The sequence below is a fragment of the Staurois parvus genome, unplaced genomic scaffold, assembly GCF_062004578.1.
Source record: "Staurois parvus isolate SC_StPar_1 unplaced genomic scaffold, SC_StPar_1.0 ptg000034l, whole genome shotgun sequence".
NCBI lineage: Eukaryota > Metazoa > Chordata > Amphibia > Anura > Ranidae > Staurois > Staurois parvus.
The window spans coordinates 688,372-760,460 of record NW_028317830.1 but is presented as its reverse complement, the minus strand read 5'-3'; the positions used below and the strand labels follow the sequence as shown (position 1 = coordinate 760,460).

The following is a 72,089-nucleotide window of genomic DNA, read 5'->3' as shown; positions in this document are numbered from 1 at the left end:
GAAATCAATAGAAAAAAATAAACTGAATGTAGGACCTATCTACAGATAGACAGATATACTATTTACTGCATGTGGTTGTATCACAGGTTGGTGGTCTCTTTCTTAGCTTGGGGTTCCCCTGGATTGAGATGAGAGCTTGAACAGAAGGGTAGCTGGTAGTGATTATGAAATTAATTATTCTTACAATCAATCCTAAGTATGAGGAAAGCAGGAACAAGCTAAAGGCAGCCAGATACAGAGTCAAGCAAAAGCAAACCTGAAGGATCATGGTCCTGACTGCTCGGAGGTGACCCTCTAGTTGCGGAGATGAGCTGAACTGAGATGAATTCTGATGGATCTGTTGGACATGACTCAGGAGAGACCTCACACTGAGCCCAATGCAGGTGAAGCAGAGAAGAAACGGGAGAAGAGAACCAAAAAACATACCGAAGGGAACGTATCCATCATAGATTTTAAAGGTTTGTCTAATTACAGATGGATCATCGGTCATGTTATTGTAATGAAAATGTAATGTCCAAGGAAGTGGAAGAGATGAGAAGATGGATACCACCAAGGAGAATACGAGAAGCTGTGTAATAGAAGAGGACAATCTTCTCTTTAACTGAAAAAAAATGTGGTGGGAACACTTGACCAGTTTCAGGCAGTAATAGGTGGAAAGCCAAGCCGTGTTCCAGAAATACTCAAACAGCAGAAACATATGAAAAGTATAGGCATATATATTAGTTCTTCTGTCATGTGGTGAGGGAGACTGAAAAAAGACATTCAGACGATCAACGGAGAAATTGATTTGGAAAGCAATCCCAGTGAGAGCCAACAAGAGGACAATCTTGTCAGGCACATTGAAGCCTTTTTTCTTCCTCCATTCCCAGACATACACAATGACTATGTAGGAATTCAGAGTCAGACCGGACACCAAGTTGAAGAGAACGGTGACAACTCGAATAATATCTGAGACCAACCACATTCGTGCCATGTTTGTTCTTTGGTTGTCAGGCTGTGCAGATCAGAGTCAATGGATGAAATAAATGATTCCACTGATCTAGTACAGAGAGAGATGAAGAGGAGGAACATGCAAATCCCCATCAGATTTGATTTCATGGCTCCCTGTATCTGTGTAGTGAGATGCATGAAATACAAGACTCTAGCACTGCATTACAGGGACAGGGTCTGAAAACCTGACATTGTTTTTCATTGGACACACAACGAGCAATCTATTTTCTTTGTGTTTCATTGAATTTGAACTGAAATTAACTGTTGATTAAATCTTCTACAGGACAATTGGTAGCCACCACCTGGAATCTCTTGCTGTTCTCTATTACTGTGTGGCGGAGTAGATGAGGCCGCCGGGAGTCAAATACACAGAAATCTTATAGATGACGAGACGTTTTGTTACGTTCCACATACAGTATATCACATTTCATACAACTACTCCAATCAGAAGTACCATAAAAAGAGAAAAATATACAATATTCATAAAGCCATGGCATATATATCATATATTACTGTTCTCATTGGGGAGGACAACCCCCACCCCCCAAAAAAGGGAAGAACAAACCACACACAAGATAACATTTCCCATACCCCTCCATAGCATAGGAAACTCCTAACATTATTTAGGGGGCATACATATGAACGCCTACCAGCCCATGGGAAGACCCCAATGACAGAATTCCAAAAAAATCCTCTTCCCTTTTCAATATATACATGTGTATATACTGTAGGCACCAGGGCCATGGATAAGGGGGTACCACCAATTCTTCTGTATGGGGCCCAGGCCAAGAGGGGGGCCCAGGCAGCTGGGTGAAAGCTGGCTTCTTCTCTTCTCACTCCTGCTGGCTTTCAGCTGCTGCAGAGGGAGCCAGACAGGGGATAGGTTCCAGTAATTGCCTCCCGCACCACACCCATCACCCTCCCTGTGCACCATACTTCTCCCCCTGCTGTCCAGGCCCCCTTTGTGCCCCCACAGTTCTGCTGGATCCCTACCTTTCCTTCCCACCAGCAGCTGCAAGCACACAATAGAATCCTTCAGGATGGAGAGTGGGGGAAGGGCCCGATAAATATGTCACATTCACCATCAACCCCTTCCTTTCCTGAATGGTTCTTTTTCCTACAAATCGAAATCCTGATGAAATTTTCCTTATTCGGACATTCAGATGTATTGTGTTGTATTTCTAAATCCCAATAGTAATGAATTTCAATGAATCTGAAATAAATTGTAATGGAACAAATAATCCAAATTCAAATAGAATAGAATGGAATAAAACAGAAATAAAGGAATAAAAAATAAAAGAATATAATAGAAAAGAACAGAATAGAATAGATATAGCTGTCTTCTAAAATTCGAATTTTGAATCGATTTGAAAATAACAAATAAAACGAAACAAAATGATTAACTTAATGAATGAATCTGAAACAAAACAAATGTTTTAAGTTGCACTTGTTGCATTAGAATTGTTTTGTTTGTTTTCTAAGCAACCAGATAACATGATATTGATTAATGGTTGGATATCCACAGCTTGCACTCTTCTCATTATGGAAATGAAGGTCCTTGCATTGTACATAATGTACTTTACATGCCGTTCCTCTCCTCATACAAATGACCAGAACTCAGAAATTGTGGTGGAAATCCCGTGTAATAATATTTATGGTGGAAATGAATGATGGTCTGCCAGCTCACAGAGGCCTCCTCAATTTATAGATGGAGTTTACACCCCCAGCAGGGATTAGTGATGAACCAAAGTTCCCTGGCTTCAGCTCGGCAGGGGTCCCGTGAACTTCAAAGACGTTTAGATGCTGAACCCGAACCCCATTAAAATCAACCAAAGCCGAATCTGTCAAAAATTCCCATTTTTCTGGGCTAATAGGTAAGAGGGTGTCAAAAATAGCATGGGGGGAATGGACACAGTATTTGGGGAACCTTTTGGGGGGTCTGTGTGCTTTTTTGGAAGCTGGCAATGATGGCTTTCAAAGTCGTTTGCCAACAATTTAAACCATTTTTGTAAATGTTTCTTTTGCTGTAGCACATCCTGCAGCCAGAATTTAAAAAAAAGGAAAAATTGCATAGCGTCCCCCCCAAAAATACATACAGTACCAGGCATTTAAAGTTTGATATGGATTTTAAGGGGCTACCTCATGCAAAAAAATGTTAAAAAATTATGAGATCCCCCAAAAATCCATACCGGATCCTTAATTTGAGCATGCAGCCTGGCTGACCAAGAAAGGGTGGGGATGACCATGTGCTCCCGCTTCCTGAACCATACCAATCTACATGCCCTCAACATCAGAGGGTTCCTAGCCAGAGTTGGCAACGTTGATGAGGACTAGGGCCTCTTCCCCATAATCCTGGTGGTTGTGGGGGTCTGGGAACAGAGGACCTCTCAGATTCTGAAAGCCCCTTTAATAAGGATTCCCCCATGTGAGTGAATATAGGGTACACCTGATTGCTTCCACACACCCCTGGTAACAGCTCTCCCCCGTGAGTGAGCCCCCACTATGTATCCAGGGCTCTGCTTACCTATCTTTGGGCCCGGGACCATCATAGCGGGTGCCACTGAGTAGAGAAGAGGGATCACAAATCCACTCACCTCCCCTTCTTGTTGCTGACCTGTAAGACGTTTCTTCTGGACCCCAATGTTAGTGTCCCCAGTCAGAATGGACAGGAAAGAATCTAATGCAGGGTATGGATTTTTGGGGGACTACACTTTTTTATGCCGATCCCTCTTAAAATCCATAGCAGACCTTCACCAGAAAAAAAAAACTGCATGGAGTCCCTCCAAAAATGTGAATGAGACCCCCTTCCCCCTCCAAATTCCATACCAGACCCTTTAGGTCAAAGCATTTCTTGTGACAGTTTAGCACAAACACAACTATGGTTCCATCAAGGCCACATTCTACTTTTCTGCTCTTGTAGACATTTGACTATTATAGTTTATGTAATTGTCAGGGAATTCCTGTGAGACATCTGGTGCCATTCTCTGCATAGTGGTGACCAGGTGTGCACATGTGTGCAGGAATGATCACAGGAACACGTGTACACACGGGTGTGTGCACAGTGCATGTTGGTGCCAGATGGACTATTTGAGGATGCTTCTGCCCTTGCTCAAGTGCTGTTTCCCGTGTCCTGCATTTATCCTTTGTGTTTCCTTTGTTGCTGACCCGGCTTGATCCTGACCTGATCTTGGATTCTGCTTCTGACTTGGCTTCAGTTCCTGACCTGGCTTTGTTCCTGACCCGACTCTGCTCATGATTTGGTACCTCGCTTCCCGCCTGTTGATCACCCTGGTTATTTCTGTCTCTGACCTTGGCTTCCCATCCTGTTTGAGTGCTTGCCCGGCTCTCTGCTATACCAGCTCTGTTCACTGCTGAGTGCTCCTGTCCAGGGACAACTCATGGGGCCCCCGGGCAATAAGGGATCATGGGGCCCCTGTGTACTTGCCCAAACTCAAAAAAGCCTATGAAAAAGGTACCAGGGTCATCTCATGGGGCCCCCTACTGACCCTGGGCCCTCGGGCAGTGCCCGAGTTTCCAAGTGGTCAGTCCGCCCCGATCCTGTCTCTAGTCTGCTGAAAGCTCTGACAAGCCACACATTCTGGACCTGCAGTGCAAGTGGAGAGCCCCTTTAACTTTGGCTGGATTTCCAAGCACAGCTACTGTTCCTGGCCCGATGGTCCGCCAGTCTCCTAGGGACCACATCTCCTGCTGTAAGTTCTCAACATCTGCTGGCACTTGTGTTCCTCCTGTCCCTCGGCACCCTCTGTTCCACTCTCAGTGGGCTGGAGATACAAGAGAGGTCAACCTTGCCAACCTAGTCTCCTTTCAGGCACGGGACAGTAATCCCTAACAATGAACTTCACCCATCTGATCCTTTTGGTCTGGTAGATATCCTATGGAAAGCCGTTTGTTTTATCTGTTCAATAGATGTAATAAAAATATCAATTGATCCTGCCAGAAATCCAGTGAGCTTATCACAGTGAGCTGGCAATTCTGCACTGAAATCTCAAACATTTTAATCCTCCCGGCCTACTGCACTCTGTTAACTACAGACCACCCAAATTATGGGGATGAGGAGAGGGGTCAATGTTCTGCAGTCAGCCTGGGACAGGAAGTATGTCACTGGCAGGATCACCAGGTATAGGCAAGGGAAGCAGCCTGGAAAAAAATAAAAACCAGTACAGCCACCACATTTCTGTATTTGGGTTCAGATATTTTTTAATGTCACCATAATATCTGATCATGGCTTGTCCTCCACCTTCTCAACGTGGACAACACATACATACTGGAATACATTCTATACAATGCGTGGGACACTTAGAGGTCATCTTCCCTGTCATCTTGACAGACAACCCCACACCGACTATAGATTGGGTTTAACATTTCTTGCCCGGCTCTTCTTAGTTTGGAGTTCCCATTTATTAGTACGACGGCCTGCATGGTTGTGTAGATATAAACATAATACCAAGAAAAGTGTTCTGCTACATAATAAGCGTTGAATGAACTTAATACAATTTTTACTGCAGAAGCACAGAACAGCATGTGGAGGGTTAGGAGGAGCACCATGGTCCTAGATGCCGTAACGTGGGCCCTTGTCAGAGAAGGAGACGAGTCTGGGGTGTTCTTCTTCATCCTCTTGGTGTGTCTCCACAGTGAGGTCAGGGTGAGCCCGGTGGGGATCAAGGTAAATAAAATCGGTATAATGATCGTTACCAACACCGTGTACATGTAGGGCACTCGTATTACAATAATCCTGTGGTCATGGGTGGCATTTTGCCCGGAGCTCTGAGCAGCAGGGTAGATGTTCCAGAAGGAAGGCAGTGTGAAACAGATGGCCATAATAACAGTTATTGCCAGGAGTTTGGGTATCAAAACCGGAATTCTAATTTTCAGATAAAAGAGAATTCCATTTGTAAAAGTGACAATTCGGCAACAATAATAAGTACAGAGCCAAATGGATGACCAGAGATTGCAGGCAGCAGAACAAATGAGAACGTTGAGGCACCTCAAGTGAACCTCAGCTGCAAAACTTGTGTAAGACAGAAATCCAGTAAAGATTACGTCCAAAGTTAAAACGGCCTGTTCGAGGGTATTAGCCAGGCCGAGGAAACTCAGAATGAGATCAACAGAAGAAGGCGGAGATCCAACCTTTCGCCAGTCTGAGACGTTGACCGCAATAATCCAGACGTTCAGACCAATTCCGGTAAAGCCTGCGGTTATGCCGACAACCAACCTGATGACTTCTAGAACAGAGTACATGTTTTCAGAGAGGTTCTCCGATGGATTCCCAGCCGTCATCCATGCAATGTCCACAAAAGCCTGGAGTGAGCGGTGCCACTACTACTGTTGGTTTATAAACTGGAACCAAATGCAAATCTTGGCGCTTTTCTGTGCTGTTGCTCATTTGCTTCTCCAGGGCCAACCTAAATATTTACACATTTAAATACACTAATAATTCTTTTTTCTCAATCATTTATTTTGCATGATTCAGAGTCACTGCCTATTGTTCATTATCTGGATTCCTTGATAAGTCCCTTCTGCATAGAAACGCTTCTGAGGGCAGAGCAAGGCACCCCTATGGCAGCGGAGGACGTGAGGGAACAACAGGCATGGAACTGCCCAGATAGAGGCTTTCATATGGAGGGATACAATGATCTGTTTTTCAGAAAACATTTTAAAGTTATACCATTTGTTGTTGTTTGACATTTTTCTTTCCCCGAAAAGCAAGAAATCATTTAATCCAGTGATCTCCAAAATATACAACCCCGTGGGCCAGATCCATCCCTTTCCTTGGCCTTATCATGCCCTTGGGACACTATTCCTCTCACTGCTTTGAGGCACTATTCCTCCAACTGACACCATGGAAGTGGCACTATTCCTCCAACTGACACCATGGAAGTGGCACTATTCCTCCAACTGACACCATGGAAGTGGCACTATTCTTCCAACTGACACCATGGAAGTGGCACTATTCCTCCAACTGACACCATGGAAGTGGCACTGTTCCTCCAACTGACACCATGGAAGTGGCACTATTCTTCCAACTGAAACCATGGAAGTGGCACTGTTCCTCCAACTGACACCATGGAAGTGGCAACATTCCTCCAACTGACACCATGGAAGTGGCACTATTCTTCAAACTGACACCATGGAAGTGGCACTGTTCCTTCCACTGATTCCAATGATGGGAAACTATTCCTCCTGCAGACAACAACAATGGGGCACTATTACTCCTACTGACACCAATGATGGGACACTATTCCTTCTACTGACACCATGGAAGTGACACTATTCCTCCAACTGACACCATGGAAGTGGCACTATTCCTCCAACTGACACCATGGAAGTGGCAACATTCCTCCAACTGACACCATGGAAGTGGCACTATTCCTCCCACTGATTCCAATGATGGGGCACTATTACTCCCACTGACACCAATGATGGGGCACTATTCCTCCCACTGACTCCAATGATGGGGCACTATTCCTCCCACTGACACCAATGATGGGACACTATTCCTCCCACTGACACCAATGATGGGGCACTATTCCTCCCACTGACACCAATGATGGGGCACTATTCCTCCCACTGACTCCAATGATGGGGCACTATTCCTCCCACTGACACCAATGATGGGACACTATTCCTCCCACTGATACCAATGATGGGGCACTATTCCTCCCACTGATACCAATGATGGGGCACTATTCCTCCCACTGACACCAATGATGGGGCACTATTCCTCCCACTGACACCAATGATGGGGCACTATTCCTCCCACTGACACCAATGATGGGGCACTATTCTTCCCACTGACACCAACGATGGGGTACTATTCCTCCCACTGACACCAACGATGGGGCACTATTCCTCCACTGACACCAACGATGGGCCACTTTTCCTCCACTGACACCAACGATGGGCCACTATTCCTCCCACTGACACCAATGATGGGGCCCTATTCCTCCCACTGATACCAATGATGGGGCACTATTCCTTCCACTGACACCAATGATGGGGCTCTATTCCTCCCACTGACACCAATGATGGGGCACTATTCCTCCCACTGACACCAATGATGGGGCACTATTCCTCCCACTGACACCAATGATGGGGCACTATTCCTCCCACTGACACCAATGATGGGGCACTATTCCTCCCACTGACTCCAATGATGGGGCACTATTCCTCCCACTGACACCAATGATGGGCACTATTCCTCCCACTGACACCAATGATGGGGCACTATTCCTCCCACTGACACCAATGATGGGGCACTATTCCTCCCACTGACACCAATGATGGGGCACTATTCCTCCCACTGACACCAATGATGGGCACTATTCCTCCCACTGACACCAATGATGGGGCACTATTCCTCCCACTGACACCAATGATGGGGCACTATTCCTCTCACTGATACCAATGATGGGACACTATTCCTCCCACTGATACCAATGATGGGGCACTATTCCTCCCACTGACACCAATGATGGGGCACTATTCCTCCCACTGACACCAATGATGGGGCACTATTCCTCCCACTGACACCAATGATGGGGCACTATTCCTCCCACTGACACCAATGATGGGGCACTATTCCTCCCACTGACACCAATGATGGGGCACTATTCCTCCCACTGACACCAATGATGGGGCACTATTCCTCTCACTGATACCAATGATGGGACACTATTCCTCCCACTGATACCAATGATGGGGCACTATTCCTCCCCCCACTGACACCAATGATGGGGCACTATTCCTCCCACTGACACCAATGATGGGGCACTATTCCTCCCACTGACACCAATGATGGGCACACAAGAAGAGACTTTTGGGATATGGATCTGATTTTCATAGAAACAGCTGGACACAATGGGGGGGAGGGGGGGGGTACTTACACTGGAGAGTCCAAAATCTGGTGCAACTCTGCACAAAAACCAATCAGCTTCCAGGTTTTTTTTGGTCAAAGCTTAATTGAACAAGATGCAGTTAGAGTCTGATTGGCTACCATGCACAGCTGCACCAGATTCTGAGTGCTCCCGTTTTTGGTAAATCCCCCTTTTTGTATCTCTATCTCCCGTCTGATCGGTTTATAAACAATGTTACTTTGTATCTCTCCATCTCCCGTCTGATCGATGTTTATAAACAATGTTACTTTGTATCTCTCCATCCCCCGTCTGATCGATGTTTATAAACAATGTTACTTTGTATCTCTATCTCCCGTCTGATCAATGTTTATAAACAATGTTACTTTGTATCTCTATCTCCCGTCTGATCGATGTTTATAAACAATGTTACTTTGTATCTCTATCTCCCGTCTGATCGATGTTTATAAACAATGTTACTTTGTATCTCTCCATCCCCCGTCTGATCGATGTTTATAAACAATGTTACTTTGTATCTCTCCATCTTCCGTCTGATCGATGTTTATAAACAATGTTACTTTATATCTCTCCATCTCCCGCCTGATCGATGTCTATAAACAATGTTACTTTGTATCTCTCCATCTCCCGTCTGATCGATGTTTATAAACAATGTTACTTTGTATCTCTATCTCCCGTCTGATCGATGTTTATAAACAATGTTACTTTGTATCTCTCTATCTCCCGTCTGATCGATGTTTATAAACAATGTTACTTTGTATCCCTCTATCCCCCGTCTGATCGATGTCTATAAACAATGTTACTTTGTATCTCTCCATCTCCCGTCTGATCGATGTTTATAAACAATGTTACTTTGTATCTCTCCATCTTCCGTCTGATCGATGTTTATAAACAATGTTACTTTATATCTCTCCATCTCCCGCCTGATCGATGTCTATAAACAATGTTACTTTGTATCTCTCCATCTCCCGTCTGATCGATGTTTATAAACAATGTTACTTTGTATCTCTCCATCTCCCGTCTGATCGATGTTTATAAACAATGTTACTTTGTATCTCTCTATCCCCCGTCTGATTGATGTTTATAAACAATGTTACTTTGTATCTCTCTATCTCCCGTCTGATCGATGTTTATAAACAATGTTACTTTCTATCTCTCCATCTCCCGTCTGATCGATGTTTATAAACAATGTTACTTTGTATCTCTCCATCTTCCGTCTGATCGATGTTTATAAACAATGTTACTTTGTGTTTCTCTATCTCCCGTCTGATCGATGTTTATAAACAATGTTACTTTGTGTTTCTCTATCTCCCATTCACAGCTGCAGCAGTTTTAGTAAATCTGCCCCATTTTGTCTTGAAAATACAGGAATAAATGAGACAAGTTGCCATTTTTACAAAAGGGGAATAACGGCGCTCAGAATTTTTGATTCAAGTTGAACATCTCAAATATTAAAACGTCCATTTTTGCTGAAAGAAAGACACAATTACATGAAATAATAGAAATGTTTAATCTTTTCTTCTCACCCATAAAGATAAATAACACACAATGAATATTTTGGGGCGTTCCACCATTAGATAACAAGAAGAGAAAACACAGCCCCTCCCCCACGGCATAGATAATGGGAATAATAAGAAATACTCCATGCAAAAACACAACCAAAATCATGAATCAACACAACAATTCACAAATCGCACTTATCTGGGTATTCCATTAAACAAAACATATTAAAACTTACTATTAAAATGAGTAAATATTATGAAAATATTATATATTGTAGAATGAAATATCTTAAATATAAACTAGTAAAAAAAATCAGAAGGGCTAATCGTTGGCGTATGTGCCGGAAAATGAGGATGGAATGTTTGCCCCGATCAATAAACCCAGAAGACTGCTCGAGAAAATGGGCGCCTTGTGCACCAAAGGGAGCCGTCTGACCAGGGGCATAAACAAGGCATTTGCCTAGGGCGGCATTTTTCAAGGGGGGCAGCACTGCCCCTCAGAAGAAGGGATGGAAGAAGGAACACACGCGGCATGGGGACCTGGTGGTTTCTGAGAGAGGCTGCGGGTTCCATGACGGTGTATGCACAGCCCGACTCTCGTTCCTGGGGATGTCCGGAGCTGTAAAGGTGTCTATCTCGTCATGGGGGGATGGTGGCTGGTGTATGGGGGGCAGTGGTAGTGGAAGGCTCTCTGGGGTGGGGGAAGGGGTGTTCTTGGTCATTGTCAGGGGCTGATTTTTGTATTGCCTAGGGCAGCACAAAACCTAAATACACCCCTGCGTCTGACCGCTGCGCCAATTTCTAAACGTTTTCCACCTTCCATGGTAACCACTTGCCGCCCAGCCACTGTAGATATACGGCGGCAGGGCGGCCGTCACAGGCAAAACCACGTTTTAAAACGTGTGTTTTGTAAACAAATAGGGGGCGCGTGAGGCGCGCCGCCGCCCTATCTGTCCCGCCGATCACCGCCGCAGATGTCAGTCGCCGGGTCACAGCCGCTCCTTAGCGGCTATGTCCCGGCGATCGGCGGCAAACAGTGACAGAGAGCACAGCTGCAGTAGCTGTGCTGTCTGTCACTTCCCTGTCAGCTCGAGGATGAGCTGATCGAGAAAGAAGAGTTTCTCTTTCTCGATCAGCCTTGTCCCGCCCAGTACACCCCCCGCCCCCTAGTAAAACACTCCCCCTCACTCCTATAACCCTTCCCTGAATAATGAAGTTAACCCCTTCCTCCCCAGTGCCATTAGTACAATATCAGTGTTTTTTTTTTTTTGCACTGATCACTGTATTAGTGTTTTTGGGGATGTCAGTGACCCCAAGTCAGTACCCCCCAATGTCAGAATGTCTGCCGCAGTCCCGCAGTCCCGCTATAAGTCCCTGATCGCCGCCATAATTCGCTGATCGCCGCCATTATTAGTATAAAAAAAAAAACCTAAAAATTCCAGTATCTTTCCCGCCATTTGTAAACGCCATAACTTTCACGTAAACCAATTAATTTACACGTATTGGGTTTTTTGTTACCAAAGACATGTCGCAGAATGCATTTTGGCAGAAATTTATGACTAAATTTGATTTTTGCATTTTTTTTTTACTGGACATGTTTTATAGCAAAAAGTCCAAAATATTGTTTTTTTCCCCTCAAAATTGTCAGCCTTTTTTTTTAGCGCAAAAAATAAAAACCGTACAGGCGATCAAATACCACCGAAAGAAAGCTCAATTTGTGGGGGAAAAAAAGATGTAAATTTCATTTATGTACCGTATTGCATGACCGCGCAATTGTCCGTTAAACTAGCGCAGCGCTGTATAGCAGAAAAATGGCGTAAATCCCATTATCTCTCCCATAGTTTGTAGACGCTATAACTTCACACAAAGCAATCAATATACACGCATTGGGATTTTTTTTACCAAAAACATGGAGCGGGAGACATTTTGGCCTAAATTTATAACCAACTTTGAGTTTACTATATATTTTTTATAGCTGAAAGTAAAAAATATTGTTTTTCTTCAAAATTTTTGGCCTTTTTTTGTTTATAGCGTGAAAAATAAAAAGCGCACAGATGATCAAATACCACCGAAAGAAAGCTCTATTTGTGTGAAAAAAAGGACGTAAATTTCGTTTGGGTGCAGCATTGCATGACCGCGCAATTATCAGTTGAATTAGTGCAGCGCCAAGTAGCAAAAAGAGGCGTGGTCATTAAGGGGAGTAAATCCTCAGGAGGGGGAGGGGTTAACAAAATGTCACACTCAACATTTCTATAGAAGGAAACCATCTAAAAAGTCCAGCAGATGCAGATTGGTGTTCAGAAACGGGAAGTCGGGAATGTTGCCGGATAATAATGTTTGTAAAGCTGGACGGTTTTATACTCTTAGATGTGATTTTTATTTTTTTTAAAACGCAAAAGACATTTACAGTGAGGTAAAAAAAAGTATTTAGTCCCCACCAATGGTGCAAGTTCTCCCACTTACAGAGATGAGAGAGGCCTGTAATTGGCATCATAGGGAGACCTCAACTATGAGAGACAAAATGAGAAAACAAATCCAGACAATCTCATTGGCTGATCTGGAAAGAATTTATTTGCAAATTATGGTGGAAAATAAGTATTTGGTCTCCTACAAACAAGCAAGATTTGTGGCTCTCACAGACCTGGACCTTCTTCTTTAAGAGGCTCCTCTGTCCTGCACTCATTACCTGTATCAATGGCACCTGTTTGAACTTGTTATCAGTATAAAAGACACCTGTCCACAACCTCAAACAGTCACACTCCAAACTCCACTATGGTGAAGACCAAAGAGCTGTTGAAGGACACCAGAAACAAAATTGTAGACCTGCGCCAGGCTGGGAAGACTGAATCTGCAATAGGCAAACAGCTTGGTGTGAACAAATCAACTGTGGGAGCAATAATTAGAAAATGGAAGACATACAAGACCACTGATGATCTCCTTCGATCTGGGGCTCCACGCAAGATCTCACCCCGTGGGGTCAAAATGATCACAAGAACGGTGAGCAAAAATCCCAGGACCACACGGGGGGGCCTAGTGAATGACCTGCAGAGAGCTGGGACCAATGTAACAAAGGCTACCATCAGTAACACACTACACCGCCAGGGACTCAGATCCTGCAGTGCCAGACGTGTCCCCCTGCTTAAGCCAGTACATGTCCGGGCCCATCTGAAGTTTGCTAGAGAGCATTTGGATGATCCAGAAGAGGATTGGGAGAATGTCATATGGTCAGATGAAACCAAAATAGAACTGTTTGGTAGAAACACAACTCGTCGTGTTTGGAGGAGAGAGAATGCTGAGTTGCATCCAAAGAACACCATACCAACTGTGAAGCATGGGGGGTGGCAACATCATGCTTTGGGGCTGTTTCTCCACAAAGGGACCAGGACGACTGATCCATGTACAGGACAGAATGAATGGGGCCATGTATCGTGAGATTTTGAGTGCAAACCTCCTTCCATCAGCAAGGGCATTGAAGATGAAACTTGGCTGGGTCTTCCAACATGACAATGATCCCAAACATACCGCCCGGGCAACGAAGGAGTGGCTTAGTAAGAAGCATTTCAAGAGCCTGGAGTGGCCTAGCCAGTCTCCAGATCTCAACCCCATAGAAAACCTTTGGAGGGAGTTGAAAGTCCGTGTTGCCCAGCGACAGCCCCAAAACATCACTGCTCTAGAGGAGATCTGCATGGAGGATGGGCCAACATACCAGCAACAGTGTGTGCCAACCTTGTGAGGACTTCCAGGAAACGTCTGACCTCTGTCATTGCCAACAAAGGATATATAACAAAGTATTGACATGAACTTTTCATATTCACCAAATACTTATTTTCCACCATAATTTGCAAACAAATTCTTTCCAGGTCAGCCAATGAGATTGTCTGGATTTGTTTTCTCATTTTGTCTCTCATAGTTGAGGTCTCCCTATGATGCCAATTACAGGCCTCTCTCATCTCTGTAAGTGGGAGAACTTGAACAATTGGTGGTGACTAAATACTTTTTTGCCCCCCTGTAAAAGGCCGCTGTCAACCACATGCAATCCTACTAAAGATTGAGAAAATGTCCCGACTGGTGATGGGAGAACCTGCTGGGTAGGGGACCTGTAATCCTCAAGGTAACACGGGCAGGAGAGGAACCGAAGGGGTCACCTCCATATAGTAACCCATTCAACTTCCTATTTAGCTGTTTGGCTGACGTAACCTTTTGATGCATCAAATATTAGTCAGTCAGCTTGTTGCATATCATGGAATATACAGCATAAATAACAATCAAGATCACCATTTTGAGTTTTCTTGTAATGGAAATGATTATTTCTGACTTCTTCATATATTGATAAAACTGTCCATGACATCCCCCCGTTTAAAAAAGAAAAAGATTAAAATATTATGATATCTAACAGAATCTTGGAGAGTGAAAATAATGCTCCCCGCTACAGGTAAATGGTAAGATGTTCTGAAATGCAAAAATGAAGAAAAAAAAATAAGAGAGCCATAAAATGTATCTAGGTCGGTGGTCTCTTTCTTAATTTAGGGTTCCCCTGGATTGAGATGACAGCTAGAGCAGAAGGGTAGCTTGCAATAAATATGAAAATAAATATTCTTGCAATCCATCCTAAGTATGGGGAGAGGTGGAGCAAGCTAAAGACAGCCAGATACAGGGCCAAGCAAAAGCAAACCTGAAGGATCATGGTCCTGACTGCTCGGAGGTGACCTTCTAGTTGTGGAGATGAGCTGAACTGAGATGAATTCTGACGGATCTGTTGGACGTGACTCAGGAGAGACCTCACACTGAGCCCAATGCAGATGAAGCTCAGAAGAAACGGGAAAAGAGAACCAAAAACCATACAGAGAGGAACATATCGGACATCAATTTCAATGGTATGATGTATTCCATATGGATCATTGGTTATATTATTGTAATGAAAATGTAAGGTCCAATGAAGTGGAAGAGTCGTGAAGAATAATCCCACCAAGGAGACTATGAGGGTCTGTGTGATAGAAGAGGACAACCTTCTCTTTAATTGAAGGAAAATGCGGTGGGAACACTTGACCAATTTTAGGCAGTAATAGAGGGACACCCAAGCATTGCTCCAGATGCTCTCGTACGTCAGAAAGATGTAAAAAACAAAGCTATATATATTTTGTCTTTTGTAATGTGATGAGAGAACCCCCGATAAGAATATCAAGTTATCAACAGTGCAAGAGCATTGGTAGATGATCCCGGTGAGAGCCCGAAAGAAAAACATTTTGTCAGTCACATTGAAGCCTTTTTTCTTCCTCCATTCCCGGACGTACACAGTGACTATGTAGGAATTCAGAGTCAGACCGGACACCAAGGTAAGGACAATGGTGACAAGTCTGATGATATCCAAGACCAACCACATTGTTGCCGTGTTTGTAGTCGGAGAGAGCTTTGGCTGTTGGGCTGTCCAGGTCAGTGTCAATAGATGAAATTAATGATTCCACTGATATAGTACAGAGAGAGATGAAAAGGAGAGACATGCAAATGCCCATCAGATTTGATTTCATGACTATGTATTTGTGTAGTGAGGAATGTGAGACCATAGAAACGAATTACAGGGACCGTCTCAGAAGCTGAGTATTATTTTCCATTGAACACACAGTGGGGGGCTAATTTTTATTTTTTTATTTTATTTTATTTACTTTGAACTGTAAATAACTGTTGAGTTCATCTTTTACAGGGTAGTTGGTTGCAACCCCCTGCCTTCACCTGGAAGCTGGTACTCTATTACTGTGTGGGGGTGTAGAAGAGCCCAGTCACCATCAATCAAAGAAAAGTTGAAATTGAAGCGCCACACCACTGTTAAGAGGTCCAGATAGAACTTTATCCTATTAAAGGTCAGGGGTGTAATTTGAGAAGTATCCAATGCATTTCTGGGGTCCAAGTGCCCCCTTCATTAGGGCTTGACCAACAATAACAGGAACAGACCAGGAGTGAATCGGACCTAAAATGGGATTTATTCCAGTGTGACAAACAAGCAAAGGCCTAATCAGCAGCTTGTTTGGCGTTGGCTACTTCTCAAATTATACCGCCAACTTTTAATGGAATGAAGTTGTACCTGGAACTCTTAACAGTGGGGTGGCACTTCAATTTCAACTCTTCTTACAATACACTACAAACCAGGGAAACTATGGAGATCCTCTGGGCTGTAGAATCCACCTGCTCAGGAACCGGATCATTTACACCAACATTAATACCTTAGGATAACAATACCAGTGGAGGGTACCTGTGGGTCCAGCACTGTCTTTCCACTTTTCTCAACCATCAATGGTGAGTCTGAGTTCTTTGGGAGTGGTGTCCCCTTTTTACAGGTTACATGACAGGAGCTAAAATGCTTGACCACCTTCCAGATTTAGGAATACTAGTCAATGTGTAAGTTCCCTTTAGCTGTGAGTACATCTCACCATTTTATGCCCAGAGGACCATTCATGAAGTCAGTGGATCAATACTAACACTCACATCCTCGGAGACCAAATTAGTAACTTCAGGGTTCACATTAGCCCCAAATTCCTACTGGAGCACTTAATAGGCTCTGAGCTGGGTCTGGTTTCTGAGAATATGCTTGATTTATTGTAGGCATCAACCAGCCTTACCCATCTGTCCCAGGATCAGCTCAGAAAGACTCATACCTACATTTTTTTAAATTGAAATGACAGAAGACTAACATGCTTGACAACCTTCCAAATTTGGGAAAACTAGCCCATATGCGAGCTCTCTACAGCTGTGCGGACAGTCCACTTCAGAGGACCATTCATGAAGAACTCACATCTACATCTGATTGATTTTATGAACACTTCCTAGGAGACCAAACTGCTAACTTTAGGTTCTCAAGTAGCCTCCCTTTCCTTCTTCAGCTCTTATAGAGTTCTTTGAGTGAGGTGTCTAAGAGTAGAACCCAATCTGTGTAGACCATCGCTCACACCTGACCATCAATAATACCTAATCATCACTCACACCTGACCATCAATAATACCTAATCATCACTCACACCTGACCATCAATAATACCTGACCATCACTCACACCCGACCATCATTCATACCTGATCATCACTCATACCTAACTACCATTCACACCTGAGAATCATTCTCAACTGAGCTTCACTCACATTTGATCATCATTCACACCTAAGCATCACTCACACTGGACCATCCCTCACACCTTACAATCACTCACAGTTGACCATCATTTACACCTGACTATCATTCACACCTGACCATCATTCACACTTGACCATCACTCAGACCTGACCATCATTCACACCTGACCATCACTCACACTTGATTTTCACTCACACCTGACCATCATTCACACCTAAGCATCACTCACACGTGACCATCACTCACACGTGACCATCACTCACACCTGACCATCACTCACACATGACCATCACTCACACCTGACCATCATTCACACCTAAGCATCACTCACACGTGACCATCACTCACACCTGACCATCACTCACACCTGACCATCACTCACACTTGATTTTCACTCACACCTGACCATCATTCACACCTAAGCATCACTCACACGTGACCATCACTCACACGTGACCATCACTCACACCTGACCATCACTCACACATGACCATCACTCACACCTGACCATCATTCACACCTAAGCATCACTCACACGTGACCATCACTCACACCTGACCATCACTCACACCTGACCATCACTCACACGTAACCATCACTCACACGTAACCATCACTCACACCTGACCATCACTCACACCTGACCATCATTCACACCTAAGCATCACTCACACGTGACCATCACTCACACATGACCATCACTCACACCTGACTATCATTCACACCTGACCATCATTCACACCTGACCATCACTCACACTTGATTATCATTCACACCTGACCATCATTCACACCTGACCATCATTCATACCTGACCATCATTCATACCTGACTATCACTCACACGTGACCATCACTCACACCTGACCATCACTCACACCTGACCATCACTCACACCTGAATATCACTCACAGAGTCTCCTAACCTTACTCAGCATTGCCTGTATTGGGAGGACTGGAAGAGGGAGCAGCTTCAAGAAAAACCTGCTGGAGGTATTGCAACCTATGTCTCATCCTCTGCCATCAGGCCCTCAGTTGTGTCAGCAGAGTACGGACAGGATCCAGATGGACAATCCATTGATGATCAGCCCTTTGGTGACCCTTCTATGTGTTTTGAATGTTGCTTTTACCTTTTTTGAGAACACTACTGCATTGTTCATAAACCTTTTCTCAAAATACACTCAAACCCCCATCTCATAAATAACACCCACTTAAGTAGTGATATAAATCCAACAATACAAGTGTCTCATAAAAGTCCAAAATAATTGTCCCAAATAATTGTGTCCACAAATATCAATATCTTCCCAAAAATATGCAGTGTATCCAACTCAGTTCACCAGTCCAGATACCACAAACCTCGAAAATATGAAACTTGAAATAGTTTATTACCTTCAAGTATTATAATTAATTATGAAGTGAAAAGTCAATAAAATAATATAATAAAAGTGAGTGACACGTGAATCATGCAAACAAAAATTCACTCAGTGTGCACTCCTAACAACGTGAAAAACAGACAAAAAATATATATGAAACATAAATCCGCAAAATCACTCTGTGAAAAATTCAATTAAACACATCAAACTGTGAAGTGAACACTCCGTGACACCTCACACTAGTGGGATTAAAGGCAATTACCCTCTTGGAATCAAAACAAGCATTTCTGGATACATATAATGTTTGCTTGTCAGCTTCCACCATGCAGGTAGTACCCTTTTCACCTTCCCCAATTCCTCACGGAGGTAAGGAAGAGATCCATCAATTAAAGAGTATGAGGTGTAAGCCAACATTTAATACATTTCGTACATTCAGGATTGCTATATCCGTCAGACCAGTCCCCAACAGTTTGTATGCTAGTCCACGATTTCCAATATTCAAAATGGCCGTGCCGCTACTTCCGGTTTGGCGTCAGACGTCACGTGCATGACGCGTTTCGTCACTTCTGACTTCTTCTCAAGGGACTGAGGGAACTGAGTTGGATACACCGCATATTTTTTGGAAGATGTTGATATTTTTGGACACAGATATTTGGAACAAATATTTTGGACTTTTGTGAGACACTTGTATGGTTGGATTTATATCACTACTTAAGTGGGTGTTATTTATGAGATGGGGGTTTGAGTGTATTTAGAGAAAAGGTTTATGAACAATGCAGTAGTGTTCTCAAAAAGGTAAAAGCAACATTCAAAACACATAGAAGAGTCACCAAAGGGCTGATCATCAATGGATTGTCCACCTGGATCCTGTCCATACTCTGCTGACACAACTGAGGGCCTGATGGGACAGGATGAGAGATGGGTTGCAATACCTCCAGCAGGTTTTTCTTGAAGCTTTTCCCTCTTCCAGTCCTCCCAATATGAATATTTACTTTCAAGGGTGAAAGTGTGACTTTTCTTGGGGTGTTTAAGTGAGAGCTTGTGTGATATACTACTGCATTGTTGTAACTTTACTAGAGATGAGCGAAGTATTCAAAAATTCGATTCGACTGATTCGGCGAATTTGTGGAAAAATTTCGAGTCGAATATATTCGCTGTGAATTTAACTTAAAAAAGGGTGTTTCTAGGCTTCAGAGAGACTTAATATTAGTGCTGAACACTGTACCTTTAATTTAAATGCCCTTGGAGTCTGCTGGGGAAGAGAAATAATACTGTCAGTCAGTATGACATGCAGATGAGTGCCGTCCATCTTAGAATCACCGCACACTTCACTCATTTGGGCAGTCACGGGGCCAAAACCAGAGTGTGGAGCCACAGTGTGGCGGTGGAGGCAGCAGCAATGGGAGGCCATACAGCACCCTATGACAAAAATGGAAACCACCAGCAGTGTGAGGAGACCTGAAAGTGGCACATGGCAGAGTGTGGCGATAGAGACAGCAGCAATGGGAGGCCGTACAGGGACCCATGACACACTCTGGACCTGGCAGCAGCATGAGGAGGCGGTACAGGGGCCCATGGCAGATTACGGGCCTGGCAGCAGCATGAGGAGTCGGTATGGGGGCCCATGGCAGATTACGGGCCTGGCAGCAGCAATGGGAGGCGGTACAGGGACCCATGACACACTCTGGACCTGGCAGCAGCATGGGGAGGTGGTACAGGGGCCCATGACAGATTACGGGCCTGGCAGCAGCATGAGGAGTCGGTACGGGGGCCCATGACACACTCTGGACCTGGCAGCAGCATGAGGAGGCGGTACAGGGGCGCATGACAGATTACGAGCCTGGCAGCAGCAACTTGGACAGGAGGACGTTCAGCTTCTGCACCGTCGGGTGCGTGCTCGCAAACTGTTGTCTCTTGGAAACGGATTCCAAGAAAGACTGCTGACGGAATCCGTGAAGAGGAGTAGCAGGAGAAGGAGCATCTGAACGAGCGGAATATGCCAACAAGCGACAACAGGGGCCCATGACAGATTACGGGCCTGGCAGCAGCATGAGGAGTCGGTACGGGGGCCCATGGCAGATTAGGGGCCTGGCAGCAGCTATGGGAGGCCCGTAATCTGCCAGCACCCTATGACAAAAAATGGAACCCACCAGCAGTGTGAGGAGACCTGAAAGTGGCACATGGCAGAGTGTGGCGATGGAGACAGCAGCAATGGGAGGCCGTACAGGGACCCATGAGAGACTCTGGACCTGGCAGCACCATGAGGAGGCGGTATAGGGGCCCATGGCAGATTAGGGGCCTGGCAGCAGCTATGGGAGGCCCGTAATCTGCCAGCACCCTATGACAAAAAATGGAATACACCAGCAGTGTGAGGAGACCTGAAAGTGGCACATGGCAGAGTGTGGCGATGGAGACAGCAGCAATGGGAGGCCGTACAGGGACCCATGAGAGACTCTGGACTTGGCAGCAGCATGAGGAGGCGGTATAGGGGCCCATGGCAGATTAGGGGCCTGGCAGCAGCTATGGGAGGCCCGTAATCTGCCAGCACCCTATGACAAAAAATGGAACACACCAGCAGTATGAGGAGACCTGAAAGTGGCACATGTTTGGGGCATGATTCATGGCGGATTTAGTCAGTTGTGTCAGGAACTGGTGGTTTGAAATCCAGACTAATCCACGCCTGATTCATTTTCACAAACGTCAGTCTCTCCACGCTTTGGGTGGACAGTCGTGTCCTCCGCGGAGTTACAATACCTCCTGCCGCACTAAACACGCGCTCCGATGCCACGCTACTGGCCGGGCATGACAGCCTTTCAAGGGCAAATTCAGCTAGTTGGGGCCAAAGGTCAAGTTTCGTTGCCCAGTAGTCAAGGGGATTGTCTACCTCGGTTGGCAGGGTGCTGTCCAAGTAGGCCTAAGCCTGTTGTTTGAGGTCCTGCTCCAGGTCCACCTGATGCTGCTGCTGCTGCTGCTGCGGCTGGTTAGTAGTTTCCTCACTGCGCTGGTGAAGAAAGCTACTCATCATCGACTGCAGACTGAGGCAGCCGCTGCTGGTGGAGCTGCCACTGCTCCTACCACCCCACCCCTCCCCTGCTGCCATGGCAGCGCACAGGGCCCACAGTGTCTGAGGATGGACGTTGGCGCAGACAGGCAGAGACCAGCTGACTACATAGGTGGTTTTTATAGTACGTTATTTTGGCCTCCCTCTCAGCAGGTGTGAAAAAGGCCACCATTTTTGAACGGTAGCGAGGGTCCAACAAGGTGGACAGCCAAAAGTCATCCCTCTGTCTGATGGTTATTATTCGGCTGTCGCTACGCAAGCAACCGAGCATGCTATGGGCCATTTGTGCCAAGGAATGCGAGGGACTCCCTGCCTCCATCTCCACAGCATACTGCCACGGTGCGTCTGGGTCCTCTGTCTCCTCCTCCTCCTCCTCCTCTACCAGATGCTCCTGCTCCTCCACTCCTGTCCGCTGAGTGGAAAAACCACCCATTTCACTCAATAATTCCTGAGCACCAATGTCCTCCTCTACCTCCTCCTCTTCTTCCTGTCCTGCCCCCACAGGGGTCATGTGGCGTTGAGATCTGTGCGCCACGTCTACCGCACCCTGACCAGCCATTGTTAACAGCATTTGTTCCAGGACGTGCAACAGAGGAATGACGTCGTTCATCCCATAGTCCTGCCGACTCACGAATAGCGTGGCCTCCTCAAAGGGCCTGAGCAAGCGCAGGTGTCACGCATAAGCTGCCAATGGCTGACATCTAAGTTACACAGGGAGTACCTTTATCCGCTTTTAACATCAGGAAATCTGTGATGGCCTTTCGCTGTTCGTAAAGGCGGTCTAACATATGTAGGGTTGAATTCCACCTTGTTGCAACGTCACAGCATGAGGAGTCGGTACGGGGGCCCATGGCAGATTACGTGCCTGGCAGCAGCAATGGGAGGCCCGTAATCTGCCAGCACCCTATGTCAAAAAATTCTACACACCAGCAGTGTGAGGAGACCTGAAAGTGGCACATGGCAGAGTGTGGCGATGGAGACAGCAGCAATGGGAGGCCGTACAGGGACCCATGAGAGACTCTGGACTTGGCAGCAGCATGAGGAGGCGGTATATAGGGGCCTATGGCAGATTAGGGGCCTGGCAGCAGCTATGGGAGGTCCGTAATCTGCCAGCACCCTATGTCAAAAAATTCAACACACCAGCAGTGTGAGGAGACCTGAAAGTGGCACATGGCATGAGACACTGTGGACCTGGCAGCAGCATGAGGAGGCGGTATATAGGGGCCTATGGCAGATTAGGGGCCTAGCAGCAGCTATAGGAGGCCCGTAATCTGCCAGCACCCTATGTCAAAAAATTCTACACACCAGCAGTGTGAGGAGACCTGAAAGTGGCACATGGCAGAGTGTGGCGATGGAGACAGCAGCAATGGGAGGCCGTACAGGGAACCATGAGAGACTCTGGACCTGGCAGCAGCATGAGGAGGCGGTATATAGGGGCCTATGGCAGATTAGGGGCCTGGCAGCAGCTATAGGAGGCCCATAATCTGCCAGCACCCTATGTCAAAAAATTCAACACACCAGCAGTGTGAGGAGACCTGAAAGTGGCACATGGCATGAGAGACTGTGGACCTGGCAGCAGCATGAGGAGGCGGTATAGGGGCCCATGGCAGATTAGGGGCCTGGCAGCAGCTATGGGAGGCCCGTAATCTGCCAGCACCCTATGTCAAAAAATTCAACACACCAGCAGTGTGTGAGGAGACCTGAAAGTGGCACATGGCAGAGTGTGGCGATGGAGACAACCCACCGACTGTTTTGCTCGCTGCCAAGCTGCCACCCTCTTCTCCTGATGATGCGGAAGCAATAGCCTGATGACGACGAGGCTGCCAAGTGCGATCAGCCTCATCATCATCAATTAGGGTCTCCGCCTCACTACTAGCCCCCTCGGCTGCGTGTGGGTCAGGAGACAGACCTGTCTCTACACCGGCTACCGAGCCACTCTCCTCGCCACTACTTCTTCGCCTGGCTGCTGAAGAGGCGGATGTCTCCCCCCGTTCCTGACCGCCCTCTGTTAGCTCTTCCTCACTGTACTGGATGACACCGGGAGCACTAGCCTCTGGCTGCGAATAGTGCTGCCTCGACCCCTTCCTCTGCTGCCACGTCTGCTCGCTCCTAAAACATTGCCTCCTCTGCCACTCCTCTGCATGTTGTCTGACATACTCTTTAATTAAACGATTCTGTGTCCCTGAGTAACAATTCTGTGGCCCTAAGTAACGGTTCTGTGGCCCTCAGTAACAGTTCTGTGTCCCTGAGTAACAATTCTGTGTCTGTGCGAGTAACAATTCTGTGGCCCTAAGTAACAGTTCTGTGGCCCTCAGTAACAATTATGTGTCCCTAAGTAACGGTTCTGTGGCCCTCAGTAACAATTCTGTGTCCCTGTGTAACAATTCTGTGTCTGTGCGAGTAACAATTCTGTGGCCCTAAGTAACAGTTCTGTGGCCCTCAGTAACAGTTCTGTGTCCCTGAGTAACAATTCTGTGTCTGTGCGAGTAACAATTCTGTGGCCCTAAGTAACAGTTCTGTGGCCCTCAGTAACAGTTCTGTGTCCCTGAGTAACAATTCTGTGTCTGTGCGAGTAACAATTCTGTGGCCCTAAGTAACAGTTCTGTGGCCCTCAGTAACAATTCTGTGTCCCTGAGTAACAATTCTGTGGCCCTAAGTAACAGTTCTGTGGCCCTCAGTAACAATTCTGTGTCCCTGTGTAACAATTCTGTGTCCCTGAGTAACAATTCTGTGTCTGTGCGAGTAACAATTCTGTGGCCCTAAGTAACAGTTCTGTGGCCCTCAGTAACAGTTCTGTGTCCCTGAGTAACAATTCTGTGTCTGTGCGAGTAACAATTCTGTGGCCCTAAGTAACAGTTCTGTTGCCCTCAGTAACAATTCTGTGGCCCTAAGTAACGGTTCTGTGGCCCTCAGTAACAATTCTGTGTCCCTGTGTAACAATTCTGTGTCTGTGCGAGTAACAATTCTGTGGCCCTCAGTAACAGTTCTGTGTCCCTGAGTAACAATTCTGTGTCTGTGCGAGTAACAATTCTGTGGCCCTAAGTAACAGTTCTGTGGCCCTCAGTAACAATTCTGTGTCCCTGAGTAACAATTCTGTGGCCCTAAGTAACAGTTCTGTGGCCCTCAGTAACAATTCTGTGTCCCTGTGTAACAATTCTGTGTCCCTGAGTAACAATTCTGTGTCTGTGCGAGTAACAATTCTGTGGCCCTAAGTAACAGTTCTGTGGCCCTCAGTAACAGTTCTGTGTCCCTGAGTAACAATTCTGTGTCTGTGCGAGTAACAATTCTGTGGCCCTAAGTAACAGTTCTGTTGCCCTCAGTAACAATTCTGTGGCCCTAAGTAACGGTTCTGTGGCCCTCAGTAACAATTCTGTGTCCCTGTGTAACAATTCTGTGTCTGTGCGAGTAACAATTCTGTGGCCCTCAGTAACAGTTCTGTGTCCCTGAGTAACAATTCTGTGTCTGTGCGAGTAAGAATTCTGTGGCCCTAAGTAACGGTTCTGTGGCCCTCAGTAACAGTTCTGTGTCCCTGTGTAACAATTCTGTGTCTGTGCGAGTAACAATTCTGTGGCCCTAAGTAACGGTTCTGTGGCCCTCAGTAACAGTTCTGTGTCCCTGTGTAACAATTCTGTGTCTGTGCGAGTAACAATTCTGTGGCCCTAAGTAACAGTTCTGTGGCCCTCAGTAACAATTCTGTGTCCCTGATTAACGTTTCTGTGGCCCCAAGTAACAGTTCTGTGGCCCTCAGTAACAATTCTGTGTCTGTGCGAGTAACAATTCTGTGTCTGTGCGAGTAACAATCCTGTGGCCCTAAGTAACGGTTCTGTGGCCCTCAGTAACAGTTCTGTGTCCCTGTGTAACAATTCTGTGTCTGTGCGAGTAACAATTCTGTGGCCCTAAGTAACAGTTCTGTGGCCCTAAGTAACAATTCTGTCTGTCCCTGAGTAACAATTCTGTGTCTGTCCCTGAGTAACAATTCTGTGGCCCTAACTAAAGTTTCTGTGGCCCTAAGTAACAATTCTCTGGCACTCAGTAACAATTCTGTCTGTCCCTGAGTAACAATTCTGTGGCCCTAATAACGTTTCTGTGGCCCTAAGTAACAATTCTCTGGCACTCAGTAACAATTCTGTCTGTCCCTGAGTAACAATTCTGTGGCCCTAATAACGTTTCTGTGGCCCTAAATAACAATTCTCTGGCACTCAGTAACAATTCTGTCTGTTTCTGAATTCTGTGGCCCTAACTAGCGTTTCTTTGTCCCTAAGTAACGATTCTGTGGCCCTAATTAACAAATCTGTGTCCCTGAGTAATGGTTCTCTGTCCCTAAGTATCGTTTCTCTGTCCCCAAGTATCGTTTCTGTGGCCCTAACTCTGTCCCTGTCCCTAGTACAGAGCGGTCTGCCTCTGTTCAATGACTGCAGGCAAATGAAGAATTCCAAAATGGCCGCTATTTATAGCTCGACCATTACACAGTGCTGGCTGGCTGGCTGCTGATTGGCTGATGCGATCACATGTCGTTGAGGAATGCATTATGGGTCAGCGCGCCTTGTCTGCGCGCCTTCCCCGACATCCCCGCTCCGTCGCCGCACATGTCAGCCGCCATTTTCGGAAAAATTTCGATTCGCGCGTCCGAATTAGGCTATTTTTCGGATTCGGCGCGAATCGAAATTTTTCCGATATTCGACTCGAATTCCACTTCGGATACTTCGATTCGCTCATCTCTAAACTTTACATAAAGGGGACCGTATCACCTCCCATTATTTGTTTGATTGGAACACTTTTTGAAGTTACCTGTACCCTTGTGGACTAAAAATGCCTTCACTTGATGGTTGATCACTCCGCTTCATTGAGTTTACACTCCTCCCCAGAGGTGGAGCCTCACACTGGATTACTGCACAGATCTGGAAGAAATACACAAATCACACCAAGACTCAAGAAGGACTGCTGTCTATAGACAATATTTAATACAGAGTTCAGATTCAGGAAAAAAGAATGTTATGGAAAACCATGGCAATTATTTAAGATACTCAGTGCGTCAGCAAACGTAATGTCATTCAGGTAGGGTTTACATTCCACAATGAATCTCATCCAGTCCTCTAGATATAGAGCCATAGAGAAGACATTGAGGCCAGTCCGGCGTCACCTCCACCTACACATACAACTAACCTGAATATTTGCAAACCAGAAAGCATTGTTTCCATACAAATCTGTGGTCAACACTCATCCTCTAAATCTTCAGGATGACGCCTAGTTCAGCCTTTCTCTGGCAGTTACTGTTATATACTAGAGAGGGATGCAAATCTTTGTGGTTTCTGTCCCTCTGTGCATTGAGTGGAGGAAAGAAGAACAATTGTGTACTAAGACAATATTTGCCACAATTAAACCCTCACAACAACATCCGAACACTGTGACATTTATCTTTGCTGAGGCTTACCTTTATTGTGCAAAGGTTAGTAGAGGATATTTTATTGAACCCATAAGACCAATGGTAATCCTCAGGGGCAGTGCTAGAAATCACAGGGCCCCACAGAAAAAATGTCAATGGGTTCAACCTCCACCAATGCGTGACTCTCCTTGTGGCCCCAACTTGTAAACAGAGGTTGGCAGAAACTTCCACTACCCACATCGTATGATGATCTCATCCATCAGAGACACAGAAGAAGTGAGTATTGGAAGATTTCCTGTGTGTACAAGTGACAGCGCCAATCAGATACGTTGTGCCGGCTCCTGTGTGTACAAGTGACAGCGCCAATCAGATACGTTGTGCCGGCTCCTGTGTGTACAAGTGACAGCGCCAATCAGATACGTTGTGCCAGCTCCTGTGTGTACAAGTGACAGCGCCAATCAGATACGTTGTGCCGGCTCCTGTGTGTACAAGTGACAGCGCCAATCAGATACGTTGTGCCGGCTCCTGTGTGTACAAGTGACAGCGCCAATCAGATAAGCTGTGCCGGCTCCTGTGTGTACAAGTGACAGCGCCAATCAGATACGTTGTGCCGGCTCCTGTGTGTACAAGTGACATCGCCAATCAGATACGTTGTGCCGGCTCCTGTGTGTACAAGTGACAGCGCCAATCAGATACGTTGTGCCGGCTCCTGTGTGTACAAGTGACAGCGCCAATCAGATAAGCTGTGCCGGCTCCTGTGTGTACAAGTGACAGCGCCAATCAGATACGTTGTGCCGGCTCCTGTGTGTACAAGTGACAGCGCTAATCAGATAAGCTGTGCCGGCTCCTGTGTGTACAAGTGACAGCGCCAATCAGATACGTTGTGCCGGCTCCTGTGTGTACAAGTGACAGCGCTAATCAGATAAGCTGTGCCGGCTCCTGTGTGTACAAGTGACAGCGCTAATCAGATAAGCTCTGCCGGCTCCTGTGTGTACAAGTGACAGCGCCAATCAGATACGTTGTGTCAGCTCCTGTGTGTACAAGTGACAGCGCCAATCAGATACGTTGTGCCGGCTCCTGTGTTTACAAGTGACAGCACCAATCAGATAAGCTGTGCCGGCTCCTGTGTGTACAAGTGACAGCACCAATCAGATAAGCTGTGCCGGCTCCTGTGTGTACAAGTGACAGCGCCAATCAGATAAGCTGTGCCGGCTCCTGTGTGTACAAGTGACAGCACCAATCAGATAAGCTGTGCCGGCTCCTGTGTGTACAAGTGACAGCACCAATCAGATAAGCTGTGCCGGCTCCTGTGTGTACAAGTGACAGCACCAATCAGATAAGTTATTGGCCTGACACAAACAGAGACCCTAACTAACTATAGGCCTGTCTCAGTCTCAAGTTGCCAACACTGAAATGAGGTGCGTGCACGATCTTACCGACCCGGGTCTGCTTTTCATCCGCTGGTGACTCTGAACAGAACAAATGTCTCTCCAACAAGCATGCAGTCTCCCCATATATGTTGCTTAGTTCCTCTGCTCTCATCAGCCTTCCTGGCAGCAATCTCATCAGCATTCCTGGCAACAATCTCATCAGCTTCCTGGCAGCAATCTCATCAGCTTCACTTAGCTGCAACTCTGGTTACGGAGGGACACTTTCACACCTGGATGTCATCAGATTCTCAGCTCACAGGGCCCCTTATTCACCATGCTCCAAAACATGGCTTCTCTCTCTCCTTCCTGTTCTCTCCAACTCTGTGTGCAAAAAACCCCACCTCTTCATGAATATATCTATGCCAGGGGTCTGCAACCTTTAAGACATAAAGAGCCACTTGGACCCGTTTCCGAAGGGAAAAAAAAGACTGGGAGCCGCAAAACCATTGCAACATTTATAACAAATCCGACACTGCATATATTGCAAAAAGCGCTCTGGTCATGAAGCAACTGAGCCAAATCTCGCCAAAACCACGATTGAAATTTATTTTGACAGCCACATTTTTAAAACTGAAAATACATCCCCCATATAGTAATTCATCCCCCATAGTAATTCATCCCCCATATAGTAATTCATCCCCCATAGTAATTCATCCCCCATATAGTAATTCATCCCCCATATAGTAATTCATCCCCCATATAGTAATTCATCCCCCACATAGTAATTCATCCCCCACATAGTAATTCATCCCCCACATAGTAATTCATCCCCCACATAGTAATTCTTCCCATATAGTAATTCATCCCCCATATAGTAATTCATCCCCCATATAGTAATTCTTCCCCCATAGTAATTCATCCCCCATATAGTAATTCATCCCCCATAGTAATTCATCCCCCATATTGTCTCAATTCACTTACCTTTGCTCCGCGCGTTCCTCTCGCTGTGTTCCCGCGCCGTTCTGGTCTTCAGGGCGGACTGAGAGAGGAGTTCGTCACTCTGCCCCGCCTACATCCTGGCTGCCCCACCTACATCCTGACAGCCAATGTTCCACGCTCCGCGGGCCGGATTTTTGAGGAGGGAGGGGAGCGGGCGCCCGGCACACAGAAGAGCCGCATGTGGCTCGCGATCTGCGGCTTGCCGACCACCTGGTGGGCAGTGTGCTCCGGAGCCGCAGCAAAGATGAAAAAGAGCCGCATGCGGCTCTGGAGCCGCGGGTTGCCGACACCCGATCTATGCAGTCTGAGGCTGTGTTAGAAAAACAGTGACATCTTGTGGCTAAACCGCAGAATGTCAGTCAAAACATGAATTTACTTCCACACAAACAGTGTTCAAACAATGAGAGCTGTTTCCCCATTTCACATATGTACAAGTGACAGCACCAATCAGAAAAGCTGTGCCGGCTCATGTGTGTGTCCAAGTGACAGCACCAATCAGATAAGTTGTGCCAGCTCATGTGTTCATAAACAATGTTACTTTGTATCTCTCTATCTCCCGTCTGATTGATGTTTATTTATTATTTATTTACTACAGGTACTTATATAGCGCCATCACTTTATGCAGCGCTTTTACATATATATTGTACATTCACATCAGTCCCTAACCCTCAAGGGGTGTACAATCTAAGGTTATAAACAATGTTACTTTGTATCTCTCTATCTCCCGTCTGATCGATGTTTATAAACAATGTTACTTTGTATCTCTCTATCTCCTGTCTGATGTTTGTAAACAATGTTACTTTGTATCTCTCTATCTCCCGTCTGCTCGATGTTTATAAACAATGTTACTTTGTATCTCTTTATCTCCTGTCTGATGTTTGTAAACAATGTTACTTTGTATCTCTCTATCTCACGTCTGCTCGATGTTTATAAACATTGTTACTTTGTATCTCTTGTCTGCTCAATGTATATAAACATTGTTACTTTGTATCTCTCTATCCCCTGTCTGATCGATGTTTATAAACAATGTTACTTTGTATCTCTCTATCCCCTGTCTGCTCAATGTATATAAACAATGTTACTTTGTATCTCTCTATCTCCCGTCTGATCGATGTTTATAAACAATGTTACTTTGTATCTCTCTATCTCCCGTCTGATCGATGTTTATAAACATGTTACTTTGTATCTCTCTATCTCCCACCTGATCAATGTTTATAAACAATGTTACTTTGTATCTCTCTATCTCCTGTCTGATTGATGTTTATAAACATTGTTACTTTGTATCTCTTGTCTGATCAATAATTATAAACATTGTTACTTTGTATCTCTCTATCCCCTGTCTGATCAATGTATATAAACAATGTTACTTTGTATCTCTCTATCTCTCGTCTGATCGATGTTTATAAACAATGTTACCTTGTATCTCTCTATCTCCCGCCTGATCAATGTTTATAAACAATGTTTCTTTGTATCTCTCTATCTCCCGCCTGATCAATGTTTATAAACAATGTTACTTTGTATCTCTCTATCTCCTGTCTGATCGATGTTTATAAACAATGTTTCTTTTTATCTCTCTATCTCCCGCCTGATCAATGTTTATAAACAATGTTACTTTGTATCTCTCTATCTCCCGTCTGATCGATGTTTATAAACAATGTTTCTTTGTATCTCTCTATCCCCCGTCTGATCGATGTTTATAAACAATGTTACTTTGTATCCCTCTATCCCCCGTCTGATCGATGTTTATAAACAATGTTACTTTGTATCTCTCTATCCCCTGTCTGATCGATGTCTTTTTTACAGATGAAGGAATAATGGTGCTTACATATTTTAAATTCATTTTTAAAATCTCAAAATTCTAAAACATTACAATGAGCATTTTTTTAAAAAAAAGAAACCATAACATTGAATAACATACATGTTTAATAGTTCTTGTTATTATAAAGCACTTACATATAAAGAGTAATAACACGCAATGAGGAGTTCAGAGATTTCCACCAGTGAAAGCTTCACCCAGCCACCATTAGACATCAAGAAAAGACAACACAAACAGCCCCTCCCCCACATCATAAATAATGATAATAATAACAAAAACATCTACATACTAGATCCCAAAACATCCCCAAAATATGACCCAACACCCCAATAATAAAACAGAAGTAAAGTTGTAGAAATGAGGGGAGTTCTGGAAATCTTTTCTTCTTCAGTCCATTTTCCTTGAAACAGAGGAGCTTGGGGAGAATCTGGTTTACCAAAAAATCGATTTCATGATCTCCAGACAATAAAATCCGGGGAGATGGATCCACCAATCTTCATATTTCTCATTTATCTTTGGACAATCCAAATGTGAGTCAGTCCAGAAAATCACAATCATCGGGTTAGTCAATAAAACAAAAATGTCATTCAGGTACGTCGTATAATAAACCTAACAAAAATGAACTGAATGGACTCCCATAATAACCCACAAACTCCCTCTGCCTGGGCAGGAGACACAATGATCGATGGTGAAATGTTCAAACTACTTAAAAGGAGATTGGCCGGGCTGGGAGGTTTGCAATCAGTCAATGTTTGCCACAACCCCAATCACTTCTGAATATTGGGGTCCAAGGGAGGTCCTCTTCACTGAGGGACAGGGGGATTATGGGGTGACATATCGGAATCTTGTATCTAATGATGTATTGTATTTTACTCTCAGCTCCTGCTCTAGAAAGTGAGTAAAATATTTCCTTCTCATGTCATTCTTCTAATATAGGTGTTCTTTTATGAAACAGAGATCAGTGGGGATCCTGAGGATCGTTGCTGATCTCTGATCATTAGTGGTTTAGGAAACAGAGATGATCAGTGGACAACATGTTCTCCACTGATCATCTCAGCCAGTATATGAAGGAGCGATGTCAGCCCTTCACTGGCGATCTGTGTTCTCCCTCCATATTCTCCAGCCCAGAGGTGGAGAATCGGGGGGACCGCAAATGAAGCAGAGGTCATTTATCGTCCATGTAAACTGTGTGTTTGACTGATCTCTGACTGTGATCTCACAAGATTACGGTAACAGTAGCCATTTTCCAGCATTCAAAGCATTTGTAGATCGCTTCTCTCCTCATTTGGAGAAGTCATCTACACCGCTTCATGAACAGGCATTCAGAGGAGAACTGTCTCCTCTGAGAATGCCAGAGAACCGAGCAGCGGTCATTTACAGCTGCATGATAAAAGGACACCATAGTGAATATAGAAGGAGATAACATGCCACTGTCAACCACATGCAGTCCTCCTGAAGATCTAGAAAACATCCTGACTGGTGATGGGAGAACCTGTTGGACAGGAGACCTGTGTTCTTCAAGGAAATATGGACAGAGGGAGCTGATAAGGGCTTACATCTATCATACTTTGCACCCAAATGGGGCAGTGGTGGATGGGACAATCACATTCAATTGCTTATTAGTTGTTTAACTGGCTGTTTCTTTCCATGCAAGGGCGGACTGACCAGTTGGAAACTCGGGCATTGCCCGAGGGCCTGGGGTCAGTAGGGGGCCCCATGAGATGCCCCTGGTACCTTTTTCATAGGCTTTTTTGAGTTTGGGCAAGGACACAGGGGCCCCATGATCCCCTATTGCCCGGGGGCCCCATGAGTTGTCAGTCCGCCCCTGCTTCCATGTATCTAATATATGTAAGGGGGCTTGTAAGTGGCCAATGGTTGGAGCCAACTGGTACAAGTCCCTGCGCCGTTCCCTCTTGCTGGAAAAACAACCCTCCTGCTTAAAGCCTTAAGGGGGAAGGGTGCTTGTGCTCTCCAAGAGAACTTGGTCAGAGGGCAACTGATAAGGGGTCCTCCTCTCTATTACTATGCACCCACATAGGGCAATGGGGGATGGGGTTATCACATTCAACTGCCTATATAGTAGTATCTAATGTATGTCAGTCAAACCTATGAATATCAAGGTGTTTAAATATAATAGTCAACATCACCATTTTGAATTTTCTTGTGATTGAAATGATCTATTCTGGCTTTTTCACAAATTGCTAAAACTGTCCATGGCAATCTCTTTCCCCATTTTTTTTAAGTAAGGTTAAAGTATTCTGATATCTAACAGTGAAAAGAGTGAAGAGTGAAGAGTGAGACTTAGGCTGAGGCTCTTTCCAAATGGAAAATGACAATCATAAAGGAAATAAATCAAATAGACATAAAATGTATCTAGGTAGTTGATCTGTTTCTTAACTTGGGGTTCCCCTGGATTGAGATGACAGCTAGAGCAGAAGGGTAGCTTGTAGCAATGATGAAAATAAATATTCTCACAATCATTCCTAAGTATGAGGAGAACATGATCATGCTAAAGACAGCCAGATACAGAGCCAAGCAAAGGCAGACCTGAAGGATCATGGTCCTGACTGCTCGGAGGTGACCCTCTAGTTGTGGAGATGAGCTGAACTGAGATGAGTTCTGATGGATCTGTTGGACATGACACAGGACAGACCTCACACTGAGCCCAATGCAGATGAAGCTCAGAAGAAATGGGAGAAGAGAACCAAAAAACATACTGAGGGGAACATATTGGAAATCTATTTCAATGGAATGACGATTTACAGATGGATCATTGGTCATGTTATGGTAATGAAAATGTAAGGTCCAAGGAAGTGGAAGAGTTATGAAGATTGATCCCACAAAGGAGATTATGAGTATCTGTGTAATAGAAGAGGATAATCTTCTCTTTAACTGAAGGAAAATACGATGGGAACACTGGACCAGTTTCAGGCAGTAATAGATGGACAGCCAAGCCGTGTTCCAGATGCTCTCGTACGTCAGAAAGATATAAAAAGCAAATGCCAGTAGATTTTGTCTTTTGTCATGTGCTGAGAGAGACCCAAAAAAGAATATCAGATTATCAATGGTGGAAGAGCATTGGTAGGTGATCCCAGTGAGAGCTGACAAGAGGGCAATTTTGTCAGACACATTGAAGCCTTTTTTCTTCCTCCATTCCCGAATGTACACAATGACTATGTAGGAATTCAGAGTCAGACCGGACACCACATTAAGGAAAATGGTGACAAGTCTAATTATATCTGAGACCGACCACATTGTTGCCGTGTTTGTTGTCCGAGAGGTTCAGCTGTCAGGCTGTGCAGATCAGTGTCAATGGATGAAATTATTGATTGACTGGATGAAATAAATGATTACGCTGATATAGTGCAGAGGGATGAAAAGAGAGACATGCAAATCCCCATAATTGATTTCTGTTTGTATAGTAAGATAAAAAGGAATATGAGACCTTAGAAACATTTTACAGAACCGTCTGAAAACCTGAATATCATTTTCCTTCTTCCTTCACTGGATTTTTTTAATATTTTTATTTTTAATTTAATTTACTTTGAACATTCTCCAGATATGTCAGTTTTATGAAAAGAATGTGGCCTAGGTTTTGTAATCCCCGCTAATGAACTCATAGTGGTAAAGAAATGATAATCACCCATCAAAGAACCTCCCAAGTGGTTCCATTTTGGAATGACAAGAGAAATTTGTCAACAACCTCCAGGTACAAGACTGTATTATGGGTCATTACAGAATCATTGTTCTTGTGGTGACCCTCAAAGTGTTGGGGTGACCTAAGATGCATTGTGCCAGAACCTCCAGATGTGTCTCAGACTGATATCACATTGAATGAGAGAGATGTGAAAGACATGAAGATTGGGAGACAATAGCCAGTCAGAGCATGGAAGAGAAAGTCCCTATGGTTCTGTCCAATAATATCTTTGCTACTTGATGCTGTGGTTGTCCCATTTGAGGAAATGGTACATATTTTTTCCAGATAAGTTGTATAGTAATATGAAACAATTCCAGAGAAGACAATGTGTGTGATGGAAAAGGCTTTGTTTTTCCTTCATCTGATGATGTAAATTTGGACAATATTGCCAGTCCCTGTCAAAAGCATGTCAACAAAGATAAAATATAGAAAATGAAGGTTCTTCATTCTGGGAGCCTCTCCACATTGCTTTAGAGGCTGCTCCCAAGATGGTTTGTTCCTCCACATTTAGTGGGAATGCCCAAAAGTCTGCAGATTTTGGATTTATGTCTACAATTTTTTATTTTCGTTGACAGGCACAAACCTTAAAAAAGACCCTCAACAGGCTTTAATGTACCATCTTATTTCGGAGGCTCCATGGCGCTTGAGAAGGCTGATCTCTTTTGTACTTTTAGCAGCTTGAATAGCTATAGCCAGGTCGTGGAAATCCTCCACAATATCGTTTGACCTGATTAAGGCCAATCTTTCCTGGATAACGGTCAATGAGAACTTTTCAACTTTCCTTAGTGACAAAATGCCCCAGTCTGGGAACCCTGGATCACCTACCTTGCAGGGAATACCTAGAGTCCAAAGGCACCTCTGGAATCCTGTCACTGAGCTTTACCATGGCACAGAATACTCTACCTACTCTTTTTCTCTCTTTCTTTCAACTCTTTCCTTCCTGAATGTGAAGTTCGGTAACTATTAGGGAGATGCTTGGATGAATCAAGGACATGCTATGGTCAGGGTGGGTTAGATGTCAAAGTTTCTTCACAGGTCTTATACCATGTTGAATGTCATTATTGGCCAATTCAGATTGATAAAGATCTTTTTTTTTTCGACTGTTTGTAACTGTTTGGAATGTATTCTCTGAAATCTTCCAAATAAAATTATTGGAAAAGAAAATGAAGGTTCTTCTATGTGACAAACAATGGAGAAAATAACATTCATATTGTGTTGTCATTGTCAGGAAGATCATATGTATGGTCCTGTCTGCACATATGCACATTCGTAGGGATCCTGTCTTGAAGATCATGTAAGCAGCCAATGCCCAAAGATATGCACGTGTGCATAATATGGTTCATGCACCTGTACACGTGTAGCACCCTGCTCTAGGCTGGATACATTTAGCTTTTTGGCTTTGCTGTTCTCAACTGACAGCAATTTATTCTTTAAGTGTGGTCAGGTCTCCCTAAACTTGGTGGTTGATTACTCCTGCCTAGCTCTGTAAGAAGCTTCCAGAAATAGAGGAGGATCAATCTTTGGGCTGCAAATCTTTGTCTGACCTCAGCCTATCCCTGAGAGGGGACACCAGAAGGTATGGCTGGGGGGAAGATAAATGTTTGGAAGGGCCTGTTTAGAACTCCATTCTCCTGGGGCCTTTGCCCGTAGGAGACAGCCTGTTCTACTGACAAGCTGTTGCTGTCAGGCCTCAGCACGTGCTTGGCTTAGGGCCTTGAAGGAACTTGGTAGAACTCAGTTCCACTACTTCTGGCTCTCATCGTCAGCTCCCTGTTCACCACTGTCACTTGTAAACACAGAAGCTCAGCTTCTGTGCCTACAGAGGCAGTTTCCCTCTCCTAGTGGCTCCACAGGTCCCTCCCATCCCTACACTTACAGCATGGACAAGGGAGATGTAGGTGCTGGTACAGTGTGGCCATGGGCTGGAGGGGATGTTGTGTGGAAGGCTGCACCCTCTATGTTCACCATCTGTTCCCAGGTTCATGGGTGCCAGTGCTCACAGATGATCTTGCTGCAAATAAGAAAAGTAGAGCTGCCTGCAATGCAGGGAGTTTTTTCAAAGATAAAATGCATGGAAGCATGTGGGGGAGGGGGAAGATGAGGGCAGAGAAGGAGGGTGTGCGGAGTTGGGGGATGGGAGGATTGATGAGGTCAGAGCTGAGGAGCGGTGAAAATGGGATGTGGATTGACGATGCAGAGGTAAGGACCTATGCAATAAAGCTGAACCCTACACTCCGTATGTGGTGTACCTCTGAACCCTGCACCCTGTACATAGCACATCCCTGTGTAAGCCGTGTACCGGGGGGGGGGGGGGCTCCCCAGGATACAGTGAAGTCACGAACGAGGAAAGCAACCCCAACACCAGCTTTTGCCACAACAGAATTTTACTTAGATGTGGCAAATAAACACAACCCCAAATGCTGGAAACATACAATAAATTTACATACACCCAGCCCAAAGGCTGAGACCCTTGTGCTGCACAGCACGGCGCCATCTGATGGATGAAGGTAGAAAGTGTAGTAATTTACCTACTGGGGGGCACAACTAAGCTGCCACACCTTACCTGTTATTACCCTACAGAGCAGGAATCAGTGTATGGGGGTACGGTATGGGCTAGCCTGCGGTGCAGCACAACAGCTTACAATCTTACACAAATCTACAGTATTCCCCCTCCCATAACTGGTCCTGTAGCACGTGCCTGAGTATTCCTTCTGAGCAAAACGCCAGTCTGGGGTGAGTTTGTAGGATTTTATCAGCTCTCCAATGTGAAATGTCACTTTAAGTTGTGGAGTCCTTCCAATGATCAGTAACAACACTTGTGGCCTGACACAAGCAGAGACCCTAACTAACTAACTATAGGCCTGGACTCAGTCTCTAGGCGCCAACACTGAAATGAGGTGCGTGCACGATCTTACTGACCCGGGTCTGCTTTGCATCCGCTAGTGACTCTGACTCTGAACAGAACAAATGTCTCTCCAACAAGCATGCGGTATCACAGTATATACTGCTTAGTTCCTCTGCTCTCATCAGCCTTCCTGGCAGCAATCTTCCTTTCTCTGAACAGGATCAGGGTCTTGGACACAATCAGCTTCACTTAGCTGCAGCTCTGGTTACTGAGGGACGCTTTCACACCTGGATGTCATCAGATTCTCAGCTCACAGGGCCCCTTATTCACCATGCTCCAAAACATGGCTTCTCTCCTTCCTGTTCTCTCCAACTCTGTGTGAAAAACCCCACCTCTTCATGAATATACAAATATCTATGCAGTCTGATGCTGTGTTAGAAAAACAGTGACATCTTGTGGCTAAAGCGCAGAATGTCAGTCAAAACATTAATTTACTTCCACACAAACAGTGTTCAAACAATGAGAGCTGTTTCCCCATCTCACACAGGCATGCAGCAAGACCATACATATAAGTAGCAGCTGAGTCAGAATGTAGGGCAAGCAGGCCCTTGAAAACGGTGTGGAGCAGAATCAGAGGCAGAAGCTAAGTCACAGAGCAAGCTGAGATCAGTATCCATTGTGCAATGCAATACCAAATCAGAAAACGCATCAAAGTTGGAGTAAAGCCACAAAGTCACAAGGTGGTACAGAGCAGGATCCTAAAATCAGGTCACTCTATTACACCCTACAGATGTGCCTCTTCATGTGCATGTTTAATCTGTTGATGTGGGTGGTACCAGGGGCGGACTGACCATTTGGAAACTTGGGCACCGCCCGAGGGTCCGGGGTCAGTAGGAGGCCCTATGAGATACCCCTGGTACCTTTTTCATAGGTTTTTTTTAGTTTGGCCAAGGATACAGGGGCCCCATGATCCCCTATTGCCCAGGGGCCCCATCAGTCCGCCCCTGAGTGGTACACATATGTACAGACTCTCGGTGTGTGGGCCTTAACACTATATATGCGTATCAGAATGTAAACAGAACAGTGCTGACGGCGCACACCCTGCACGCTCCTGGCACAGTTACCGGTGGCTAGCGGAAAGTTCCCAATCTCTACTTGCAATCAGGAGCTTTCTGATCATGTGACCACTGTCACAGCCAATTACAGCGATCACACGTTCAGAAACCCTGCCCTACCTCCTGGCATCTGAAACCCCTAAAGAGCCAGGAGGCACCGGTGCCAAGGGGTTAAGGTATCCCACAAGCATGTTATTATACAGGAGTTGTGTATTCCTAATATTGCCCTTTAAGCCCCCCCCCAGGGCAGTGCCCAGACACCCATGGCCTTTGTTTTACAAAATCTTACAAATTGGCCTTCAGAAAAGCTACAAAAAAATACAAGATTACAGGTACAAAAAATGTCCATCCAATGATTGAGCTTCTCTATAGTCCATAAATGTGCCTCTCTAGACTTCTCCTCAAAGGTAACAATAGCAATGTAACATCCGGGGGCAGCTGCAGCTCACACCTCCTCCACCGGGTGGCAGAAACACTATATGTGCAAAGGAAAAAAAAAAGAGAGCGCATGCTCCTGGTGCAGTCAGTTCTTTACAGCAAACCTTCAATCTGTTTGTCATGTTGGCTGCATGCAAAGGTCCCGATCCCTACTTGCAGTCGGGAGCTTTCTGATCATGGGACTGCCATGACAGCCAATCACGGCGGTCACATGACCCTAAACCCCACCCTACCTCCCAGCATCACAAACCCCTTACAGGACTGGGAGGAGCCAAGGGGTGAATAGAATTGGAAGGAAACATTGCATTTTTCTATGCTTTGTTTCATATGTCTGCTCTCCAGCCTATGTCATTCTCCTAGGACAGGGGTAGGCAACCTGCGTCTCTCTACCTGTTGTGGAACTACATTTCCCATGACGCATTGCAACATTACAAAACTGACAGTTACAGCTATGACTTGCAGAGGCATGATGGGAATTGTAGTCCTGCAACAGTTGGAGAACCACAGGTTGCCTACCCCTGTCCTAGGTGAATGGTGTAGGATTGTCTAGTTCCCTTCATATCTGGAATATTTTCATTTTGCATGACATTTACCTGCAAGGGGAGAGCTGAGAAGATGGCTGGAGGAGGGCTGGAAGGTGGAGAGGAAGCTATAGACCCTTATGTGTACGCACAGTTCTGTGTTGGAAATGTGAATGCGCAAGGTCCCTGCTTCCATACTGCGAATGCGCACCCCACACTGCCAAGGTAGCATGGCCGTGGTGGCATTACAGGGTGAGTGCAGTTCCAGGCTACGTTTTTCAATGGAAAAGGGCAGATTTTGATAAGTGAAGTGGATCCATCAAATGACCCACTTTGCACATGCTGCTCTGAAATGTATAAAGTATAACTAAAATTCCTCTTTAATTATAAAAATGTAATATATCAGTACACTCACATTTCCACCAACATCAAGCAGACACCATGAGTGAATCCCCCTGTTTGTTCCTCTCTAGCGTCCACACCGGCCTCAGATACCCCACATTGGCTGGTGCTGTGGATGGTTGAGGTGATGAAACACCAAAAGATATAAATAACCAGAGCAGGGACAACGCGTTTCAGGGGTGTGGCCCCTTTTTCAAGTCTCAAATCCCAAAGACTTCAATAGAGTTTGAGAGCTCTGTTCAGGGTTTTGGGGGGAAAGGTTGGCAAACATCCCGTGAACAGAAATGTTCTCATCTCGCTCATCACCAGTTTTAATGAGCAGCAAAATAAAGAAGAGAGAATCTAAATAAAACATAATTTCCTTGATGAGATGGGAGACGTTCCATATTCCATACGTAATCCACATCGTCTCATGTTCATGATGATGAGCTGAACTGGTTACATCTAAAATTGTTTTCTTTTTGTTTTCTAAGCAACCAGATACCGTGATATTGATTAATAGTTGGGTATCCACAGCTTGTACTCTTCTCATTATGGAAATGAAGGGCATTCTATTGTACATATTGTACTTTACATGTCCTTCCTCTCCTCATACAAATGATCAGAACCTGGAAGTTGCGATGGAAATCCCATGTGATCCTATTTATGGTGGAGATTATTGTGACTCTTCCAGCTCACAGAGTTCTCCTCATTTTATTGCGGAGTTTTCCTTAGCAAAAAATACATTCAGAGCAGAGAATTACATTCCAAATGTGTGATGGTTCAGGCCAAATTTTGGCTGTTCAGGGGTTTGGACAGACAACTGAACTTTTTGCCCATGGGTCCCCCTGCTCAGTGGGAGCAGAAAATCATATATAGAAGTGGTTGTAATACCGATTCTGTAAAAGCTTTCCGCTGTCTTTGGTTCCTGAGGAAGCCATGGGTGCTTGCACTTAGGAACCATTGATATCAGGGCACATTGTCTTGCATGGCTGGGATTCCACAGCTTCGTAAGCACAGTGGTGGGAATAGCCATGAGGTCACTATCTAAATATGGCTGTCTGGACCTGGACCACCTGCTGGTGGCACTGTGGTTCCTGGAGTGGAAGGTTGTAGTTCTGGTGTGCACCAACAGGTGTCTCCAGTCAGTCAGCATTAGGTGGAGACTGACTGCTGGGATCTGCTGGGTGCTGGGAGACAACAACTGGTGGCTACCAAAACTATAGCCTTCTGCACTGGGAACCACAGTGCCATCAACAGGTGATTCAGGTCCCTACAATGGCAGCTGGCCATGTTCGATTATTGATGTCACCACCATCCCCACCTCTTTCCTTATATAGCTGATAACAGCGGAAGATTGTAGTTCCAGCGTCCACCAGCAGGTGTCTTTCAGCCGCCAGCATCAGGTGGAGACTGATTATTAGGACGTGCTGGCTGCTGGGAAACACCCGCTGGTGGACACCGGGACTACAGCCTTCCGCTCTGGGCACCACAGCGCTACCAGCAGGTGATCAAGGTCCATACAATGGCCACTGGCCATATTAGGTTAATGATGTCACCACCATCTCCACCTCTTTCCATATATAGCTGACAACAGTTCAAGGGGCTGCCATTCAGCTAAGAGTACCATCGGGATCGATCGTGTGACCCCCAGTGTCCATTTTTTTACTTTTTGGCCATCGTGCTTGATGGTGGATTTACAATCGTGGACTTTTGGGGGATTTTTATTTCTTTAACAAAGACTTGTCAAATGTCTGAATGTCTTTATTTCTAGGTTACAATTATTTTTCTTTGTATATGAATAGAAGTGCTAGGTAACCCATACTTATTCATGAAGGGGGAAGCTGGTATCTGGGGGTCCCCATATTATTAAAGAGGTTTCCAGATTCTGATAAGACTCCACCAGCAGACCCCCACAAACACCTGCCAGGGTTGTGGGAAAGAGGCTTTTCTCATCAACAACTTGGGGGCAATGAACCCCCACAGTTGAGGGCATGCGGCCTGGAATGGTTCAGGGGGAACGGGGACATGCTCATCCACCCCTTTCCTGGCCAGCCTGGCTGCATGGTTAAGGGTCTGGTATGGATTTTTAGAGGACCCCTGGAACTGCAACCTTCAGATAACGTTGGGGGAACCTTGTATAACGTTAGAGGACCCCTGGAACTGGAACCTTCAGATAACGTCGGGGGAACCTTGGATAACGTTAGAGGACCCCTGGAACTGGAACCTTCAGATAACGTCGGGGGAACCTTGGATAACGTTAGAGGACCCCTGGAACTGGAACCTTCAGATAACGTCGGGGGAACCTTGGATAACGTTAGAGGACCCCTGGAACTGGAACCTTCAGATAACGTCGGGGGAACCTTGGATAATGTTAGAGGACCCCTGGAACTGGAACCTTCAGATAACGTCGGGGAACCTTGGATAATGTTAGAGGACCCCTGGAACTGGAACCTTGGATAACGTCGGGGGAACCTTGGATAACGTTAGAGGACCCCTGGAACTGGAACCTTCAGATAACGTCGGGGGAACCTTGGATAACGTTAGAGGACCCCTGGAACTGGAACCTTGGATAACGTCGGGGGAACCTTGGATAACGTTAGAGGACCCCTGGAACTGGAACCTTGGATAACGTCGGGGGAACCTTGGATAACATTAGAGGACCCCTGGAACTGGAACCTTCAGACAACGTCGGGGGAACCTTGGATAATGTTAGAGGACCCCTGGAACTGGAACCTTGGATAACGTCGGGGGAACCTTGGATAACGTTAGAGGACCCCTGGAACTGGAACCTTCAGATAACGTCGGGGGAACCTTGGATAACGTTAGAGGACCCCTGGAACTGGAACCTTCAGATAACGTCGGGGGAACCTTGGATAACGTTAGAGGACCCCTGGAACTGGAACCTTCAGATAACGTCGGGGGAACCTTGGATAATGTTAGAGGACCCCTGGAACTTGAACCTTGGATAACGTCGGGGGAACCTTGGATAACGTTAGAGGACCCCTGGAACTGGAACCTTCAGATAACGTCGGGGGAACCTTGGATAACGTTAGAGGACCCCTGGAACTGGAACCTTCAGATAACGTCGGGGGAACCTTGGATAATGTTAGAGGACCCCTGGAACTGGAACCTTGGATAACGTCGGGGGAACCTTGGATAACGTTAGAGGACCCCTGGAACTGGAACCTTCAGATAACGTCGGGGGAACCTTGGATAACGTTAGAGGACCCCTGGAACTGGAACCTTCAGATAACGTCGGGGGAACCTTGGATAATGTTAGAGGACCCCTGGAACTGGAACCTTGGATAACGTCGGGGGAACCTTGGATAACGTTAGAGGACCCCTGGAACTGGAACCTTCAGATAACGTCGGGGGAACCTTGGATAATGTTAGAGGACCCCTGCAACTGGAACCTTGGATAACGTCGGGGGAACCTTGGATAACGTTAGAGGACCCCTGGAACTGGAACCTTCAGATAACATCAGGGGAACCTTGGATAACGTTAGAGGACCCCTGGAACTGGAACCTTGGATAACGTCGGGGGAACCTTGGATAACGTTAGAGGACCCCTGGAACTGGAACCTTCAGATAACGTCAGGGGAACCTTGGATAACGTTAGAGGATCCCTGGAACTGGAACCTTCAGATAACGTCAGGGGAACCTTGGATAACGTTAGAGGACCCCTGGAACTGGAACCTTGGATAACGTTGAGGGAAACTTGGATAACGTTAGAGGACCCCTGGAACTGGAACCTTCAGATAACGTTGGGGGTTGGTTTTGTATTGATGACAGGAGTGTACTAATAACCTCACTGTGGGGCATCTGAGTGGTAGGTAGGCAGCTTCTGTGCACCGGGGGGATTACCACAGTCACCCTGATTTGTGGAGGAAATATTTGGATCTGGAATGGCCACAAAGAAATCTCCCAAACTGAAGTTTATTCCAAATGTAAATTTACACCAAATGTTTCCTAGCCCTACAATGGGCGCAAACCACCAATTATATACACACTGGATATTTCTATTTTCTACATATATTGGTATTTCTGTGAGGAGAATGTATTTGGGGTTGACTTTTTGGTGGAGGGTCATGGTAATGGCTATATGAAACATAAAGCTAAAGTATAACCGCCAAATGAAGAACCAATTTACTCTGAAATCCATTCAATGAAGGGGAAATGATCAGCATTGCGCCTTAGATGGCAGTTCACATTGTAGTTACTGTAGTGTAAATGACATTGTGTAATAAAAAGTACGACGGAAGCTTTCATATACAGGGATAAAAGTAGGAGTGATGGGAATACAACCTCTTCATGACCGCCCACCCACCCACAAGGTTGTCAGGAATCCAGATATGACCAGAGATGTGTGGACTGACACAGGGAATATCAGGCTTCAGGAGTGATGTGGATAATAGAATTTATTGTGAGATACACCAATATACAAACACACCGTGCAAACAAAACCCAAATGACCAAAACCTTCACCCAATATATTCATGTGCAGCAATACAAGCGTAGTCATGGGAATGAACCTGCTTCCTTACCAACCATTGACATCCCCCCATCCCCCATCATGTCACTGAACCTGTTTCCGTACCAACCATTGACACCACATGGCCTTTCCACCTACATGGCCAGCGATCCCTCAGAGCTGCAGAATAGAGTTACATTACTACCTAAATATGGTCACATGGCTACGTTTGGGAAATTATGTTTCCACAATCCTTGCCCCCCCCTCCCCCCTCTTTATACAGCTGATGACAAAAAATCAGGGAGCTGTCATTTGGCTATGCGTTCCATTGGGGACAAGAAGTAAGCTGGTGTCAGGCATTATGATTAACAATGAGGAACTTTTTGGGAGATTTTTGTTTTCTTAAATAAGGTCTTGACAAACATTTAGGTCTTTTTCTGTGAATAAGTGGGGGTACTATGTACTATGTTCCCCTACTCTTTCACATGAGGAGAGGGATGGTATCTTATTATTAAAGGTTCTTCCAGATCCTAATAAAGCCCCAACCTACAGAACCCCACAGCCACTGGCCAGGGTTATGGGAAAGAAGTCCCTGTCCTCATCAAGAAGACACCCCCACTATGTTGTGGGTATGTGGCCGGGTATGGATCAAGGGGGTCTGGTATGGATTATTAGGGGGCATAACACTTTTTTGCTTTTTTTTTGTATGAAGTAGCCCTTAAAATCCATACCAGACCCAAAAGGTCTGGTATGCATTTTTATGGGGGGGTGCTCTACACATTTTTATTTCTTTCTTGCTGAAGGTGGTGCTACAGCATAATGACATTTACATAGAAAAACAATCACATTGCTGGCAAATAAAACTTAGTGGTCTGCTATGTATTTTGTGGGATCTTTGGGGTCTGTATGACATTTAAAAAAAAAAAAGCTGACAGGAGGGGATGTCATTTGCCGGCAATTTGAAACTCTTTATTTGCAAATGCTTTCAGCTTCAATTAAATTTTTAATTTTTTTTTGCATTGGTACATGTCCCTCAGGGCAGAGCCCCCCCCCCCCCCCCCCCAAACACACACACCCCTGCTACTTATTTGACAGCCCATTGACTATTAGCCTAGTTTTAATTTGGGATTTAGCTCTTATTGATTTTAATGAGGCTCAGGTTTGGCATTTGAACTCTTTGAAGTTTGCCGAACACCCACCCAACACAACCCAGGGTAGTTTTGGCTAAACTTTGCTTTGTCTAAAAGGATATTTTCAAATATTATCTATCACATCTATTCTTAACCATTTCCATACCGGGCAATTTTACCCTTTCCTGCCCAGGCCATTTTTCAGGTTTCAGCGCTCTCACACTTTGAATGACAATTGCGCGGTCATACAACACTGTACCCAAACTAAAATTTTATCATTTTCTTCACACAACTAGAGCTTTCTTTTGGTGGTATTTAATCACCGCTGGGGTTTTTATTTTTTGCTAAATTAACAAAAAAAGACCAAAAATTTTGAAAACAAAACACATTTTTCTTTGTTTCTGTTATAAAAGTTTACAAATAAATAATTGTTCTTCATAAATTTAGGCCGAGATGTATTCTGCTCCATGTCTTTGGTGAAAATAACCCAAATTAGGATGTAATATTTAGTGTGTAGGAAAGTTATAAAGTTCACAAACTATGGGATAGATCTGAATATTGATCAATCCTGAAGTACTGACGGCCGATCTAATTTCTTGAGGTCCAAGAATGTCAGAACAGTACAGATATCCCCAAATGTCAGGACAGTACAGATATCCCCCAAATGTCAGAACAGTACAGATATCCCCCAAATGTCAGGACAGTACAGATATCCCCCAAATGTCAAGACAGTACAGATATCCCCCAAATGTCAGGACGGGACAGATATCCCCCAAATGTCAGGACAGTACAGATATCCCCCAAATGTCAGGACGGTACAGATATCCCCCAAATGTCAGGACGGTACAGATATCCCCCAAATGTCAGAATAGTACAGATATCCCCAAATGACCCCTTTTTGCAGAGTAGACAGTCCGACGTACTTCATAAGAGGCATGGCGAGTTTTTTGAAGTTGTATTTTTTTGTCATAATTTTTCGGAAAATGAAAAAATTAAAAAAAATATATTCACTATTTTTTTTTTTACATACTGTCACCAGTGCAGTACAGCGTCATCATATAACTGGCATGGCGGTGAACAGGGACACTGACTGGTGACAGTATGAAAAAAAAATATATTTTTTTTTTTTTAATTTTTTTTAATTTTTTTATTATATTTAATTTTTTATTACATTTTTTTTTATTTTTTTTAAGATTTTTTTTTCATATTTTACTATGACCAAAATAGTACAATGTTACCATAGTAACATTGTACTACTTTGGGGAAGTGATCAGTATTTTTTTTTTTTACACAATTTGCTTATAGCAAAGAATTACTTTGCTATAAACAAGCATTTACCTGAATGACATCGATTCATTCAGCTTTTTTTTTTTTTTTTTTTGTGCTTAGCTGTGATTTGGTCACAGCTAATCACATGACATGTGCATGTGATTAGCTGTGGCCATTCACAGCTAGGCACTAGTATACAATGGATGGCATCATGAATGAAGCCATCCATTGTATACAACTGTCATGTGACCTGCTGTGATTGGTCACAGCAGGTCACATGGTACCGGCAACGGGAGCCGGTACTCGGATCTGTCATCGGCCATGTCCGAGGTGCACGGCCCGTGACAGATCCCGCTGCTGCGCCGCTCTGAATTAGCGCAAACGGCGCATGTGCGGGAGCACGCCAAATGGCGTGCACCCGGAATGGAGAGACACATCTGAAGCCGCCAAACGGCCATTGGCCGGGCGGCTAATGGTTAAAATGATAAATATAAATTAAAAAAAGTCTGGCACCCTATAGAAATGTAGGTTCTTTACAAAAATGTTCTATGTAGAAAACAATAATATACAGGGAAAATACTCAATAATATACAGTATCTATAGAGAGGATATACAATAATATGCGGAGCCCTTACCAAAAATTTAAATTCATGCACAACATATTCTTCCTATGACTAACATATGTCTCATGAGAAGGTGAAGAATTCTATACGTCATAGTAGAGCCCAGGACCAATTCTATAATGTCTTCTCAAGTGGCTAAGTGGTTAGCACTTCTGCCTGGTAGTACTAGGAGTGTTGGTTCAAATCCCAACCACGACACCACCTGCCTGGAGTTTGCATTTTCTCCTCCCACAATCCAAATGCTGATAGATTAATTGGCTCCTGTCTAAATTGTCCCTAGTATGTGTATCTATGAATGTGAGTTAGGGACCTTAGATTGTACACCCCTTGAGGGTTAGGGACTGATGTGAATGTACAATATATATATGTAAAGCGCTGCGTAAATTGACGGCGCTATATAAGTACCTGAAATAAATACAACTAGGTAGATACTTCCAACTCCAAACCAGGTTCAATGTATCTCTCTATAGACCAACTTTATATAGCATATAGTCCAAGTTCTACATAAATCTCCAGCATTCAGATCTAGCAAAATGTTTCACAGCAAGTCTGTGAGTTATAACCCCTAGTTTCCGTTCTCTAAGGACCTCAATCGACCACCGATATCTAGGTTTTTCTTAGATTCCACAAACTTGTGTTGAACTGAATTCTCTCATCTCTACTTCATTCCTACATAAAGCATATGCCGTAGATAATGGTACTCATTGGCTGACTGAAGTTCTAGTTCTGGCCTCCCATAAATCTTCCACCACAGAACATTTGTGGAAACATCTGCTTCAGCTTGCGGCTGGACTGGATGATAGTGGCAGCTTCTGCCAAAGCAAAGGCACTAACCATTAACACGATGATCAGATGGAGAGATTTATAGTAGAGAGCTAATGCCACAAGTTTAAGGATCTCAGCAAGATTGATGAGGACAGAAAGTAGAAGAAATAATATCATTGTTTTCACAGCACTGACTTGAGCCTGGAGGTTTGGAGGAGCAAATCCCGAGCCATTCTTCTTCACCTTCCTGATATGTCTGAACAGAGAGGACATGGTCACCATGAGGGAGCCGAGGGTCATCAGGAAGGGAAGGAAGGAAAAGAGACAAATGATCAATAATTCTTTGAGATGAGAAATGGAGAATATAACATTGGGCCCATTGTAACCAAGGGTGGAGTTGTCACCCAGAATTTCAAAGTGAATATGAAAGATTGACTGGACAGGCAGGATAAAAGACACAACTGCAGAGAAGAAAAGCAGGTGAGGCAAGAAGGACACAAGGATCATCTTCATCCAGATAAAGAGTTGGTGTCTGATGTTGGTGATGGTGGTGCAGTAATAGATGCAGAGCCAGGCAATGAGCCAATAGCTGAAGTTTAAATGGAAAGAGACTGTGAGGATTACTGCAAAGTACAACCTCCTAACATCAGAAATAGGGAACCATAAAAAAAAGGCAGTCCCGATCATCGTTCCTCGCATACTAATGTTAGTGGCTCCCATGATCAGCTGAATGAGGCTGGAAGGGTTCAGCTTCATCCCATTCCTCAGTCTTTTCATGTGGAAGATCACGATGTAGAAGTTGAGATAGAGGGACAGAAAGCATTCGAAGACATGGATGGGCAGAAGAGCAATCTTTAGCAGTAACATTTTCAGTTCTGATGTTCTCCGTCTCGGCAGAAAAGATTTATGCAGCCTGTCCTGGGTCGATCATTGGAGTTTACCCAATGCAAATGATTGCCTCTCCAGTGTACACCACACAGAGACATGATACTAGAACGTGTTCACCTCACTTAGCTGTGCTGAAGAACATTTGTAGATCATTTTTTTTACTTTTTTAGCTTATAATCTTTTTTGACATTTCTGTTTCTTTTAATTGATGACAATTTTTAAACTGGACCTATCTTGAGATTGTTTTAATGTTCACTGCATCCGTGTTCAGTAATGTGTCAATGCTCTGACAAAACCTTAAAGGATAAGTTCACCTTTTGCACAAGAATAATAAATGGACATTTTTTTTGCGGGTAATAAAAATGTGCATTTAATTTTTTTGTCCAAAGGAGTCTGGAAAGTATTGTAACATCAATCAGCTGATCGCTGGTGCCATGCAGGTCTCCTGCAGACCTGTCAGTATATCTGTTTGCCCGTACGGGATGTATGGGGTGTATGGAATGTACGAGGTGTATAGGATATACAGGATGTACGGGGAGTATGGAATGTATGGGGTGTATAGGATATACAGGATGTACGGGATGTATGGGGTGTATGGAATGTACGGGGTGTATAGGATATACAGGATGTACAGGGTGTATGGAATGTACGGGGTGTATAGGATATACAGGATGTATGGGATGTATGGGGTGTATGGAATGTATGGGGTGTATAGGATATACAGGATGTATGAGGTGTATGGAATGTACGGGGTGTATAGGATATACAGGATGTACGGGATGTATGGGGTGTATGGAATGTACGGGGTGTATAGGATATACAGGATGTACGGGATGTATGGGGTGTATGGAATGTACGGGGTGTATTGGATATACAGGATGTACAGGGTGTATGGAATGTACGGGGTGTATAGGATATACAGGATGTACGGGATGTACGGGGTGTATGGAATGTATGGGGTGTATAGGATATACAGGATGTACGGGATGTATGGGGTGTATGGAATGTATGGGGTGTATAGGATATACAGGATGTACGGGATGTATGGGGTGTATGGAATGTATGGGGTGTATAGGATATACAGGATGTATGAGGTGTATGGAATGTACGGGTGTATAGGATATACAGGATGTACGGGGAGTATGGAATGTACGGGGTGTATAGGATATACAGGATGTACGGGATATACAGGATGTACGGGATGTACGGGGTGTATTGGATATACAGGATGTACAGGGTGTATGGAATGTACGGGGTGTATAGGATATACAGGATGTACGGGGTGTATGGGGTGTATGGAATGTACGGGGTGTATAGGATATACAGGATGTATGGGGTGTATGGGGTGTATGGAATGTACGAGGTGTGTAGGATATACAGGATGTATGGGGTGTATGGGGTGTATGGAATGTACGAGGTGTATAGGATATACAGGATGTACGGGATGTATGGGGTGTATGGAATGTACGAGGTGTATAGGATATACAGGATGTACGGGATGTATGGGGTGTATGGAATGTACGGGGTGTATAGGATATACAGGATGTACGGGATGTATGGGGTATATGGAAGGTACGGGGTGTATAGGATATACAGGATGTACGGGATGTATGGGGTATATGGAAGGTACGGGGTGTATAGGATATACAGGATGTACGGGATGTATGGGGTGTATGGAATGTACGGGGTGTATAGGATATACAGGATGTACAGGGTGTATGGAATGTACGGGGTGTATAGGATATACAGGATGTACGGGATGTATGGGGTGTATGGAATGTACGAGGTGTATAGGATATACAGGATGTACGGGATGTATGGGGTGTATGGAATGTACGGGGTGTATAGGATATACAGGATGTACGGGATGTATGGGGTATATGGAAGGTACGGGGTGTATAGGATAAACAGGATGTACGGGATGTATGGGGTATATGGAAGGTACGGGGTGTATAGGATATACAGGATGTACGGGATGTATGGGGTGTATGGAATGTACGGGGTGTATAGGATATACAGGATGTACAGGGTGTATGGAATGTACGGGGTGTATAGGATATACAGGATGTACGGGATGTATGGGGTGTATGGAATGTATGGGGTGTATAGGATATACAGGATGTACGGGATGTACAGGGTGTATGGGCAAGCAGCTATACTGACAAGAAGATTCAGTGGACTACCACGGCACTCCACAGTGGTAGTTGAGAACTACAAGCCAACAACCACTAAAGCTGTTGGGACTTGTAGTTAATTCATCTACAGAACACTGTGAATCATTGACGCGGCCGTGTCTGACAGCCAGTACAGACAGGCTAGACAGTAACATGTTCCCAAAGGTAAACTTATCTTTTAATCTGCTTTTCTCTCCCAAAGAAAGTAGACATTCCTCTAAGGTCACCATCTATGTTGTGGGCTGGCCAACTTGTTGGGTAGGTGTAGCGAGGTAGGTGCAGAACACACACAGAGTCCCTGACTGCAAAAAACAAACAATGTATCACGTACCTGGTGATGGAGGCCAATGGAGAGAGGGCTTCCCTTGCGGCTAAGTTCCGGACTCCCCTGAGAGTGGGACAGCGGGAGTCAGGCCCAAAGTTGCACAGGTCACCTGTAGGAGGGCTGGTTGGTGGTCCACTCAGGAGCACAGCTGGTGCACGGGGATAGGTCTGCAGACAGGAGGCGCCTGTGCGTGGTATGCAAGCCTTCCAGGATTTGGATGTTTACTGGGTAGTTGGTTCAAGCAAAGGTCATGTACCGGGTGGGAATCAGAACAGGCGTGGTCAGGTGGGATAGCCGAGGTCATACACGAGAGAGAGAGTATCCTTTAGCCAAGCCGAGGTCAGATCAGGGGTTCAGTAGAGCAGACAAGTCCAAGTACAAGCTGAGTCGGAATCAGGAGGTCACAGGAACAAACCATGGGGACCTAGAGGTCATCCAGCAACCAGAGGAAGTGCTGAGCCTCCTTATAAAGGCTGTCTGGCACCAGACTGAGGCTGATGTTTCCTTCTGCGGCCATGTAGAGTATTGGCAGAAACGCCAGAACTTCTGCTGTGGACAAGACCCTGACACAATGTATTGCAGAACTTGTAAAATAGTAAAACAGCCCAAGGGGGAAGCACTCCTGACCGGGGAACTCACGCCAGTTAGGGTAGAGAGTCAGCCGTGGGTAGACCTGAGCTGGAGACAGCACCTGTGAAAGAGAATGGAGTGTGACCTGGCCAATCCATCCCAAAAGGAAGCTTGCTGAGTTGCAGACAAGGGCCCTAAGCTTTTCTTACTCCTCTGGAACCTCTCTCCACCACTAGTGCTGTCCCTGTCAGATGAGTTTCCTGTCCCTGCACTATCCACTGGCAAAATTCACACCAAAACCCAGTGGAGGGACTTAAAAAAACTCTGCATGACCCAAGATGGCCACCAGGCTCACCTGGAATCAGCCAATCAGAACGCTATCCCAGGGGACCAAGGGAGTCATGGAGAAACCCAGTTTCTCTTGACCTCCTCCCCCAGATGCCTTGCAATTCCAGATGAGCTCCACCTGCAGTGGAGAATGTAGACTGCACATGCCTACAGACTCAGCTATGACACCATTGGGTTATTCCCAGTGCCTGCACAGTTCTTGGTCATGTTCACAAGAATCTGACACAGATATGCCCCTGCTGAAGTCTCTTGACTTGCTTGCTTTGATAAGTGCTCCTCAAGGGAAGAGCCATACACATGGAAAGTCCAGATTCAAACTATGTAATTGGTAAATGAATACCTCCAATGCATTTTAGGAGATCAGGTCTTCCTCTTCTACTGGACACTTACAGATGATATCAGAAATTTGCTCTGGAACCACTTGAGAGAACGTTTAAGAGTCTTGTTGTTTAAAGCTGGCCATAGATGAATAGATTTTCGAATTCGTAAGAAAAGTCTTAGGACAATATTTAGGACAATATTGTCTATATGACAATTCTCAGAACATGTGAACGCCATTCAAAAGATTTTGTTTGCTTTTAACATTTGATTTTTATAAGAATGGACTTTCCCGAATGAAAACTACATTCACTCTTAGAAATTTGTTCAGTCAAGAAAAAGTGTCCATCCTGCTCCAAACGTCAGTTTGACCCTACGAATGATTAGAAAAACAAATGAACTTATCACAAGAATTTTCATTGGAAGCTCTACCCATCTATGGCCAGCTTGGCAGTGTTTACTTTCCTGATATTGTCTCTAAGTACCCTGAAGAAGGAGAATCATAATCCTCCGAAACACGTCGGCTGTCTTCCTTTTACCAGTTATCCATGTAATCCGGGACTAAACTTTTCTTACAGATATGAGATTTTAAATTGAGAATAAAAATATTTGTAATAGACCTGAAAGTCTGTATATTTTCATTGTGGATGTCTGGAAAAACCCCAGGTAGCCATTATCTGGTCCTATGGTATATTATAAAATGTCAGCTGAAAAACAGAAACCCTTTAATGAGACATTAAGACATTTGAAACTTAATAAGGAAGATGTCCCCCCACACACACACACACACACGTGTTCCTCTCTCTCCTCAGTCTGTGTCCCTCTCATCATTTGAAGCTGTATACATCTATTTTCTCCGGTTTGAAAGTTTCTGTGGTCTGCTGGCCCCTGGATTGGTATCAACTTTCCTTGATGACTTCTCTGCCTGGCTACCCTACTTTCTCTCTTCTGAAATCCCCACAATCATTCTCGGTGACTTCAACATCCCTGTTAATACGAACACTCCTGCTACTTCTAAACATTTTAGTCTAACCTCCTCATTTGACATGAAGCAATGGATACAGGCTTCTAGTCACTCTGATGGCCACACCCTCGACCTTGTATACTCCGTACAACCTCTCCAACAATCCTTTTCCTCTCTCTGATCACCACCTTATTAGTTTCACTCTCTCCCTCTCCTCCATCTCCTCTGCCTTCAACTGCCTAGCAATTACCCGTAGAAACCTTCTCCGTTTCAACCCTTCTCTTCTCCATTCTGATACTGACCACCTCTGTAACAAAATCTCACCCCTGTCCTGCCGCAATCTAGCCACTTCTGTCTACAATAGATCCCTGTTCTCCACCTTGAATGAGCTTGCCCCCCTTACTACACACAAAATCAGGCCCCAACCCCTAGAAGCCTGGCAAACAGATCACACCAGAAGTCTCAAAAAACTCACTCACTGCACAGGAGATCGCTAATCGCTTAAAAAATAAGATCGATACAATTTGTGATGAGATCTCCACTCTACATATATCACCCCACTTAACACCCCATGTCCACAGGTACACCCCATTTCCACAGGTACACTCAACCCTTCTGCTATACATGAGGTTGCTAAACTCTTTTCTAACACCCATCTAACCACCATCCCCCTAGTCCCTGTTCCCCCTCAAATACTGCAGTTGCCCTCTTGCACTGTCCTACATTCTTTAACTCACATCTTCAATCTTTCCCTCTCTTCTGGCATCTTCCCCATCTCTCTATATCATGCACTAGTCACCCCCATACTTAAAAAGTCTTCCTTGGACCCCACCAATCTTAACAACCTATGCCTCATCTCCTTGCTCCCCTTTTCCTCCAAGCTCCTTGAATGTCTGGTCTACAACCAACTGAGAGACCACCTCATTAAGAACAACCTTCTTGATCCCCTGTAAGGGACCGCCTGACAGCACCTCTATCAATCCCCTGGCAGAGCCTCCCCAGAGTGCGGAGTCTAAGCACCGGAGCACTTGTTCACCAGGGCCCCTGATGGTGGGGATGGACTTGGAGCGCTTCGGTACCAGGTCGCAGCTGTTAGGTATCTCCAACAGGGGTAGAGGAGTCTGACAGGAGCTCCAGGGGGCTAAGAGTCTGATGTGAGGGAGCCTAGTGATCCCTGCGGGATGGATGGATGAGCTAAATCAGAGTCATACAGGCCGGGTCAGTAACTAGCGGGTCGGTGAGGTACAAAACGGTAGGCAAAGGATAGTCGGGTCACATGCAGGGTCAATACCAAAAGATCAGATTTCAAGGGGAACATCCAGGAGCAGAGTCAGGCAGGCCAAGGGTCAGGACAGGAGAAGGCAGCAAGGTCAAACAATCCAGATCAAGATAGTCACAACACAGGTAACAGGATACAAAGATCATTCGGCAACAAGTGTTTGTGCAGAGCTGGTTTAAATAGCCCGCCCTGCACCTGACAGGCGTAGCCTAGGTCCTAGTGCCTGCCTAGTACTGTCAAGACGACTGGTGTGCCTGGATCCGGGTGCCCTGCCACCTACACGTCTTGGCAGACACCTTTGCCTGTGTAGACCCATGCATCGCGATGGTCACTGACATCCACTTCAGTCTGGACTTTGCCCTCAACACTCCACAGAAACTGTCTAAAACTCACAAATGCTTTACTAACACCTAAAACCAATGGACACTATTCTGTACTCCCACTCTTAGACCTCTCAGCTGCTTTTGGTACGGTTGACCAACCCCTTCTCAAAAAAAACTTTACTCCTTTGGTCTCCATGGCTGTGTTCTTCATTGGTTCACATCCTACTTATCCCACCGCACCTTCAGCGTCACTTACAATTCTTCTTCTTCTTCTCCTCTTCCTTTCTCCATTTGAGTCCCCCAAGGTTCCTGTTCCTGGACCTATCCTATTTCCGAACTGCACCTCCTCACTGGGTCAGCTGATATTCTCCCATGGCTTTCAATATAATTTCTACACTGACAACACCCAAATCTATATCTCTACCCCTCAGCTCACAACATCATTCTTTTCATGCTTCACTAACTTACTGACTGACATACCAGTCTGGATGTCACGCCACTTCCTCAAACTCAATCTATCCAAAACTGAGCTCATAATATTTTTTTCCCATGTGCCCCTTCCCCCAAATTCTCTGTCAAGATCAATGACACAACCATCAATCCATCACAGCATGCCAGGGTACTAGATATAATCCTGGACCCTGAACTATCTTTTCGGCTCAAAATCCAATCACTGTCCAAAGCATGCCGTCTCAACCTCCTCAACATCTCCAGAACATGCCCCTTCCTAACCATTGGCACCACAAAGCTCCTAATCCACTCCCAAGTTATCTCTCGCCTCGAATATTGTAACTCCCTCCTCATTGGCTTATCTTTATATAGGCTATCCCCCCTTCAGTCCATCATGAAAGCCAACCACAACTCTGCCACCAGCTACATCGCTAACCTGGAATCAAAATATCAACCAAATTGTTCTCTTCTTTCCTCCCAAGAGCCCCTGCTCTCTAATTCCCTTGTCAACTCCTCCCAATGCTTGCCTCCAGGACTTCTCCCGAGCCTCTCCCATGCTATGGAATTCTCTACCCCAAACTTGTAGACGATCCATGAAAACCTTACCTTACAAATTCTCCGTGGACTGATGATACAAAAATGTAACTTTTTGGAAGGTGTGTGTCCTGTTAAATCTGGTGTAAGACCAACACAGCATTTTATAAAAAGAACATCATACCAACAGTGAAACATGTTGGTGGTAATGTGATGATCCTGGTTGCTTTGCAGCTACAGGACCTGGTAGTCTCCACACCTTCCCCTCAGGTGATGAGTCTCCACACCTTCCCCCTCAGGCGAAGAGTCTTCACACCTCCCCCCTCAGGCGAAGAGTCTTTACATCTCCCCCCTCAGGTGAAGAGTCTCCACACCTTCCCCCTCAGGGGAAGAGTCTTCACACCTCCTCCCTCAGGTGATGAGTCCCCACACCTTCCCCCTCAGGTGTGAGTCTCCACACCTTCCCCCTCAGGGGAAGAGTCTTCACACCTCCTCCCTCAGGTGATGAGTCCCCACACCTTCCCCCTCAGGTGATGAGTCTCCACACCTTCCCCCTCAGGTGATGAGTCTCCACACCTTCCCCCTCAGGTGATGAGTCTCCACACCTTCCCCCTCAGGTGATGAGTCTCCACACCTTCCCCCTCAGGTGATGAGTCTCCACACCTTCCCCCTCAGGTGATGAGTCTCCACACCTTCTCCTTCAGGTGATGAGTCTCCACACCTCCTCCCTCAGGTGATGAGTCCCCACACCTTCCCCCTCAGGTGATGAGTCTCCACACCTTCCCCCTCAGGTGATGAGTCTCCACACCTTCCCCCTCAGGTGATGAGTTTCCACACCTTCTCCTTCAGGTGATGAGTCTCCACACCTCCTCCCTCAGGTGATGAGTCCCCACACCTTCCCCCTCAGGTGATGAGTCCCCACACCTTCCCCCTCAGGTGATGAGTCTCCACACCTTCCCCCTCAGGTGATGAGTCTCCACACCTTCCCCCTCAGGTGATGAGTCTCCACACTTTCCCCCTCAGGTGATGAGTCTCCACACCTTCTCCTTCAGGTGATGAGTCTCCACACCTCCTCCCTCAGGTGATGAGTCCCCACACCTTCCCCCTCAGGTGATGAGTCCCCACACCTTCCCCCTCAGGTGATGAGTCTCCACACCTTCCCCCTCAGGTGATGAGTCTCCACACCTTCTCCTTCAGGTGATGAGTCCCCACACCTTCCCCCTCAAGTGATGAGTCCCAACACCTTCCCCCTCAGGTGATGAGTCTCCACACCTTCCCCCTCAGGTGATGAGTCTCCACACCTTCTCCCTCAGGGGAAGAGTCTTCACACCTCCTCCCTCAGGTGATGAGTCCCCACACCTTCCCCCTCAGGTGATGAGTCTCCACACCTTCTCCTTCAGGTGATGAGTCTCCACACCTTCCCCCTCAGGTGTGAGTCTCCACACCTTCTCCCTCAGGGGAAGAGTCTTCACACCTCCTCCCTCAGGTGATGAGTCCCCACACCTTCCCCCTCAGGTGTGAGTCTCCACACCTTCCCCCTCAGGGGAAGAGTCTTCACACCTCCTCCCTCAGGTGATGAGTCCCCACACCTTCCCCCTCAGGTGATGAGTCTCCACACCTTCCCCCTCAGGTGATGAGTCTCCACACCTTCCCCCTCAGGTGATGAGTCTCCACACCTTCCCCCTCAGGTGATGAGTCTCCACACCTTCCCCCTCAGGTGATGAGTCTCCACACCTTCCCCCTCAGGTGATGAGTCTCCACACCTTCTCCTTCAGGTGATGAGTCTCCACACCTCCTCCCTCAGGTGATGAGTCCCCACACCTTCCCCCTCAGGTGATGAGTCTCCACACCTTCCCCCTCAGGGGAAGAGTCTTCACACCTCCTCCCTCAGGTAATGAGTCCCCACACCTTCCCCCTCAGGTGATGAGTCCCCACACCTTCCCCCTCAGGTGATGAGTCTCCACACCTTCTCCCTCAGGTGATGAGTCCCCACACCTTCCCCCTCAGGTGTGAGTCTCCACACCTTCCCCCTCAGGTGATGAGTCTCCACACCTTCCCCCTCAGGTGATGAGTCTCCACACCTTCTCCCTCAGGTGATGAGTCTCCACACCTCCTTCAGGTGATGAGTCTCCACACCTTCTCCTTCAGGTGATGAGTCCCCACACCTTCCCCCTCAAGTGATGAGTCCCAACACCTTTCCGGACAGGTAATGAGTCCCCACACCTTCCCCCTCAGGTGAAGAGTCCCCACACCTTCCCCCTCAGGTGAAGAGTCCCCACACCTTCCCCCTAGGAAGATTTCTTCCTTCTTTTCCTGGTGGTGAGTCTACCCCTTCTCCTCTGAGGTAATTTTTCCCAGCCTCCCCTCTCAGGTAATGAGTCCAACCCCCGAGGATGAACTCAGCCCATGATGAAATTATATGCTGTGGAAACTTCTCACTGCTTAGCTCCCTACAGCTGCAGCAAACACTAACAAATGATACAACACAAAAAGTGTAAAAGAGCTCAGAATAATCTGCAGAGGATAATAAAGCCACAAAACATCAGATGTGTTATTATACAATTATATATGAATCTTCAAGATATAAAATGATTCCACCGGAGATGAAAGGAAAGTTCACAGGAGATCAGATTGGAGGCCATGTAAGAAAATAATCACAAAATATGCAAAAAACAGAAACAATATTTGAAAAAGAGGCAGAAGCTGATTAAATACAATGTAACCTATTTTCTGATAAATATGGAACAGCAAAGTGACAGAAATATGAACCCCTTCCTCCCTCTCTCCTCATACACCCTCTATGGACCAGAACAATGTTTACGTTTCTGCTTTTGGTCTGTCGATTCATCAATAACTTTGTCATTACCTAAGATAACAAATACATACATTCACAAAGCGCAAAACACAACTACCATATTCATTTGCAAAAAATTATCTCTTTTTCCTTTCAATACATTTTTAATGACCTACAAAGCCATTCACAACACTGCCCCTAACTACCTCACCGACCTGATTCCCAAGTACCACCCTACCCGTACCCTTCGCTCTTCACAGGACCTCCTTCTATCTTGCTCCCTGGTCTCCTCCTCCCACGCACGTCTGCAAGACTTCTCCAGGTCCTCCCCCATCCTCTGGAACTCACTACCCCAATCCATCAGACTGTCACCTTCCCTTCTCACCTTCAGGCGCTCCCTGAAAACCCACCTCTTCAGGGAAGCCTACCCCACCCTCACCTAACTGCTGCTCTCCTTCATTCCTCCTACCACTCCATCCCCCACAGCCACTTCCTCCTGTACCACTACCCCCTCCCTCCCAGATTGTAAGCTCAAAAGAGTAGGGCCCTCTTACCACTCGCGTGCTGTTCGTAGCTGCTGTAATGTTTCATGTATTGTCCCCCCCTCTATTGTACAGCGCTGAGCAAACCCTTTGGCGCTATATAAACTCAATGTTATGTAATAATGTAATGTAATGAAGACGTTTTGAGTTTAGAAAGTACAAACGCAACTGATGTCATGTGTACTAGTAAGATATACCTGGAAGGGGTAACAGTTCAACTGAAAGCCGTGCGCAGAAAACACATCCCTGTAATCGGTGACAACAATTATTTCATTTTCAATGCAATCTTTATTTAAAAAAAAAAAAAAAAAAAAGGATCAATGTTAGTTTAAATAAATAGTGTTACTGTAGAAAAAAAACTCCATTTTATTCTATAATTTCTCTTTTTTAAAATGACTCTAAAATATGATTCTTGTACAAAGTCTCACAAAGTTATTTATAAATGAAGAAAAGGCTTATTTTTAAATTAATGTTATTATTAATAATATTAATAATTCTAATTGGTTGATTAATGTATAACATTAATAAAATATTTAATATTTATTTAATGTTTTGCACCTTTTTTTTGCACTCAATTAAAAAAAATGAACAAATAAAATTGAAAAAGTTTTAATATGAATGGATACAAAAATAAAGATTTATAAAAAAAACAGCAGAAAAGTAATAGCTAAGGGGAGAAGGGCAAAAGGGAGTTATCAGTCCGGGCTGATTAGGGCAAACCAGGGGTTAATATTTTGTCTGTGGGGATAAGTGGAATGTTCCTGGGCTTGGTTCAAGGGACATGCACTAAACTGAAAAAAAAAAAATTGGAAATTGCGAATGTTAAACTGAGCCCCATTGACGTCTATAGGGGGCGAATCCTGTAAATCAGCTTTGGCCATTTCAATATTAATAGTCAAGGGATCGGCAAGCAAAGGGCGTGGGTAGCTGGGCATTGCCATGGGGGTATCTACCAATGCAAAGCATATCGTCTGTAAATTCTGTTCAGCAGGCAGCAGCTCCATTAATAAGGCCAAGAGGGCAATATTAAAAATGTAGAGTTCCTTCAGATACCATTCTTGAGGGGCGCCACACACCTTCCTGCGGAATGGAATACAAAGTACTAAAGCAAAAGTGACATTTACAAAAGGGGAAAAAAGTAAATTTATTGCTGGCAAATGACATTTCCCATTCACTTTGATCCGTATATAAACAGGGGGATGGAGATTCCCATCAACATTCATACCAGATCCTTATTCAGGATGGGGAAGAGCAAGGAGGACCCCGTGCAAAAACAAAAACCTGAATTGGGTCACCCAGATGCACTCCGGACTCTTATCTCAGCATTCCGCCTGTCTGGTCAGGAAAGGGAGGGCAGAGAGCATGTGGCCTCCTCAACCATACCAGGCCATGCCATATCAACAAGGGGAGAACACTTTTCCAGGGGGGCAAAGCATCTTGTCCCCATGTTGATGGAAAGGGGAGATGTGGGGGGTCAACAGAGGTCTGCAGGTAGGGGCTCTTATGTGACTTCTTATCTGACTCCAACAGCTGGGTGTGCTAATGCGGAGGCACTGAGGAGGCAGGGAGCCAGGAGAGCCGAGGATCTCATGCACATCGCTGGATTGAGATGGGGCTCAGGAAAGTATGGGGGGGGGAGCTGAAGAGGGAGCTGCATCCAGAATTTTTTTCATTTTTTTTTACTTTAAGTCAGGGGTGTCCAAATTATGGCCCTCCATTTGTTGAAGTACTACAAGTCCCATCATGCCTCTACCTCTGGGTGTCTTGCCTGTGGATGTCAGAGTCTTGCAAGGCCTCATGGGACTTGCAGTTCCTCAACACCTGGAGGGCCATAGTTTGGACACCCCTGCTTTAAGTCCTCATGCACACAACGTTTTTACAGCTGCTGTTTTTTGCTTTTTGCCATTCTTTTACCTTTGTTTCTACAGCTAGTAACCCCCCAGCATGTTCTCCTATGTGTCCATGCACACATACTGGAATCAACGTTTTTTGGCAGGAAAAAAAAAACAGGACTAGTGGGTTTCTAGATGACTTATGTAGCTGTAAAATCACTCTAACACTGAAAAACACAGTAAAGCGGTGCAAACGGGCGGTTTTTTTGACCCCCCCAATTTTTTTTGCTAAAAAAAGAAAAACTCTGTAACGGAACCGACCCAGACTGCGCTTGAGTACTTCATTTAGAATACCGCTTCCCCATCCGGACACCGACAACAGACACCACAGCCCACCATACAAGACTAGACGACACCAGTCTTGAAGTAAACCAGGAGGTAGACTCCTTTATTTGAACACAGATGCAAGATATATACACTCAGGGGGCAATCCCCCCTCCCTGCATAATGACACAGGGCGGGGCAATCTACATGTAGTAACAAGAGACACACAGGTATTCAAACTTCACACCAGCAGACAGTTCCATCAGGAGGGAGGGCTGCTGGAGACCCCCCCCCAGTAAGCTAATACACATAAACACATACATCCCATAATAGTTTGCTCCCAAGCAAGACACACAATAGAACAATGGGATGCAACCACATGACACCAAACAATCCACAACCCCCCCCCCCCACCCCAATATTAGGACAGATCACCCTGTACCCCTAACAGGCACAGGGTGACTTACACATAAGAGGGATATGGGGAGCTGAGACAGGGGTCTCCCTCCTCTCCAAAGTGAGCTGGGTTCCATGGGCCCCCCAGCCAAAGTGACTCCTGTCACAAACGCGAAAAAACGCAAATGAGGAAAAACTAGGGAAAACGCTGCTAAACGTTAAAGCAAAATCGCTAAAAAAAGGTAAAAAACTCATATTTTTAATGTGACTTTATACAGCTAACGTTATTCAAATGCCCCCCCCCCCCCCAGTGTGCATGGAGACTTGTGCATAGAATGCATGAAGGTAAAAAAAAACCTTCTGCCTTCAGAACCACTCTAATGCTGCACTTAGCTGGCGCCCCCTCCTGTTTTCTGCGTGCATTGTATATGCTGCTTGTGGAGCCGCCCCCTACACAGTACACCTACCTACTAACATGGACGTTTGATATGGACTTTCTTGTGGTTCCTTTTTATTGACATTTGTTGACATTTATATTTATTCTGGCATGGCACCTTCTTGGTACTGGTGCTGCCATGACTTGGTGTATATGTATTGTCTACATTATATATATAAAACTCTTCTTATTGCTTCCTAATTATGACTTCATGCAACATTGTATATATCTTCATATTACATATTAATATAGAGCAGAGAAAAATATTACTAAATCCTTTGGGCCGGTGTATTCCTGGAATGATTTTCTGCCTCCGGTGATGGAGGAGTACACTGGAGTCATGAACTGATCCTCGGATCGGATTTCTCGCCATCATAGAACATGATCCAGGTAGATGGTTTGGAATCATCGGTGAGGTTTAGTTTCCTCTTCATGGAAATGAAGGAGATTTTATTATACACAAAGTACTTTCCATTCCTGTCCTTCTAACCAAATGGTCCGGCCCTGGAGGCTGAGATGATCTGTCACGTCTCGGTATCTGTCCTCATTCTGTATGCTTGGACTTTGCTCATTATCACTTCTCCTGTCCACATGAAAAGGAGAATCATGAATAGAAAAGTGTGTGGCTCCCTATGGACCTGTAGACTGTATTTGAAATGATTGAAAACCAATTTTTTTAATAACAAACATGTCATACTTACTGTACCTTCAGTGTTCATTGGTTCCATGATCCTCCTCTTCTTGGGTCTCCCACCAGCGCTCATACTTACTGTACCTGCTGTGTTCATTGGTTCCATGATCCTCCTCTTCTTGAGTCTCTCACCAGCGCTCATACTTACTGTACCTTCTGTGTGCAATGGTTCCGTGATCCTCCTCTTCTCGGGTCTCCCACCAGCGCTCATACTCACTGTACCTGCTGTGTGCAATGGTTCCGTGATCCTCCTCTTCTCGAGTCTCTCACCAGCGCTCATACTCACTGTACCTTCTGTGTGCAATGGTTCCGTGATCCTCCTCTTCTCGGGTCTCCCACCAGCGCTCATACTTACTGTACCTGCTGTGTGCAATGGTTCCGTGATCCTCCTCTTCTCGGGTCTCCCACCAGCGCTCATACTTACTGTACCTGCTGTGCGCAATGGTTCCGTGATCCTCCTCTTCTCGGGTCTCCCACCAGCGCTCACACTTACTGTACCTGCTGTGTGCAATGGTTCCGTGATCCTCCTCTTCTCGGGTCTCCCACCAGCGCTCACACTCACTGTACCTGCTGTGTGCAATGGTTCCATGATCCTCCTCTTCTCGGGTCTCCCACCATTGCTCATACTTACTGTACCTGCTGTGTTCATTGGTTCCATGATCCTCCTCTTCTTGAGTCTCCCACCAGCGCTCATACTCACTGTACCTGCTGTGTGCAATGGTTCCGTGATCCTCCTCTTCTCGGGTCTCCCACCAGCGCTCACACTCACTGTACCTGCTGTGTGCAATGGTTCCGTGATCCTCCTCTTCTCGGGTCTCCCACCAGCGCTCATACTCACTGTACCTGCTGTGTGCAATGGTTCCGTGATCCTCCTCTTCTCGGGTCTCCCACCAGCGCTCATACTCACTGTACCTGCTGTGTGCAATGGTTCCATGATCCTCCTCTTCTCGGGTCTCCTGCTAGCGCTTCCGGCTATTCCCTCCTGCTGAGTGCCCCCATAGTAAGCTGTGTGCAATGGGGGCACCAGCGTGGGCCTGATCCCAAGCCTTGCTCTGTGTGTCCATTGACACACAGAGCACAGCTTGACCCCCATCTCACTACCTGTGATTAATTTCAATGGCTCCCACTGCTGCCTCCCTATTCAGTGAGGAGAGAGAGAGTAGAGAGAGCTGTTGCTTTGGGGCACATTGTGAGATCGAGGTAAGTATATAGGGGGGGCTGGGGGGAGCTGCATACAGAAGGTTTTTTTTAACCGTAAAGCTGTAGTAAATCCCGGTTTTGAACTTCTACTTACGGGCAAGGCTATAATAAGGTTTACCTGTAGGTACAGCGAATACCTCCTAAACTCATAGGAGACGGAGATGTCACCAGTGCATGCTCTCTGAAGGTACGGCATACTCATACAGTCCTTCCAGAGTCGTGTGCCATGACCATGATTCCCGTGCACATGCACAGGAGTGACGTCATCATGGCTCTGCCATTCAAGAGGCCCCAGCACGTGAACCTTGAAGGAAGACCAGGTGAAGATGGAAGCCCTGTTAGAGCTGACAGTGCACCGCTGGATGGCTTTGTTTTAAGGTAGGTTTGCCATGATATGGATGCCTACTAGCACATTATGGGTGAAACCATCTGGGGCCCATTGTTTACACTTGAATGCAGAGAATGCAAAGAATGCATCACGGTAAAAAAAAAACCTTGTGCCTTTACAGCCAATACAAGGTAAGCAGCAGAAGAAGAAAAGTGATTTTGTACAAACATAGAACTCAATAATAAATATAAAAAGAGAAAGAGAGAAAATACAAAAAGAATAAAAAATAAAATGCAGAATACACAACTTTTGTCAAAACCTTTCATTCCAGCACAATGTATTCTTCTTATTACTAATATATATACATGACACAGTAAGCCATTCTATACATCGTCTCTAATAAATCCCAACTGGGTGAATATGTGACGGTAGAGTTTCTATTCTATTCTTTCCTCAAATAAAATCCAAAACTTGGTTCAAATTGTCTCTTCAAAAACCAGCTTTCCATAATTTATCAACCAAGGATATACAGTATATAGACCAAGTTTACATATATAGTATATAGACCAGGTTTATACAGTATATAGACCAAGTTCCATATATATTCCCATTGTTAGGAACTAGAGAAGTGTTTCACACCACGTCTGTGTGTTATAATTCCCAGTTTCTGGTCTCCAAAGGACCACAACTGACCATCAATGTCTGAATTCTTCTTGGATTCACCACACTTGAGTTGAACTCATCACTACTTCAACCGTGTATGAAGCCATGACACATCTCTCACGGTATATATAGTATATATAGAAACATGGCAACTCTAGTTCTGTCTTTCCATAAATCTTCCAGCACAGAACATTTTTGCAAATGCCTTCTTCAGCTTGCAGCTGGACTGGATAATAATGGCTGCTTCTGTCAATGCAAAGGTAATCACCATTAACCAGATGATTGGCTGTACAGACTGAACAAAGAAAGACATTCCCATGAGCTTAATGATCTCAGCAACATTGACGATGACAGAAAGTAGAAGAAATAATATCATTGTTCTCACAGCACTGACATGGGCCTGGAGGGTTGGAGGAGCAAATCCCGAGCTATTCTTCTTCACCTTCCTGATATGTCTGAACAGAGAGGACATGGTCACCATGAGAGAGCTGAAGGTCATCAGGAAGGGCAGGAAGGAACAGAGAAAGCTAATCAATATTAAATTGGGATGAGAAATGGAGAATTCATAATTGGGAAAAATGTAACCGATGATGGAGTTGCCAGCAGAGACCTGGATATGAATATACCAGGCAGACTGGACAGACAGGATCAAAGACCCAACTGCAGAGAGGAAAAGCAGGTGAGGCAAGAAGGACACGAAGATCCTCTTCATCCAGATAAAGAGTTGGTGTCTGATGTTGGTGATGGTGGTGCAGTAATAGGTGCAGAGCCAGGCAATGAGCCAATAGCTGACGTTTAAGTGGAAGGAGACAAAGATGTTTATACCATGGTACAACCTCACAACATGATAAATAGGGAATGATGTAGCAATGGCAGTCCCGAGCATCATTCCTCGCATGCTAATGTTAGTGGCTCCCATGACCAGCTGGATGAGGCTGGAAAGATTCAGCTTCAACCCATTCCTGAGACTTTTCATGTGGAAGAACATGATGCAAAAGTTGAGATAGAAGGACAGAAGACCTTCTAGGAAAACAAAAGGCAGAAAGACTATCTTCAGCAGCAACATCTTCTGTTCTTCTGCTCTGTGTCTCACCAGAATGGATCTGGACAGCATATCCTGGGTTGATTATTGGAGTTTAACCAATGCAAATGATTGCCTCTCTATTGTACACCACACAGAGATATGATACCAGAACGTGTTCACCTGGGTGTGCCGTGCTGCCAAAGGCGAAGAACATTCCTAGATTGTAAGCTCCGAAGAGCAGGACCCTCCTATCCCTCTTGTATTGAACTGTATTGTTGCTGTATTGTCTCCCGTTATATTGTAAAGCGCTGAGCAAACTGTTGGCACCATAAATCCTGTATAATAATAATAATAATAGGCGGACTGACCATTTGGAAACTCAGGCACTGCCCCAGGGCCCGGGGTCAGTAGGGGGCCCCATGAGATGACCCTGGTACCTTTTTCATAGGCTTTTTTGAGTTTGGGCAAGGACACAGGGGCACCATGATCCCCTATTGCCCGGGGGCCCCATGAGTTGTCTGTCCGCCCCTGGCTCGGACATAACATAATCATGTGAACCCAGGTTCCTGAGCTGTTTAATCATTGGAGGAGACAGAGGAATTAATGACCGATGTGACCTTGTTAGGGTCTGGAGCTGCTTAACTTCTGGAGGTACTGAGCAGAGCACTGGTTCCTCACGCTACAAACCTTGGTGTGCTTACCTTGTATGCATGAAAAGTTCATCTCAGACTTTATTGGTAATTGATTAAAGAAACATAGCCAGAGAATTTCTGTGGATTATGATCCCCTTCTTCAGGGCTCCTAAAGGTGATATTTAGGTTTACACTAATAAACACCAAGATCTTTAAATATTCCCTCCACTGGTTCCCCTTCAAATCTCTGATAGTATTTGCCCTGAAAAAAAGAGGAGTCCAAAACCCTTGAAATGTGTTGGCTCTATTCTTTTTCCACTTGCCAATTAAATTTGAATCTGAACTCTCCTTACAGATATGAATTTGTATTTTGAAAAACAAAAACATTGAGCAAAAAACATGTATAATATACCAATGGTCTGTACATTGTCATTGCGGACATCCTGGAACAAAACCTAGGGAGCAATTTTCTGCTCTTATGGTATATTATAAATCTTCAACAACTGAAACCCTTCATAAAACATTTGAAACAAAACAAGCAAGATGAGTCTCCGCCTTCCTTCTTCAGGTAAAGTGTCACCACCTTTATCCATCAGGTGATGTGTCCCCTCCTTCCCCTATCAAGTGATGTGTTCCTTTCTTCCTTGTTCAGGTCCTGTGTCTCCGCCTTTCCCCATCAGGTGATAAGCCCAATCCCCCTCTTCAGGTGATGTGCCTGCACTCCTACCCTCTCAGGTGATTTGTCTCTTCCCTAACGGTGGGGGGCCCCTTCCTTCTGCCTCAGTTGATATGTTCACACTTTTCACCATTAGCTGATGAGTCCCCATCCCTCCCCTTCAGGTGATGCACAGGGGTTGGACAAAGCACTTCATGGTTTGCAGGTGTGGAAGTGACACCATGTTTGGCAATGAAAGCGGAAGTGATGGAACATTCTTTGTTTCCGCTGTGTGATGAGACACCTAGCTAACAAATGGGAAGCCTCACTTTCCTCATTCACTGCATGTGCTGCTAGTAATAAGGAGTCATGTCAGAGCTGACTGAGGGCAAATTGTTGGTTTGGCTTAGCTGGTGCCTCTGTGATTGAAGTCGCCAGTTTATTTGCCGTGTGGTGAGGAACCATATCAAAGGTTATGACGGTGTATACAGTTCCCGGGAAAGCGTCATCTGATAAGCATAAGCATGGTCAACTGACCAAGAGAGGCAAAAGGACCTTGAGCAGGATTGTGACCCAGAATAAGAAAACAACTGCTGAAAAAATAACTGTAGAACTCTGTGATAGACCCATCCGGGACAGGGGCTTTTAGAGGGGACTAGGGGCCATAATCAGTGGGTAGAAGGCTAGCCCCTAGTCCCCTCCAAATGAGGACTGATCCACTCTCTCCATGTGATCAGAGGCTGAACCAAGCTCTTTTCCGTGCTCTGACTGTATGAAGCAGACAAAATCCCAGGTTTCCCCCATGGGCCATATTCAGTCGGTAGAAGGCTAGCCCCTAGTCCCCTCCAAAAGCCCCTGTCCTGGTTGGGTCTATCACACACATGCCTTGCCTGGCACTCATCCAGAACTTGACAGTGCAGAGATTTCTGGATAGGCTGAAAACTCCTTGTCCCGGTTGGGTCTGTCACAAGCGTAATCTCAGTCTTCACTGGATTGAGGAAAAAAACATCAGATGACCCAGTGCACACAGCCTATCCTGATGGTACTCAGCCATATGACAGCTCCTTGAGCTGTCATCAGCTATGTAAGGCCTGGGAAATGCACAGAAACCCACATTTCCATGCACGTTCCCAGAACCTGTGAAGGATGTGTGAAAAATTTGCATTGTGCTGGCAGGGGCAGCTCTGTAGGAACAGCCCAGAAGTGGTTAACACCATGCCATCTTGTGCTAGGGAATGTCATGTGTGCCAATGGAACCAACCTGTTGTCTGGTTGTTACAGGGAAAGGTCACACACATACCTTGCCTGGCACTCATCCAGAACTTGACAGTGCAGAGGATAGGCTGAAAACTCCTTGTCCCGGTTGGGTCTGTCACAAGCTCAATCTCAGTCTTCAAAGGATTGAGGAAAAAAAACATCTGATGACCCAGCACACACGGCCTATCCTGGTGACCCAGCGCACACGGCCTATCCTGGTGACCCAGCGCACACGGCCTATTCTGGTGACCCAGCGCACACGGCCTATCCTGGTGACCCAGCGCACACGGCCTATTCTGGTGACCCAACGCACATGGCCTATCCTGGTGACCCAGCGCACACGGCCTATCCTGGTGACCCAGCGCACACGGCCTATCCTGGTGACCCAGCGCACACGGCCTATCCTGATGACCCAGCGCACACGGCCTATCCTGGTGACCCAGCGCACACGGCCTATCCTGATGACCCAGCGCACACGGCCTATTCTGGTGACCCAACGCACATGGCCTATCCTGGTGACCCAGCGCACGCGGCCTATCCTGATGACCCAGCGCACATGGTCTATCCTGATGACCCAGCGCACACGGCCTATCCTGGTGACCCAGCGCACGCGGCCTATCCTGATGACCCAGCGCACACGGCCTATCCTGATGACCCAGCGCACACGGCCTATCCTGGTGACCCAGCGCACACGGCCTATCCTGGTGACCCAGCGCACACGGCCTATCCTGGTGACCCAGCGCACACGGCCTATCCTGATGACCCAGCGCACAGCCTATCCTGATGACCCAGTGCACACGGCCTATCCTGATGACCCAGCGCACTCGGCCTATCCTAGTGACCCAGCGCACACGGCCTGTCATGATGACCCAGCGCACACGGCCTATCCTGATGGTACTCAGCCATATGACAGCTATTTACAGTAGGTGAAAGGCAAAAATGCTGGTTCTTGCTACACTAGGTATAAATAAGGCCAAAAGGAAGGTGCAGGAATGGGGGGGACATCATTAACCAAATATTGCCATGGTCATTTTAAGCCCCAGTGGGTGGGGAAAAAACTGTCGGGGGGCATGGCCTGAGGGTGGTATTGACTGAGGCTTTCACTTGTACACATCCATACTAGGATCAGCTAAGAGGAAAGGTAATTTCAAGCTACAATGTCCATTGTTCACGGGAGGAGCTTTTGGCAGTTGGCTCATCCCTAATCTGCTAGAAGAATAAAGCATTCCCTATAAAGAAGCTGTGAAAACTCTGTAAAAATGAAAAACCCTGTATGTAGTGTGACAGTGCGGTGTCATGCCACTGTCATAATCAAGCTGAAAACCCTGGATTCTCAACCAGGCAGGTTGAGGGGCTCCAGAGAGTTGATGTATTGCAGAGGAAACTGGCTTTTCAGTTTTCTCATTTATTCATTAAGTCTGTTTTGGGATCCGGATCCTGGAGATTTCAAAGAGATCTGGGAGGGATGAAATCTCCAATCCGGGGTCCGTGTTTTGAGAACCCCCAGCACACTGATTGCACAGGTGTGTGCAGGCCTTTTTATAGAGGCCTAACCATGGTTCTGGGCTCCACCCAGGCAGACGGAGTCAGGAGGGCTCCACTCAGGCAGACAGGAGGTATCTGCCTTGGAGTCAGGTGGGCTTCACCAAGGAGAGGTGGAAGCCAGACTAGCTGTGTGCTAGTGGCCAGCTGTGTGCGAGAGCCATAATTTGGGAAGAGTCTGCAGGAGACAGACATTGAACTGCGTACAAGCCAGGAGGCTGAATCTTTGTTGGTATTGCTTGATATTGGATACCCCTGTGTGGGGAGCATTTTTGTTGAACTTTTTCTTTTAAATAAAAGTGGGCAAAAAAAGCCCTTAAAGAAGCGAGTTGCTGTGTGCTTTAACACGAAGAGCTCTACCATTTGAAGTGAGTTCCCACAGTAGGTAGGCTAAGGCTGGGCCCACTTATGTGGCCCACTTAAGTCTGTTGCCTCGGAGCCCCTGGGAGAAGCTGGGCCAGCCTTCTGATACCCCTAGGAGTGAGGGGGTATAGCTGTGCAACCAGGAGGGTGGGCTGAGGATCCGCTCACTGCCCCCCCCCCCACCCACCCACGCATTGAGATAGAGAGTAAGAGGAGTATACAGGGCTACGTCCCCTAGGCCTGCAAGGTCAGTTTGTCAGTGATTTAGCTTAGTAGGGGGTGCTCCGGCTACCTGCTGTGGCCACAATTGGGGCACATGAGTCCAGTTTATTTAGATACTATGACATCCTTCCTAGATTTGTTTCCATTTCTGTCTTTGTCCCTGTTAAGGAGGTTTGCCCCCTCCCTCTCTCCCTCTCCCTCTCTCTCTCTCTCCCCCTCCCTCTCTCCCCCTCCCTCTCTCCCCCTCCCTCTCTCCCCCTC

The 72,089-nt window shown here is 45.7% G+C and overlaps 3 protein-coding genes across 3 annotated transcripts; all 3 read right to left on the bottom strand.

Annotated features, from left to right (window-relative positions):
- Nucleotides 1-5,307: 5,307 nt before the first annotated feature.
- On the bottom strand, nt 5,308-6,288 carry LOC149470650 (taste receptor type 2 member 40-like). Its single transcript, XM_089661193.1, has one exon. It carries the CDS (start codon nt 6,286-6,288, stop codon nt 5,308-5,310), a length of 981 nt encoding a protein of 326 aa, XP_089517319.1.
- Nucleotides 6,289-33,869: 27,581 nt separating this feature from the next.
- LOC149470649 (taste receptor type 2 member 9-like) lies at nt 33,870-34,751 on the bottom strand. The gene has a single exon (XM_089661192.1). It carries the CDS (start codon nt 34,749-34,751, stop codon nt 33,870-33,872), a length of 882 nt encoding a protein of 293 aa, XP_089517318.1.
- Nucleotides 34,752-48,709: 13,958 nt separating this feature from the next.
- Nucleotides 48,710-49,621, bottom strand: LOC149470648 (taste receptor type 2 member 4-like). The gene has a single exon (XM_089661189.1). It carries the CDS (start codon nt 49,619-49,621, stop codon nt 48,710-48,712), a length of 912 nt encoding a protein of 303 aa, XP_089517315.1.
- Between the last annotated feature and the right edge of the window lie 22,468 nt (nt 49,622-72,089).

What these genes read in the sequence shown, in the direction of transcription:
- LOC149470648 (XM_089661189.1), bottom strand. Translation starts at nt 49,621, where the DNA reads ATGTTACTGCTAAAGATTGCTCTTCTGCCCATCCATGTCTTCGAATGC.
- LOC149470649 (XM_089661192.1), bottom strand. Translation starts at nt 34,751, where the DNA reads ATGTGGTCGGTCTCAGATATAATTAGACTTGTCACCATTTTCCTTAAT.
- LOC149470650 (XM_089661193.1), bottom strand. Translation starts at nt 6,288, where the DNA reads ATGACGGCTGGGAATCCATCGGAGAACCTCTCTGAAAACATGTACTCT.